General features: G+C 35.5%; 1 protein-coding gene across 1 annotated transcript; it reads left to right on the plus strand.

Annotated features, from left to right (window-relative positions):
* The first annotated feature begins 6,920 nt into the window (after window positions 1-6,920).
* Window positions 6,921-29,177, plus strand: LOC145675757 (uncharacterized). The gene is made up of 2 exons (XM_081746409.1): window positions 6,921-8,221; window positions 18,263-29,177. The coding sequence occupies exons 1-2, from the start codon at window positions 7,860-7,862 to the stop codon at window positions 19,782-19,784; spliced, it is 1,884 nt and encodes a 627-aa protein (XP_081602535.1). The 5' UTR covers window positions 6,921-7,859; the 3' UTR covers window positions 19,785-29,177.
* The last annotated feature ends 42,912 nt before the right edge of the window (window positions 29,178-72,089 follow it).

Here is a 72,089-nt window from a genome sequence, read left to right on the forward strand (position 1 = left end):
CTAATGCACTCAGCAGTGTTACGGTTACCTTCCGTGTTGATAAACTGAACAAATATTGAATGGGGGTTTGTAATATTAAAGTTGAGTATTCCCTCATTACGAACATTACTCCAACCGCCACATCGAAGATTTAGATACTTGCAACCTTGTTGTCTTTGCATTTCATTAAACTTGGCATCAAATTGTCCCTAAAAATTTCAACTTGTTTGACCATGTGGCCATTATTTTGCAAAATATAAGCTATTTGAAAATACTTGTAAATTCTTTTACCAACCCCTTTTCAGCCATCGTTTTTTGACTCTTTTACAAGGTCATATGGCAAGTCCTTGAATTATATGAAATAAAATTACGTGTACATTAATAGAAATACTTGCGCTGGGCTAGGGTAAATGCAATGCCATATATAAAAAATTAATTGTTGAATTTATTACATAAGTAGTTAACTATCCTTTGCTATTTGCAATTTTTATCTGAACTTTGAGACAACTTATAGACACAGCAAGCCAGCAAACTACTCCCTTATCTCTCAACCCAAAACGTAACGTGATATGTGATGTGTGTGTGAGCTCATTAACTCATTAAATTACATGTGTTACGGTATGCATATATAGGCTACTTACCTTTTCATCAACTGTCATTGTATCCATAAAAGTGATAATGCTACTAGTTGAACTTTTTACATTGATGGAGGAATCTTCATATATGAAACTGCATCAAAGTTTTATAAGACGCCCTTGTCAGTAAAGAGTCATCAATGCTTTTATTGTTACTACAACTTGACGTAGGTTATACACTTTCATTCACTTGTTTTGTCCCAATGACACAAATTTCTCCCTTGTAAACCTTTTAAAATTGTTTTCTTTAGACCTTCAGGATACTTAAAATATTTATACACATGATCTGACATTTCATTTACGTATGCGTGCTTATAGTTTCCATCACATTACTTGCAATTTACTGATATATCATTTCGTACATCATATGCGCAACATTACTTTCCTTTCTACCCATTTTAAGTTTTTTTCTCCCTGAATAAAAGAAAACTTAGGAAATTGAACTAAGATAAGAGGCACGTCTACTCTTAAGTCTCAAATCAGTACCAGTACTGAACTTAATTAGAAAAGGAATGGTTCGAAGCAATTTTACCAGATATATATTATGAGTTTCCAGTGTTGCAGGTTTGCATCTTTGTTTAACCACATCTGTATCTGGAAGATTTTATTCTGCTATTTTTGAGTCCACTATGTCTTCTTATTATGTAATCTTGAAGTTTGTAATAAATACCCATTTTTTGGGTAGGTAAATAAAATTTCGGTATTTACCGGGTATTTACCCAATTTTTATTTACCTACCCAGTGGGTAAATACCCAAGTCCCATCCCTAGGCAATTTGTACCCCTAAAAGGGAACGAGGTGGACCACCCAAATTTATCATAATACATGTTAGGGTCCAGTACTATAATACCAAATATATAAAATGAGCAATTTCTAAAATTTAAGGGGTGGGCCAAAGTACCCCTCCCAAAATTTTAAAGGAGTGCACAAATGTACCTATGTCTTATGATAGGGAATAGACCCCTATAGATAACCATATAATCATATAAGGTAATAGAACCTCATCCAAGAGGATAAATTGGGCCAAAAGACCAAACACGTGGTACAACGTATTGCTTACGTTTATATTTTGACAATTTTGTACCCCTAGAAGGAAACGAGGTGGACCATCCAAATTTATCATAATACATGTTAGGATCCGGTACTATAATACCAAATGTTTAAATTGGGCAATTTCCAAAATTTAAGGGGTGGGCCAAAGTACCCCTCCCAAATTTTTAAAGGAGTGCACAAATATACCCATATTTTATGAAAGGTAATGGACCCCTATACATGACCATATAACTATATAGGATAATAACACCTCATCAAAGGGAATAAAATCGACCAAAAACCAAACACGTGGTATAACGTATTGCTTACGTTTATATTTTTGGCAATTTTGTACCCCTAGAAGGAAATGAGGTGGACCACCCAAATTTATCATAATAGATATTAGGGTCCTGTACTATAATACCCAATGTTTAAATTGGTCAATTTCCAAAATTTAAGGGGTGGGTCAAGGTACCCCTCCCAAATTTTTAAAGGAGTGCACAAATATATCCATATCTTATGAAAGGTAATGGACCCCTGTATACGACCATATAACTATATAAGGTAATAACACGTCATCCAAGGGGATAAATTAGGTCAAAAAACCCTGAAATTTGAATTTTTGGCAATTTTTTACCCATGAAAGGGAACGACATAGACACTCAATACTGATAGAGGTACATACTATGGTCCTAGGCTACCATACCAAATTTTTAGATTTGGCAATTTCCAAAATTTAAGGGGGGGTGGTCCTATGTACCCCTGCCAAAATTTAGGGGGTGGGCCATCCAAAAATTTAAAGGGGTGCACAAATGTACCTATGTCTTATGAAAGGGAATGGACCCCTATACATGACCATATAATCATATAAGGTAATAGGACCTCATCCAAGGAGATAAATTAGGTCGAAAACCAAACACGTGGTACAACGTATTGCTTACGTTTATATTTTGGCAATTTTGTACCCCTAGAAGGGAATGAGGTGGACCACCCAAATTTATCATGATACATATTAGGGTCGGTACTATAATACCCAATGTTTAAATTGGTCAATTTCCAAAATTTAAGGGGTGGGCCATGGTACCCCTCCCAAATTTTTCAAGGGGTGCATTAATATACCCATGTCTTACGAAAGGTAATGGACCCGTGTATACGCCCATATAACTATATAGGGTAATAATACCTCATCAAAGGGGATAAATTAGGTCAAAAACCCCCGAAATTTGAATTTTTGGCAATTTTTTTACCCATGAAAGGGAAGCAATTTCCAAAATTTAAGGGGGGTGGTCCTATGTACCCCTGCCAAAATTTAGGGGGTGGGCCAAGTACCCCTACCAAAATTTAGAGGGGGTGGTCCTAGGTACCCCTAGGTCATTGACCCCTGGCCAAGATCATTGACTTTTGACCTATGACGTCACAAAAATTTTTGCTGAGTCAGTTCGCCATACGCGGGGCCTACTACTGGTATCATATGAAATACAGAAAGCAATAGAATAAGGATATCAACCGGTGGAGATCTTTGAAATTTGGGATTATGACATTGAACAGTATGATCCCATCACGAAAACAGGTGGCTTGTTCACGGAATATATCAATACTTTTCTGAAATCGAAAATGGAAGCTTCTTGCTGGCCCAGTTCCTGTGTGACCGAAGAAGACAAAACAAAATTCATACAAACCGTCCTGGAGCGTGAAGGTATTGCATTGGATCCGACCAAAATTGAAAATAATCCTGCACGAAGAAGTTTATCTAAGCTTTGTGTTAACGCTCTTTGGGGAAAACTTTCGCAACGATCAAACTTTAGCCAGACCCCAATTATTGATCGGCCTGAAGAATTTTATGAAAAACTCACTTCCCCCGACATTAAACTCCATCAAATTGTACCCATCAATGATACGATGTTATATGCGTTCTGGGAGTACAATGAACATGTGCCTGTTCAAAACCGAAACACTAATGTCGTGTTAGGTGCATTTACAAGATGTCAGGCACGTCTGGAACTGTACAAGTACCTGGAAATGTTGCAGGAACGTGTTTTATATTTCGACACGGATTCTGTGATATTTACGGAGAAGCCCGGAGAGCCAACCATTGAACCTTCAACGTACTTGGGATGCTTATCGGATGAGATGGAGTCTTATGGACCACGAGCATACATCAAGACATTTGTCAGTGGAGGACCAAAAAATTACAGCTTAGAAATATACAATGCGGATACCAACGTCACCAGCTACATATGTAAAATTAGAGGATTTACATTAAACTACAATGCAGGACAACAATTAAATTTCAACACGCTAAAAGAAATGATTACAAATCAATGCCGTGGACAAGTCACCATCACCATCCCCCATAAAATATGCAGGACCAAAGACCATACCATCGTCACACGCAAAGAAGAAAAAATGTACAGTATCCAGTACACAAAACGTCGATTTAAAGAACTCAATTCCTATGATACGGTTCCGTACGGGTATGTTAAAAAACGGAAACTGGAACTGGAAAAAGAAGATGAAGAAGAAAAAACTGTAAACACCCAATGAGGCCGCCATTTCTTTTTTTCCTTTTCCTTTTTCCAATCCTTGACCATAAAGCAGCAACACCAAGAAAAAAAAACGCAGTACCCAGAAGAGATCATAAACCACCAACACCACCATCAGTGGAAGAAATGTAGTCATCTCGTATCCAAGGGGGAATCTTGACCATAAAGGAGCAACACCTAGAAAAATGCAGTACCCAGAAGAGTTCATAAACATCTATCAGTGGTTGAAATGGTGTCATCCTGTACCCGAGGAGGAAGATGAGCCTAAACACATCCATCTTTTACGAGTAAGTTTTATTTCTGTCTTATCAATATTGACTCGTTTTTATTGTTTCAGAAAAAAGAAATTCTTAAAGTAATCCGTTGTTTCTTCTTTTTCTTTACAGGATACGTCTACAAGATTCGAAGATGATGACACGTCCAACATATTCATTAACTAGATCCTGTATTTATTATGTTAATCACCTTGTATGAGAAGAGCACATACCTTTCGTTAAAATACAACAAGTTGAAAAAAATGTGTTTTATTATTTCTTGAAACCCTGAACACTTATTTTCAAATCATGGCCAAGATTTGGTTTAAATGATTTTGTTCGAAAAATTAATTAAAGAATTTTTAGTGTCCAAAATTTGGTTTTTAATTTAGTTCAAAAAATTGATTTGAAAATTTTCAAATGTGGTTTACATCTTTAGTTCGAAACTTGTTTTTAAAAATTGGTTCGAATTTTTTTTTTAAATTTTTAGTTCGAAAAATGTTGATTTGAAAATTTAGTTCGAAATTTTTAGTTTAAAATATTTTTTTTCGAAAAATTTTTAATTTTTTAGTTCGAATTTTTTTGGGGTTCGAAAATTTAAAATTTTTTAGTTTGAAAATTTTTTGATTTGAAAATTTGGTTCGAAAGTTTTTTAGCTTAAATTTTTTTTCGAAAAATTTGTTTAAATTTTTTAGTTCGAAATTTTTTTTGAAATTTTTTTTCAAAATTTTTAGTTCGAAAATTTTTTGTTTGAAAATTTTTTAGTTTTCAAATTTTTTTAGTTCGAAAAATTTTTAGTTTAAAATTTTTTGCACTCTGCGGAACCGTTTCGAAAAGAACCGGAGCAGTTTAGGTAAGAAAAAATCTGGCAACACTGTTTTTATTAATGAAGCGCTTACTGAGCGTTTAAAAAATCGCTTAAACTCACAACAATGTGTTATAAGAAATCTACAAGCGACACCCCTCTTTCACCATTGTTACTTCCAGAGACATAGGCTACTAATTGAAGGACAGGATCTCCATCAAGGTAAGAAAGCTGGTAATCATCTTATCTGTCAAAGAGAATGATAATATTTAATGTAAACTTCAGTACAATATCATGATACCAAAAAGTGTTATTTAAGGAGGAGGTTGAACCCTTCATGGGAACTTTAAGGATAACCATAAAAGGGAACTAAATTCTAAAATCCAGGTCTAGGGTGATCACCGACATATCGCTCTGAATTTCTAGCATTGGGGGTTGGGGGTAAGATTATGCGACTTCTATCAACCAATCAACATCGTGGTACCAAAACATTCATCTTACCCGTAAAATGGAAACAAATGAGTGAGGGGTTTTCCCACGTATTCTGTTCACCGTGTGGCGGGTCTAAAATCATGTGACCTCTGTCGGCCAATCAGAATCAGGTATCAAAGGACTCATCTTACCCATAAAATGGAACGAATTTTAAATATCCTACAACGTAAGATCACGTGACCTCTATCAACCAATCAGCATCGTGATACCAAACCATTCATCTTACACATAAAATGAAACAAATGAGTGAGGGGTTTTCCCACGTATTCTGTTCACCTTGTAGCGGGTCTAAGATCATGTAACCTCTATCAGCCAATCAGTATCGTAGTACCAAAGTACTCATCAAAGAGGATACCCAAATTTCAAAATCCCAGGGTCTAAGATCATGTGATCGCTATCAACCAATCAAATTCAAGGTACCAAACCACTCATCTTACACATAAAAGGAAACGAATTTTAAAAAATCCTTGAGCCTAAGATCACGTGACCTCTATCAGCCAATCAGTATCGTGGTACCAAAGGATTCATCTTACCCGTAAAAGGGAACGAATTTCAAATATCGCAGGGTCTAAAATCACGTGATATCTGTCAACCAATCAGAATCACACATCTTACCCGTAAAAGGGAAAAATTTCAAAAATCCCGGTCATAAAAGAGAATGAGGGATTTCCCCGCAGGGTGACTCATGACGTCATACCACGTGACCTGAAAATTTGAATTTCCCGCGTGGGCGGGGCCTAACGTCACGTGACCTCTCTCAGCCAATCAGAATCGAGAAAATTTTTGCTTACTCGGCTGCATATAACGGGACCCCTACTACTCACATCTATTTACTTTTTTATCATTTTTCAACTATTCTAATCTTTACATTTTACATGTTTAATTACCTTTCTAAATTGCCGATATTCTTGTTCAATACAGTGATATTGATACTATGCAAAACTTTTGTAATGCTTACTACAAACAAACAATCAATTGCCGAGAGAGCAATTGTGGTTGATGGAGTTCGTCAGTGGTAGTTACAGCGAGTGCATCGTGTTTCGTGTGCTCTGTGAGGACGAGAGTTGAGTGGGCCTTTCTATACATATACACTACACTTACATTCTTTTTTCCATTTACACGTTCATACATTCCCTTCTTTCTTCAACACTTTTTTCCGTTCATTTTACACTCCCCCTCTTCTCTACCTTTTGCCCTGTCTCTCTTGGCCCTCAGCCCTCTTTCCCTGTTCGAACTTCTCTCCCGATTTTGACCTTTATCCTATTGTGCCGTATTTCTCTCCCGATTTGACTTTTTCCCGATTGTGACATTACTTTTTTTCACGTCTATTTTACTTTATCATACTTCTTACTTTGCATATGTCATATACCTTTGTACTCCTCTTATTACTTTTATCATTTTTCTACTAATCAAATCATTACATTTTACATGTTCAAGTACCTTTGTAAATTGCCGATAAGTTTTCAAAGACAGTGGCAACGTTCTTTTGCGCCACTTTTTTGACGCTTCTACAAAATTGTGGTTGATGAAGAAGAATAAGACGAAGAAGAAGAAGTTTGGAAATATAAAGTTGTTTTTGTGAAAGTACTTGTAAATCATTTCATTAACACTGGCAACGTAAAACATAAGGGGAGTATAAGAACAGTGTTAAATTCTTATTATATTTCAGGCATTTATTCCAAAGTTGGGCGTCCGCTTTCGCCACGTTTTTTCGCTGTTATCTCCTCTGCACACTTTGTGTAATTTGTTATTAGGTTCATTAATCCATGCTCTTCACAAACTTTTAAAAGATTTTGCTCGTTATCAACGTATTGCTTCACAAATGTTAAAACTGTTAGTTCATTGCCCTTGTACATTCGCCATGTTGATAACATAAATGCTCGTTTCTTTCCCACAATGCAACTGTTTGGTTACCTTGCGCCAAGTAGTTCCCTCCGCTCACCGTATAGTCCCATGTTTATAGCCGCATATATATAACAAATAAAACAGATTTTTCGAGACTCTTATATATTATTAAGCACACAAACGATCAAATTATTCATATCTTTCCTGTAAATTTTAAAAATTTTGCTGGGAACGGACGCCCAACTTTGGAATTTAACCCATATTTCAATTCACAATGGCTGGTAAGGCGTCTGTTAAGTTGGAATTGATATGCAAAGAAGAAATTGCTTATGACTTACCTAGTGATGATCCGCTCGAAGGGAGAGGGTGGACATACGAACTAATGAATGACAACAAAGAGTTAATATTATCTACAACGGAAGGAGAGGTATCAGTGGACAAGGATACAGCTATGTGCTCTTTGGATGTGAAACTAAACGTTGATAGGGTGAAACCAGAATTAGCACCAGAAGATCCTGAATTTGAAAGTAATATAGAAACGCTAAAAAAAATTGTGGTTCAGGAGACTTGCGCGTCGTATTCTAATGACTCCGAACAATTAACAAAAAAAAGTTTAAATTCAGTTCGGCCAGAAAGGTAATGTTCAATTCTTCATTAAATAATTGGCTCAGATTGATAATACTGTTACATGGTTTCGGAAAATTTGTTGGTTAAAAGCAATACGTCACGAGAAATATTTAGGTATGGGAGATATCATGAACGTAAGTTAGTAGCCTACAAATTGGAAATGACATGGGACACATAGACAAGCTGTATACCAAATAAAAATAATAGCAAGATTGATACGATCCATACAATTCTTATGTAGTTCGTATCTTGATAAAATAATTATTTTTTTATTATTGTTTAAACATTTCTCACTAATTGTTGCACATATTTAAAATATGGGTGCTCGACGATATTGTTTTATTTATATAGAGACACTAAAATAACAAATAATGAGAATGGTAATTATCCTAAAATTTTACAAATGTAAACCTGTAATGTATTATATTCGAACATAAACTATGGACGTTTGTGATTTTATTTTGATTTAGCTCAAATGGGTCTAGCTTGATTTTTCCGGCGGGCTCCGAAAAACAAGTAAAATACAAGATAAAGAATATTTTAACCATCTATGGATGTTCATTATTTGTAGAGGTCCATACAATAGTCCATTTCATAGCTGCACTCATTTTTTCAAGGAAGTCGACTTTTTACATTCCCTGGAATCTTTTTTAGGGTATGGACCTGCATTTCTCAATATGGGATCACTTCAGGGGCTTGGTGTTCGTACATAATATATGAATTATTGTAAAATCAACGCTAATCAGCATGTGCTAGATGGCCGGTAAAAATGAGATTGCTATGCACATTAGGGCATTACGCAGAATGTGGGTAAACAAGAATAGCGCAAAATTCTGTATTTAGGATGACTTACATGTCTTACGTGTTGAATGTGTTCTTGTACGTTCCTAAGTATTTTATAGGTAACATGCTGAAATGCTTTCTTGGCTCGTATATTTGTGTTCCAAAGTAACACAATACATTAGGGACGTAACTTCTTAATTATATGGATCCCTTCATTCCCAAACATTTTCATAGTTCCGTGTTATGATTTGCCACACTAAATTTTGATACCAAATTTCGCTTACAGTGGCACATCAGGCCTTACTTCGCACAAAATATGAAGAGATTTTCACAGTCCTCCGTCGGTAAAACCATGAACTGTATACACGAAGTTTCAACTACCCCCTACGATAGAACATGTAACTTTATTTTGGTGTTAATGTTGGGGTCAGCATCAGTTCTAATTACAGGGAGGGTTTGTTGTTGTAGTGGCGTGGAAAACAGTCACTGTAAGGGCCGACAAATTTTAAGAAGAATTACCGTCAATGTTAAGTCAGTTTCGTTATATTATACAACGTAACTAATAACCGTTTGAACATTTTAATACAAATAAATTAGTTAAACGGCGGTTAAGCGCTACGTAGCGCCATTCTGTGCGTAATTATTTGACAACACAGGTTGTAAGTGATTCATAAAAAATACAGATTAATGAATTGGATCCTAAAACCAACGGTGCTGACAATCTCTTACAGCTGAAGCTTGCAGGGTCCCTGACGATTCGAATTAATTGCTTCTACCATAAGACCTTACATAGCACCCTAGTTGCATGCCTTCGGCATTTAAGTCATGACTAGTGATGGGCAGTGGGAATATTCCCGGTGGGAAGGAATTTATAAAATGGGAATATTCCCGGGTTTTTTCCCTGGCATATAATTTCCCGGGAAGAAATTTATTTCCATTTCTTTACTTTATCTTCCAACTTATAAGAACAATATGACTAATTACTTTATTTTAATATATTATGATTTACTTCTAGGTTTTAAATAGCTTAGAGGTTAAAAAAATTAAAATTATTTGACGGTACTTTATATAACTAATAATATGATTTCTTTAAAGTTCCATTTCAATTTGCACTAAAAAGTAGGGTAATTGTTTAGTATTAGAGGCCAAAATTAGCAAAAAGTAAGATGATTTACGGAAGAAATGAGTTGATAGTGATGTTCAAGTAGTCAAGAAAGTATCGAACATATTTTTTTAAGGCAGTAGGGGATTATATAAAACGGAAAGGTAAGTGGAAGTGATTTATGTGAGAAAATAAAGTGAATTGTTGGTAACGAATATAGAAAAACACGTGCCAGGCGGGGCTTTAACCCGCCTTCATTCGCTAACGCTCGCTCTGCAATGCTCTCTGAATTTAATGTTGATAACGTATTTTAACGTATGAAAACATAAAACAACCGCATCGGAATAGAATATCGCAAAAAAGTAGGTGCAGAACTGCCCCCAATGCTAAAGAACAGCCAAAATTAGCAAAGTACTAATTTACAAATGATGATAAGGAACAATTTTGTAAAGTAATTTAGAATTATGTAGAAATAGAGATGAAGTACTATTAATAAACCTTGAACCACCATTAGTGATAGACGTCGATCTGTCTCCTCTCTCTGACTCGAATTTCTGAAGAGGGATTCGGACTTCTTTTACATGTGTATTAACGTATGGAATTTCGAGAAATAGGTAGAATGAAAGGTCGTGTATGGCAATGTTACGTGCTAAAATATAAAGATAAGTAAGTATGTTGCAAATTTTGTGAACATAAATATGTATGCGCAAATGTTGATAAATTGGTGAGACATGTATCTTCTAGCATTTACCCAATCTAATTGGTTTATGACATTTATAAATTTAATGTGCTTATAATATCAGTATTAGAGTTAAGTTGAGCAAATCCACTTACGTATAAATTTAAACTGTTACTATATAATTTACTATATAATTTTTCACACATGATTAATTGATAGAACATATTGTAAATAAATATACATTTATGCGTAGTTTCTAAATATAATAAAGTGTTAATAAAGTAACATAGTACCGTTCAGAATATACATTTTAAAGAATCCTCTGTGGACAACAGTAATAATATGCTGTTTACATAAAATAATTCAACTTTGAAATCATAATATAATAAAATAATGCAAATTTCTTTGTGATTGAACATAAATTCCCGGATACATTCCCCTTTTGGGAATCTTCCCGGGAATCTTCCCAGGGAATATTCCCGAAAAATATCTTCCCGGGAATTTACCCATCACTAGTCATGACAAATCAGGGTTAATTTCTGAACCCCAATTGGGCTGTCAACATTCAGGCCTTGAGGAGGCATTTTAACAAAATAAATATAATGAAAATGACGACAAGAAATACACCCTGGGAGGAGATTAAATGGTACAACCTCACATTTCAATTCATCAATTTTTTAATCATTAGTATTACTTCAGGCCCGCTCGTACCTACAAAATTGGTAGGTTTATAAATGTAACCTTTTAAAGAGCGCTACCTAATACTTATGTGTGGCTTACTAGCAATTGCACTTATCTTTATCGAGAATAAAGTCACATCTGAGAGCATTTGTCACAATAGTGAAACACAAGATAACAGTAATATTAACTTGTTCATTAAACATTATTGTTGTTCAGGGCCTACTCGTACGTAGCAAACTTAATATGTTCTCATACCATAAACCTGAATTTTACCATATACTGCCTAACTGACGTAGGCACTCCGTACTATCGATACGTCATAGTATCCGGTGTTTATCGTAGTAAAGGGTGAAATCGTAAACGGGCTTCCCTTTTTCTTTTTCTCGAGACCGGTTTATGATTTCAGGCACAAGAATACAAGAGTTATTTTCAAATATAAAAAAGAATAACATTTTATTTACTTTCTCTAAATGCAAATCAAAACTCTAATTATTTTCTATAAATCCAAATCAAAACTAAATTTTATATCAAAATCTAAAATCCGAACATCAATTTTATTACTATTATACTTTTCTCTAATTATGCCAAACATTAAAAATTAGAACAAAATTTTGAAATTTTAGTCCATTGCCGAATCTGCACATTTGCTGGGACCCAACCCGGCGTCGGACTGGTTTCATCACTTTAATTTTATAACGAATGTAGGGATGACCCTAGGGGATTAACTATATTTTAATCTTCAACTCATCTTAGCTTATAATATCGCTTTCTTTGAAGTCAATTAACTTCAGTTATCATTAGTCACATTGAATTTTCATAGTAGACTGCATATATATATCGAACGACGGACAAATCAACGAGCAACTTTATTAAATTCAAGGTTATTGTCAATTACTTTCAATATTATTACTAAATTGTGTTTAACTTACAGCATTTTGACGGCGACTTGATCTTACATTGCAAATTTCGCATATTTTCTCATTATACAATCACAACATCAGATGAAAAGGTTCACTATCTGAAGAGCACATTTTTTTAATTACCCAAAATTTTAACTTTATGATTAATTGTAGTTATTACTAGTACTTCTCTAATTATGTTCGTAATTATATCTAATTGCCTAACATGTCTCTAAATGCTTGATTGTATGGGGACAGTTAATGTTAATATAAACTTAAAGAAGAATGATTAAAAACTCAAAACATGATTTGACAATAAAATTATTAAGTATGGTTCCCAAAACTGGAAAGACCTGAAAAAAAAAATACAAAACCTAAGCATCCTAATAAGAATTTGATACTGAAAGTCAGCATCCAAAACGGGATAGCCATACTTTTCACAAGTGGTGCGGTATTATTACCATTTCAAAGTCGGAAATCGCGTTCTAAATCAATTACCTGCTTAAAATTTCCAATGCTCTCCTTTCCACATTCATCTTTCATCTCCAAATACTGTAAGGAAACCATAAAACATGACATCTAAGTAAGCGTATCTGATTGTAGAGCGATATTGATGGTTTCTTGGACTGGTGCGTCAGTGGCGGTGGGCACACACTTTGATTCTGAAAAGTAACCTTCGAAATTCGGGGAAATAATCAAATAAATAAGCAGTAGTCCTTTTTTCATAATCTAAAATTTTAAAAGTTCAAATTGGGTATTTCTGATTTCTCATCTCTTCCGGGGTTTAACCCGAGTTGGGGTGAAGTTCACGCTTTTTTGGTGCTAAGATTTTAATTTTCCATCTGTGCCGGTTACGCTTATAAGCTGTAATTTAGCACGGTTACGTGTACTTTTCCAGTTAGTTTGTTTAATTTCAAAATTTTTATCCTTTTTACAGCGTATTTACTAAACTTCCACGTAATGACACGCCTTCCTTTGCGACGTTTAGATTTACGCTGCAATGCGATACCTGCCATAAATTCCTTTTTTTTTTTTGTTTGCGCTTACTATTACTATATTTTGCCATGTAGTTTACTATACAATGTTCGTACGTGTTTTAGCTTAAGCTTTCGGAGTCGATGTATACTTCTTCCGAATTTTCACTCGAAATAACCTCGCCTACAGCTCGACTTTAATTTGCATGTAGTTCGTCTTTGACCGAGTTTAGTGCGTTCCGAATTACGCTTACCAAGGCACTTTCCTTTTATTCTCAACTTATTTCCTTCTGCACGCCTAATGTGTGGTTGTGCGTGCTAAGAACACGCTGTACGTGGAAGTCGACGCACATTGTTTTCATCATGAGCAATCAACATGTCTACATTTTTTGTAGCACTACACTTAAACTTTCGCTTTTTACAATTTCGCAATAGTGAAGTACTAGTTGAAAATTCAAACATTTCGGCAAGTGAAAATTAATAAATGTTGCATCTGATGTACTGATATGATCACGTTTGCTCATTTTAATTTTACTAATTATGCTCCTCGAAATCGAGTTTACGTTAATAATGTATTACGAAAACTCAACTGGGTATCATTGGCCATCTTATTTTTCTTCATAACTTTGGTGTTTGAATTGGGTTCCTTAACGGAAATATACTTTCGACTGCGTGTGCTTTATTTGGAGTGTTACGCTTGTTCACGGTAAACATTTCCGACCGATATATTATGTACGAGACCTTCACTACGTAAAACAGAATTCACTTGGCGGGTCTATTGTGAATTTGAAGTCGTTTCCTTCTACTATACTCAAAGCTGATAAAGTCGGAATGGATTTGCAGCACTAAAACGCAACTTACGTTAGACATACACTGTTACAAAGACAAATTTTAATTTGTTAATTCGCGCAAAACCATTTGCCTGTGACACAAAACCGACCACACTGTAACTCCTTTATCACACAAAATTATCAATTGAACTCTCAAGCCTTCCCTGGCTTTTTCGAGAGGGCGTATACGCGCAACCTGAACTCTACCGCTTATCATGTGTGAAACATCGGTATCCCTTGCCGGCAAAACAATTACATTAGAAACAATTTTTTACAGGTACATGTAACGATTCTTCTTTTTTGCTATCTCTACACTGCATATTTCCTTTTCCTGACTGTAATCGACTTTCTGGTTTATTTGGCACATATCTTTCACAACTTGGGCCCGGCTCGAATTCAAGACGGTTTCTTTTCCACCTTGCACTCTTTTATTTTGTTGGTTTGCCTACACTCAAACTGTGCCGTTCGCATGTATTCATAGAACACATTGAGACCTCTCTTTCATTCCGCTACACTATTTTTAAACTCAGCAGTTACTGAATCAACATTATTGACCGCGTTAACTAATTTAGAGAGTACTTCAGTAAAGGAGTTATTGGCTACTTTGATATTATTACGTAAGCTGTCTGCTTTGGCATTCAATTCGATCTTTCCTACGCTCTCAAATCGTTTCTGTTACAGGCTTTTAAAGTTCACCTACTGATTCATGTATTTTTTGTCCTAGGCATCCAATATTCATTACCATTTTTGAGCAATGGTTTCTAATTGTTTCTCTAATTCCTCTGTCAACATTGCTTGAAATTGTTCTAAAACACTAGCCTCCATATTGATATGAGTTACGAGCAACTAATTTAAAGTACAAAAATATAAATGTTTGAGTTTAATACGAAAATAAGAAATATGCACTTAAAACATGAAACACTAAGAATTTTGATATTACGACCATTGACGACCAATCCTTCTTTTTACAACTCAGGTTTCACTTTACGAAGTGCTTCAATATAAAACTAACACAGATATAAACTAGTACCATATATAAAATATTTTCTATAACTATTCTATCAGGTTTTGATTCCATTTTGTACTAATACATAATAACATACTCAGCAAGGCCATGTGATATTATTTGAAAAACAGTATCACGTGATAGTTTCTACACAAGAACTGTGTCTTCATCAGACTTCCACTCCTTCTGGTTGCTGGGAGTTTGTCATCACTTATATATACTGTCCGGAGATCAATTTTAATTAGGTTCCGCCCCTTCTTAAAAAGTAACACTTGTCTGGCTTTCACTTTCACTTTTTCGCTGCACACGTGTCCAATTAAAGGTTTACTTTTTTTCCGCTGGATGCGTCCTGTCCTCTAATTATCCTTATTTTCCTTGTTATTTTGTTTCTCTTTCTTTCTTCTTCCTTTTTATTCCTTCTTCTTTAAGCAGAATCTTCTCTCATTCCTTATTTATCGAGAATCTTGCATTCCAGTTCATCACCTTGCGTCCTGCTTTCATAATCTCTCTGGCTTCCTTCCATTTTCTCACCAAAGTCCTGTTCTCTACTTCTATGACCTCTGCTCCTTCCCACCCTATCCTGTGGTTTGTTTCTTTCTGATGCTCTTATATCGCATTGTTGTCCATTTTCAATCTTACATCATCCTGGTGCTGGTTAATCCTTTTTTTGCATTTTTTTGTTTCTCCTATGTAAATTTTTCTTCTGACTAGTTCAATTATTCTGCTTCCTCTTTTCCTGTACGTCCTAATACCTGCTTTCCGAAACATTCTCTATATGTTCTCTGTTTGTTTGCACAGTTATTGTGTTGAAACTGTCACGCGATACTGTTTTCTTTTTACATATTATCACATAGCCTTGCTCAGTGTGTTATTGTGTATTAGTATTAAGATATTTACTCTTATTCATAAATGCACATGAAGATGCATAGTGTAAAAGATGTATGTATGTGTGTATACTCAATCAGCTGTTTGCTATCCACTCACATCTACAAGGACTTAAATTCAACAAGAAACATTTTTATGAGCTACATTAATCTCTGTTGCTCTCAATGTCAAAACATATTTACTTAACTTACATGAAAAATCTACATTACTCAGTTCTTGTTTTTATCTATCACTCTGCTTTATTTTTAATTAATTGTGTTCGCCGAGGTTCTGATGGAAATTGACTGTCGACACTAGGCTAATCAGATCCAAACTCAACACGTTATCTGTATAACTAATGGTATTGTAGAAGCAGTTGTAGGAGAATGCTATAATTTAATCCGGAGAACGGTCGCCATGTGGTTGAAATCGTGTTTTTTGGTAGTTCTTAGATTCTTGTAAATATAATCGTAACCTTCACATTGATTTTCGTGTTTTTCCCAAGATTTGTCACTTGTTTATTGCATTTATCCCAGCTTTGTTACGGCAGTGTGACGTAATATTGAGGTCTCAAATATTCAGTAATAATACTAATAATATTAATAGTATAGGTAACAAATTTCGTATGAGGACACATTGTATCAAAGCCTGTAAAATAACCCGTAGCGTAAGCCATAAGTTACAAAATAGTCGGGATTGGAGAGAAGTGTAAGGACCAACAGCACATACCCTCTCGATACGTTCCTACAACTAGCTACATGTTATAACGGAAAGTTTCCCTACAACTAGCTAAATGTTATATAAGGAAAGTTAAATGTTATAACGGAAAGTTTCGAGGTAATTTTGGTGTAGAAAGCAGGGATTCTAAACTCACAAGAGCCGTAATTACAGTTGTTTTTAAGTAATGGTTATGCTGGCTAAGCTACAGAAGATGTCGAAGGGGTTTCGGGAAACGGGTTCCATACCATCATGAGACACCTCTACAGCTACCCAAATTTAAACGAAAGATTTCCGCTAATATTTCGTGTAGAATATATTCTACTGTACGTTTTCAGGAAAAAACTGTAAAAAAAAGAACTGAATATAATTGAAAACTAAAGCTTGTATAAAACAACTTGTCAAGTTTGCAGATGTAATTAAAAAATCTTTGCTACAATAATATACACAGACCATAATTCAGTGAGCTCAGAAATACAAACTATCAAAATGATGTATAAGATTCAGTCTACAGAACAATTGTTGCTTAAATAGTGGCATACACTATTTCTAGAATCGAGATAAGATGAGAAATGTTTACGATAGTTTTGGTCTCGTCTCGATTCTCATCTCCAAAGCATGACTATGGTGTGAGTTAACCTTGTCCCGTCTCGAATTAAAATGTTTCAATCCGATTTTGTTTGGTCTGTTTTAGAATCGAGATGAGAAATTCGTGTTTTCATGGGCAACATTACACAAAACCGAAATATTTTTTTTGCCTAATTTCACGTTTCTGCTTGTAATGGTACGAGCTGAGCGATAATAAGATTTTAATTTTTAAATATTCTTCGAAATAATTGTGACTATTATTAGTATTATTCCTGAAAATTTGATAGTTCAAGTGCTGAAACAAACGAGTATTCAAATATTTGAATGTAATGAAGCGTGTGTTATCGCCGATCTATTTCCATCAAAATTCGTATAGAAAAAAAATGCATGACGTGTATTTGATCGAAGAACCTCGAGATTACTGGTCGAGCCTTAGACCAGTGAACCACGATCACAACGCTGTAAATGATTCATCTTTAGTCTTGTTACTCTAAGTTACTCTGCCTCAGCTTGGAAAGTTGTATGTAATTTTTTAATTGGTTTCAAAATGCCTTTCGTGTTCCTCCTATGATGATATAAGTTAACCTTTGGATCGCAAGTTGGTGTTTCCTCCACACGAAACTACAGATAAGACAGATTTAATTCTCATACTGTGCATTTGTGTCAAGACTGCCGACAATACTTTGTCATAGACTTATGACCGCCACGATATAAATGGTCGTTTAATTTGATATAGTGAAACAAACTACAGCAATTTATTTTGAGACAATAGTGAAATGGTACTCCATTTCATATTTCTACAATATTTAATTTAATAAAACAAACGAAGCGTAACTTTATCATGTAATACGGCGAATGATTACATGTTTTCTTGCTACTTAATCACTATCTCCATTTACATTTCATTGTTTGTTGAATTTGTTACAGGCGCGATAACATCTTTGCTTTCCACGGAGAAGGGAATACCTTTACTACATTAAATAAAGCCATTTCTCATACTTATGAGGAATCTTATACTTCGACGCAGTTTGCCAAAGGGTATCATCGATCACGTTTGACAAAAAATATGGTGACACAGGAAAGTGAAAAGCCTCATACGTACGAAAATAGTGATAAACGCTCTAATCAAAGTTCAACTGTGTCAAGTGGTGAGTTTGTGCATTCAGGTGAAAAATCTCATATTTGTGAAGTATGTGGAAAGGAATTTCGAGTATGTTCAAGTTTGGCTACGCACATGGTAATTCATACAGGAGGAAAACTACACACGTACCAAGAGTGTGGTAAGGCATTTAATCGATCTTCGACCTTCTCTACACACATGTTAATCCACAAAGGAGAAAAACCTTACACGTGCCTAGAATGTGGTAAGGCATTTAAACGACGTTCAAATTTGGCTACACACATGTTAATCCACACAGGAGAAAAATCTCACACGTGCCAAGAGTGTGGTGAGGCTTTTAGTGATTGCTCGAATTTGGCTACACACATGTTAATCCACACAGGACAAAAACCTCACACGTGCCTAGAATGTGGTAAGGCATTTACTAAACGTTCAGATTTTGCCAGACACATGTTAATCCACACAGGAGAAAAACCTCACACGTGCCTAGAATGTGGTAAGGCATTTAATCGACGTTCAAATTTGGCTACACACATGTTAATGCACACAGGAGAAAAACCTCACACGTGCCAAGAGTGTGGTAAGGCATTTACTCAACGTTCACATTTGGCTACACACATGTTAATCCACACAGGAGAAAAACTTCACACGTGCCAAGAGTGTGGTAAGGCATTTAATCAACGTTCAAATTTGGCTACACACATGTTAATCCACACAGGAGAAAACCCTCACATGTGCCACGAGTGTGGTAAGGCATTTGCTCATCGTTCAAGTTTGGCCATACACATGTTAATCCACACAGGAGAAAAACCTCACACGTGCCTAGAATGTGGTAAGGCATTTAAACGACGTTCAAATTTGGCTACACACATGTTAATCCACACAGGAGAAAAATCTCACACGTGCCAAGAGTGTGGTAAGGCTTTTAGTGATCGCTCGAATTTGGCTACACACATGTTAATCCACACAGGAGAAAAACCTCACACGTGCCTAGAATGTGGTAAGGCATTTATTCAACTTTCAGATTTGGCTAGACACATGTTAATCCACACTGGTGAAAAACCTCACACGTGCCTAGAATGTGGTAATTCATTTAATCAACGTTCAACTTTGGCTAAACACATGTTAATCCACACAGAAGAAAAACTTCACATGTGCCACGAGTGTGGTAAGGCATTTACTCAACGATCAAGTTTGGCCATACACATGTTAATCCACACAGGAGAAAGACCTCACACGTGCCTAGAATGTGGTAAGGCATTTACTCAACGTTCAGGTTTGGCTAGACACATGTTAATCCACACTGGAAAAAATCTCACACGTGCCTAAAATGTGGTAAGGCATTTACTCAACGTTCAGGTTTGGCTAGACACATGTTAATCCACACTGGAAAAAAATCTCACACGTGTCTAGAATGTGGTGATTCATTTAATCGACGTTTAACTTTGGCTACACACGTGTTAATCCACACAGGAGAAAAACCTCACACGTGCCAAGTGTGTGGTAAGGCATATACTCAACGTTCACATTTGGCTAGACACATGTTAATCCACACAGGAGAAAAACCTTACACGTGCCAAGAGTGTGGTAAGGCTTTTAATGATCGCTCGAATTTGGCTACACACATGTTAATACATACAGGAGAAAAACCTTACAAGTGCTAAGAGTGTGGTAAGGTTTTTGATAGCTCGAATTTGGCTACACACAGGAGAAAACCCTCACTCGTACCAAGAGTGTGGTTAGGCATTTACTCAACGTTCACATTTGGCTAGACACATGTTAATCCACACAGGAGATAAACCTTACACGTGCCAAGAGTGTGGTAAGGCTTTTAATGATCGCTCGAATTTGGCTACACACATGTTAATACATACAGGAGAAACCCTTACAAGTGCTAAGAGTGTGGTGAGGCATTTAATCGACGTTCGACTTTGGCCACACACATGTTAATCCACACAGGAGAAAAACCTCACACGTGCCGAGAGTGTGGTACGGCATTTACTCATCTTTCACATTTGGCTAGACACATGTTAATCCACACAGGAGAAAAACATCACACTTTCCAAGAGACAGATAATCCATTTAGTCAATGTTGAGGTTTAGGTACACACATGTTAGTCCACACAGAAGAAACTTACACGCGCCAAGCGTGTGGTGAAGGATTTAGACTATGTTCAAGTGTGGTTACGTTTATTTGTTTCACACAGGAGAAAAAGATTAAACATGCCAAGAGTGTTGTAAGTCATTTAATCGATGTTCCAAATAGGCTGCACATATGTTAATCCTCAGAGGAAAAAAATATCACACATGCTACGAGTGTGATGGCGAATTTAAATATCGTTTAAATTTAGTTACACACATATTAATCCATACAAGAAAAAGAGGTCACGTATGCTAAGAGTGTGGTGGGAAGTTTAATCGAAGTTCAACTCTTGCTACACATATTAATATGCATTAATATGCCCTGAGTGCGGTATGTAATTTGATAAACGTTGAAGTTTGGCTAGAGACATGTTAATCCACACAGGAGTAAAACACCACACATGTCAAGAGTGTGGTAAGGCATTTAATCTACGTTCGAAATTGGCTACACACATGTGAATCCAAACAGTAGCAAAATCTCACCTTGCAAAAATCCTTGAATAGAATTTATTCAACGTTCATACGTGCTGAGCCACACAGGATCAAAACCTCATGAGTGGAAAGTGTGGAAGACGATATAGTCAAAGCTAGAACCTTGAAATGCAGTTGAATACAACTCAATCACCAAAGAGATGCAAAGAGCTTAGCAAGGCATTTACTCAAGGTTCACATATTGCAAAGTAAATCATAATCCAGAAAGGACAAAAACCTCACACGAGCGGAGAGTCTATATGAGATGTCGCATTCTGTTGGAGGATTAGAGATAATATAATCTACTCTGTTATTTTTACGCGTGCTATGAAAATTGTAGTATCCCAAATTGAGTGCTTGAGTAGAATAGTTGACAAAGGGATTCCATTTGTGTGTGATGTTATCCCATGTTTATTGTAGATCCATATCTAAGCTCAAGTTATAGTCACCAAAATGAGCAACTTTGTCACCTTTTGACAACTTCCGGAAATGATTCGTGGCATCTGTCAAGTAAACTTTGAGCACTGTTCCTATATTGTCTGCAGAAACACCCGCCGAAGACTGTTTTCCGACAGACTTACCTCTGCTCAAATAGTTTCACACTCACGTACGAGATCATTCTGTGCTCTGCTGCCCCATTAATTTTAATACTACAAACTGTCCGCCTTTATGGTCTTGCGGTCTTATTTTTTATGTAGAGAATTGGTTGAGAAACGACATTCCACTGTTCCTTGTCGATATTTTCAGACATGTTTCGCTCACCACTAAACAGCCATATTTACAGCACAGTCTGCAGAATTGTTTGTAATGCTTTGTACATTTTGGTATTATAGTTTAAAGGTGGTTTTCTGTTCACTGCACTTTTGAGCAGCATTCTTCTGCTCATCACTACATTCAATGCAGAATATAAAGCATCTGATTTGGCACAATTCTATAGCGTGGGATCACGTTGTCCAAGTTACTCTCACTCTTTTTTTGCCATCTGAGTTGAACATTGTAAATTATATTAATTCAGTGTTCTCTACCAATAAATGATAACGATATTTCACTGCATCTCCAACTGTCAAACGCAGACTCTAGCCGTTGCCTTACTACTGGGTTCACAATGGAAATGATAAAGCATAGAGATAGCACAAATATTTTTCCCGAAGCAGTAGCTCGAACTTTAACTTTTCTGCGGTTAGATACCGCCTTTTTGTATTTTATGCATAGACGTTCCTTAGTACATACAAAGGTTTGTTACTGCCAAACTTAACATACAGATTTACAGTGTGGATAACTTCATTATTCAAAATCTATAAAAAAAAAACTGTTGACTTTCTAACCAAAAGTTTTCCACCTACCTTTCATTGTCCGATTACCTAGTCCCACTTTGGAGCTATACCAATGCATAACTTGTCTATATTACAGTAATATATCGAAAAAGTAAATCTCACCTATATTAACAAACGCTTCCAAACTCAGCACCCTTTATTCATGCAATATATACTACCTCACTTTAGACCCCACACCAAATCGCTATCAGCATACTCCTTGTCCCTAATGTTTACGCTCTGCCAGTACACTTTACCCTCGTGAGATTCATTATTCTTAACCTTATAGTGGTAAGGTGAAAAACATTTTTATGAATGGTAACATTTTTCCTCCTGGACCCAGAAACATTTTTGACTGATAAGATGTGAACTAGGATTTAAATTTGTATTATATATACAATATTAAATACAAACACCAGACAATGGATACGCTTTAAGCGAAACTATACATTTTTATTGAGGCAATACCTTTCTTGTTAAAATTAAGTTCGATAATTATTTGACTATTTTATTGCTTAGATACCGGTACTCAAAATAAAATATTTATTAACTAGGAAGAAGTAAACCAGGATTTCTCCTAATAGCGGTATATTCACGTTTCACTTCTGCAGCAGTCTCCACACATCATTTTTGCGTGACTTAGGCAAATCCACTTACAGCACTTTTGGCAAAATATCTGGCCACATGTGTTTATACATGTAACATCGTCTTCGCTTTCCGACATGATTAGGTACAGAAGCATCCTCTAGAGTCAATCCGAAAAAGCTTGCTGTGTTCGCTAAATGTATAACATTACTATTAATCAGTTCTACATTATAGAGGTGATAAAATCACGTTATTTGCCATCGTGTAGTATTTCTTTCTTCGTCATATTCAGTAGGTATCTGGTCTACTATGTCCACCCCACCTTTAGTATCGTTGTAAAATCTGACCATCTCTGGCTTCCTGTTATCTCTGGAACTCTCATCTAATTTGACGTCATTGGGCGTACTTGAGATCCGCACTACACACAGATTTTTCTTAGATGCATACGAACCAATGGTGCAGTTCTAATGAAAACCAAATACACTACTGTATTCTTTCCTCCTTTTGGCATTCACAAACGCGGGGGCAACTTTCTAGTTTTTACGAATTGTTCCTATAATAGTTAACTTACTGTCTCATTCCATTTATTTAACCAAATTGCAGCTTGTAAACCGATTATTGTAAAAAGGTCTCTTTGCAAGACGAACCATGAATCTGTTGACACAATCTCTAGACTACTTCTTCAGGTTTGTTATCTATCTGGAACGGGCCTTCTGATTGTGTCCTTACATACACTTCTATGTTTGTTGTGTAGTATAATGTTTCACCAACAAGAATAACAATTTTAATTCCACATTTTGGAGGTCTTTTAGGCATATAAATACGAAATCCACATCTTCCCCGGAAAGCGACAAGTGTCTCACCCAAAGTTGCTAACATACCAATTAAGAAAACTGTTGTTGCATTTGTTTACAAATAATTCAAAAAAAGTCACGAATTGGGGCTAATCTGGGGCTGAAGGTTATATGTGATTATGTTATTCATTAGCATCTTCCACTCTTTCATCCATCATATCCTGCCCAGTAATCACTTTCTGCTCAGTTTGGCTTCTCCGGTTCCCATCATCACATAGAGATGACCCTACGCAAAAGACACATTCATTTGTCTGATTAACAATACACATGTGTTAACTTGTGCTTCGCACCTCCCCTCATTCTCCATCCTCGTTATCCCTTTGCACATTTTTTTATTTTCTCTAATTGTTTTGTATTTATATTGAATCAATCTGTCTATATTAGGTTGTGTTATATATGTTTACTTACATTATAATGCTAAGGATCAAAGTTCCATACGCCCATTTTTCTTTTTCTTTTTGATTTTTTGTTAGTTCTTATACCGTATAATTGTAAAATTTCGATAGAGCACAGATCTCCACTTACACTTTATAAATAAATTCTTTTCCATCACTCACGTTACAGAGGGCGTAACCTTCTCATTGTTTGTTAGCCACTTTGGTTTGCCGGTAAAACGTAGTGCATTCACATACTTTCTCAGCTGGCGCACATGTAGTGAGGCGTAGCTGCCAAGTCTAGACTCAGTTTATTCCACTCATGTGGGCGCACAGTGATGCTAATTCGTTAACAGGCGACAGGTTGCAAAAAATTGAGAGCTTTAACGAACGTAATTTGGCTGGAGTACACAAGTAGTATAATTTTTAATCATCATTATGATCATTTTCACTCTTATCCTGTTCTCATCACATAGTGTTTCAGTTCGGTTATTTTACCGCATATGCTAATTGACGATGGAAAATCTTTCATACATCCTTTGAAGATAAAATTGCCGGGGTGGCTCAGTTGTAAAGCGTTTACCTCTGATGCATGGGGTCTCGAGTCCAAACCCTGCTCCCGCCAAGTTAACTTTGTGGTGGACAAACACCGTGTGCTTGGGTTTCCTCGGAGTTTTCCAGTTTCCTCCCACTTTCTTCATTCCACAATTTCATTCTTGCTCAGCATACACTGAACCAAGTTCCCAGAGTTCTCGTTCTCCGACCAGTGGCAACCACCAAGCATCATCAATGAGTTCACCACCATTTAAGAAGCATACAAATGCACATAGCATCTCGAGCTCCGACTCTGACTCCAACTAGCTTATCCTCCTGTGCAGCCTGTCTACAGCTTGCTACAGAAAAAACTACAATACAAAGTACTCTAGTTCGAAGGTTTTACTTGTCTAGCTTCTCCAGTATCGGCAACGCAAAGATATTTCGCAAATGGTAGAAACAAAAAATGGATTCATCATTAAATCACAGTCGGCTAACTTCGCAAATAATTCGTGACAATCCAGTTTCGAAATGTTCAGGAAAACTGCAACTTTAACTTCTCTCAACAACATCCGACACTAGCAACCTCAGCCACATACCATGTCAATAGTAGTACGAGGAGTCCCTCTATCTATAACACTTGTTATATAGGCTGAACTTCCTGAAGTGGGATACACCTTTAAAAATGCATCCGTATTCGGAATAATCAGGGACCAACGTACATAGTTCGAATTCTGAGAACATCACAGGATATTATCAGCGACCTTTTGTATAAACAAATCTTAATTTTCAAGAAGAGACACCGATTTGAACAATCCTGCTCATTACGACCAATTCCTCACCCAGGTAAACGCTGTCAAGAAAACAAAGTACATCCTATGAACCTGTTATCCTACAAAGATGTGCACACTTTTCCTTTTCCTATGAAAACTGTCCGAATCTGCAACAAGTTCCAATCTGCAACGCTTGGTATCAATTTCCGCCTCCGACATATAGCTACAAGTGCAAGTCTCGGCTTGCTCCAGAAGAATTCAGGCCGAAACTTGTAGTACCACTATTGACTCATTATGTTCAAAATCGAAAAGGTGAGACTTCGAAAGACTAATCAATTTCTTTATATGCATAAACTATTAGCATTTGTCACCCACACTCTTCAAAACGTTCGTCTTTTGCACAACCATTAATATTAAAACACGTTCAGCACGCAGCTCGCAACATTCTTCACCTCGATTTTCATGACACTTACAGTGGTTCGTACATGCACTTTCATGTATCTCCACCCGAAACAACTATTTAACTTCATAGTGATCATGTATCTAGTTATTTGACTATGACTTTTATTTCTATTTCTCAACATTCTCTTGTACTTACCTCATAAACTCATATTGTAACAACTATTACACGAGGAACAATTTGACACATTACTTATCAGTAAAACGCATCTCACTCTCAAACTTAATTGCAAATTTACCGGCTATCAACTCATTCCACACGATATGAAGCTTCCGGCTCGATGCGCCACTAGCGGCGTTACAATACTATTTTATCCTTACACATGTAATATTTTCCATAAGTAGAAGCTTTGCTTTATATATACTTAAACACAAACAAAATATTTGCTCAGCGAAACAATATATTCACATAAAAATATTACATACGTGTTACAGTTTCGCCAACTAACATTTTGGCTTCATCAGACACTATGAGATACATGAGAAACGTGCAGTCTTATATACACACAAGAGCTGAGATATCTTGTTTCTGATTGGCTCCTGGCAGCAGCCAATCCACTTCAAGTATTCTAATTCGTATTTCCCCATACCGAGGCTTCCTATTTGTTGTAAATTAAACACACACATCAAAAGGACGATCTTGGCACAACTAATCTAAACTAACAAATAATTGGCATAAATAATTATATAATATTATAAATATATATAAATACACATAAATAAATAAATATATAAATAAACAGATAAACATACAATTACCATACGCTTAAAAAGACGACACACACATACAGTATATACTAGTGGTAGGCGCAGAACCGGTTTTTCGGTTTCCGGTTTCCAAGAAAAACCTAAACCGTTTTTTCAAAGTTTTCAAAAAACATGTTTTCACCGAAACCGGTTTCGGTTTTTCAATAAACGGTATCGGTTTTCTTCAGAACCCGGTTTCGGTTTTCTTCAAAAAACCGGTTTCGGTTCATTATCAATTGATCATTAAACAAACGCCTGAGAAATATACAACCACTGTATACAAACATGTTTTGTTGGAGTGTATAACTTAAAGAATGTGTTATTTTTTAAAAAGGCAACACTTCCAGTGTACCCTAAAAAAGTATTAAAGAAATAATGGCCATGTTTTTTAAATATTAAATTGGAACTGGGCCAATCTACACAAAATTTGGAATCGACCAGCAAAAATGGCACGATTCTAGCACTTGTGGTTTTCGAGATCTCATTGTCAAAAGGATTGGAGACAAACACATAAACTTTTTTTTGCACACAAACATATAAACCTAGCATTTTAATATATAGATATGTATAGTCACAAGTGATCAATTTAATGGGGAGAATACTGAAATGAAACACTATGCCCTGTATGATAGAGTTGCGTAATATTATGTAGTAGATAGAAGAAATGGTAATACTAGTACAAAAATTGCTTGATTTATTGTCTTCACGAATAAAGACAGACGGAGACAATCCTACGGAGGCTCATCTACCGCCTTTTCAAAAATTACTGTGTATTGTTTCTTTGAAACAGCTCTTTCTTAGTACCGTCGTTGAATTAATCTACTATAGCGAACTTTTTGGCTTGTTTTAGAACTGGATACCGAAAATCCGGATAACTACTTACCGGTAAGAAATTGAAATGTAAGTAGGCCTATTGGTGTTCATTTCCTGGACTCAGAGTAGAAAATTATTGTGTAAATCAATTTTTTCAAGCGCTCTGAGCCCTCATTCACAAGCGGTATTCGAGCTCGACACAACGTAATATTTGCATTTAGTTTCGGTAATGAAAATAAGCATTAATAAATAGCTTTTTTCTGTTTTGTATTTGCTGATGTACGCACATTTTGCTTTGCGTGAACACAAATCGCTACCACGCAGTGGTCTCATGCAGTGACACACATCACAAATTAAGTGTTATGTCGAAGCTTCAGATTCTAAAGGATGATTCTATTTCGTTCCTGTACAGTTAATGGAGAAATTTTGTGTCTTCTTTACAGGTCAAGTTGCTATGATCAAAAATACCAGAATTTTAAACCATCTAAAATGTTCTAATTTGGGGGTCATAAAAAGGGGTAAAAGTGGATCTGAAAAGGTAGGAAGACGGTATTTAGCAGCATGACGTCACGCTTGTTACCCCTTCCTAACTTTCTCCATTGTATTTCTTAAGGAACTGGGCGACGCATACATATTTTTTCGAAGTCGGGACGGAATCCCCCCCGCGTTTAGAATCTATACCCTAAGTGCCATTTATGTATATATATCAACGCACGAAATATTGATTTAGCCTCTCTTCGTCAAACAGTTTTGAACAATGGAATAACAAGGCTCCCTCTACGCGGTATGTTCTACCTCATATAGGTATTATTTTCTCCCTTAGTGTGATTCTAGGAAAGTGAAGTGCATTCGATTTTAAAAAGAGGAAAATTAAAAATAATAAGTAAGTAAAATAAAAATATTAGGTCCATTGTAGTTCTAAACTGGCTATGATATGCTATACCACCAGTCACAGTATCAGATTTAATTTCTTGGGGACACAATCGAAGGGTGGATACATTTTATTTGAGGGAGTTATACAGAAAAGGTTAATTTCACATTATTTGCGCAATATTAATATATACTACCAGTCTGGGGTGCAGGTATAGCCTACGAGTAGCGCCCGCCTCCTTGGCCCCCATTGGCAATGGTACTTGTACCAGATTTGAATAACAACTCCAGGTAAGGAAAGTTCTATTAATATTTTATTTTGTTTAAAAGATGTTAGCTTAAAACTGTTAGCTTAAAACTAAAATATTGTTGTATTAAAAGATGTTTCGATGTGCACAATAGCTAACATTGTTAAAATATACTGATAATCAAATGTACGAAAATGTCATTTTCTGTAATATATAAAACAAAATCCTAAACAACGTTTTTTCTAACGTATAACGTCCTTAAATGTATTTTATTCAAATTTGAACGTTTTGGAACCTAAAAGTCTTAAGCCTATAATGTGTCGAGCTTTTGATAGTAAACATTTGCAGGTGCATATGGTGCAACGATTGTCAAGGTCAACTGCGCAAACGCACTGAGCAAGCATTTAATATTCATTTCAGTGACCTGCAAGATAAGGGTGAAATTAGCAATTAAGTGTTAAGCAACTAAGTTGAAGCAAAGCACAATATGTCACGGAGTGAAGTGTGAACGTGCCGAGACTAGAGAAGAAGCTAAATGCTTCTTGTGTAAAAAAGTACTTACAAGTAAACCTTACGTTTGGGTGAATCGAGTTGCTGACTGAGACACATATGAGAAAGTAGTACTAAATGTGGTCAGTATTTCAGTGAAGTTTTAGGTGCGAAGCTCCAGGGGTTTAGGAGATACAGCTACCAGAACATCACATGGAAGTACAGAATAGTCTTCATACAGTTGGAGGTGAAAGCTCTGTAAGACCTCTTGTAACGACAAAAGGTGAATAACAAATATATGGGTACATATTAGGACTAGGGGGAAGTCATACAGTAAGGGTATGCCTGCCGGCGGCCATCTTGAAATCCGCCATTTTGAATTAAGGTTAAGTTTTTAAAATAGGAATACGGTCATGTGATACATGATTTAAGGCACAAATTTAATCAGAAGAACAATGGTGACGTTAATTTTGATTTACGCGCAATTGGTAAAAAGTTACAGGGAAATTAAATATTGTTGCTGCATATGTATTAGTCCTTTACCCCACCTTGTAAATTTTGTGCTAATGATAATAATTAAATAAAAAGCAGATGGATAAATATTAGGTCTATGGTAAGAGTAGCCTTGATGGCGGCCATGTTCAAATCCGCCATTTTGAATCAGACAAAAGTTTTAAACAAAACGCATAACAGTGACACCTTATTAATAGCAAATTTTACCATAAATCCAACGGTATAACCATTTTTGCTTTATCAGTAACCAGCATTTGTTATCGCATAAACAAGTTGCTAATTTAAGGAAAAATGACCAAAGTGGAATTGAGTCATAATTGAACTTGGGCCTTTCTTCCAGAAAGGTCCTCAATTAGTATAATCAATATGTAGTTCAGAAAAGAGTGCATGACTTGCACAAATGCTCTGCTCACAGGGAGCACACCTGACAAAGGCAATCGAGTTACATTTGGCACATTTGTCGTTAACAATTCCGTCAAAGCAGTAGTCGTAAGGAGCGATCCATTTAATTTTGTGCTGGTTAATGATAAAGCAAAAATGGTTATACCGTTGGAGTTATGGTAAAATTTGCTATTAATAAGGTGTCACTGTTATGCGTTTTGTTTAAAACTTTTGTCTGATTCAAAATGGCGGATTTGAACATGGCCGCCATCAAGGCAACTCTTACCATAGACCTAATATTTATCCATCTGCTTTTTATTTAATTATTATCATTAGCACAAAATTTACAAGGTGGGGTGAAGGACTAATACATATGCAGCAACAATATTTAATTTCCCTGTAACTTTTTACCAATTGCGCGTAAATCAAAATTAACGTCACCATTGTTCTTCTGATTAAATTTGTGCCTTAAATCATGTATCACATGACCGTATTCCTATTTTAAAAACTTAACCTTAATTCAAAATGGCGGATTTCAAGATGGCCGCCGGCAGGCATACCCTTACTATATGACTTCCCCCTAGTCCTAATATGTACCCATATATTTGTTATTCACCTTTTGTCGTTACAAGAGGTCTTACAGAGCTTTTACCTCCAACTGTATGAAGACTATTCTGTACTTCCATGTGATGTTCTGGTAGCTGTATCTCCTAAACCCCTGGAGCTTCGCACCTAAAACTTCACTGAAATACTGACCACATTTAGTACTACTTTCTCATATGTGTCTCAGTCAGCAACTCGATTCACCCAAACGTAAGGTTTACTTGTTAGATGCAAAGGAGGATCGACAAGTGCCTTATTATCGCACTTGAGAACTAAACACATGCCTTGTATTAATAAAGTGATTGCACGGAACACTGAATCACAAGATGATGACGATCCTGGAATCTGTGGTTCTACAAAACACATCACATTAAGGTAAGAAGATTTAAACACTTTTCTTTCTTATGTAATTTGATTCAAGGGATATATACCGTCGTGTTTTTTATCATGTAATATTTCCATTAATATTTAACTTACGTTATTTTGGACATCCGTTTGGTCTAGTGGCTAAGAAGCTTGCCTACGGCACGCGTGGATTCGGTTCCCGGTGGGATACAGTTGAACGGAAAAAGTGGTTCAGATACCATTATAATCAGTAAGTCCAAGTCTCCTTTAGTCATCATTGCATAACCGTGAGGCGGTAAACTGAAACAAACCAAAACTTTCGTTATTTTATTTTACCTTAAAAGTGGCTTTAAGGGATAATGGGATGTACAGTAAGGGCAGTTTTTAAATTCGTGCTAAAAAAGTACCGGGGCCCTTCCTGGCTACCATATATATATATATATATATATATATATATATATATATATATATGTATAATGTGTGTGTGAGCGGTTTAGTCAAATCTTGTAAAATTCCAGGCACTTCCATATTAAATAGAGTTGGGAAAACTTGTGCAAACACAAATCAAACAAATCTCATGACAACATAGAATTTTCACATAATATTTATGTGAATAATAATATCATAATAGCTGAATTTACCTCTTATAAGACAATGGATGCAGTTAAGTCACAGTAGTTTCCACAAAGCTTCCTTCGATTTTTTTCCTTCTGCCTCGATTACTTTCCTAGCAACTTGAGAGGGCGGTGTTTCTTCCTTGTGATATCCTGCGCTTAACGTACGGGAGGGGTTGCGGACAATGGCGCACCATTATTATTTATTGTCATTAAAGATGACACACTTCCAACCGATAGCTCGTTTCTAGTTGGCGTGACAACATTATTCATTACACTGAAACCTCTCTCACACTCAGCATTGCTGACTGGTATCGTTTGCACACACTGCATTAGTATCTTCATTCTCCCCAAGACCTGCCAGCCTCCACTATCCTTAAAGTCGTGATAAGTTTGAATAGTTTCTCGAAAACACAAAGGAAACAATTCACACAATTCTTTCAAGTCTTGTTCGCTATAATCAACATTAATATTTTCCGGACAGTACTCAGGGTAAATAATTTTCATCATTTCGGAGTACACAGTGTCCTTCTCAGTCAAGCACCTTCTGTTCATAGAACTGTTCTTTGTTAATTTCCGATGCATTGTTTTTCCTTCCACTCATTTTTAAGGGAACTTCTTTAAAATATTTCTCTTTTATGGCTCTCTGTACTTCTCTCCAGTATATGCCTGCTCTGTATGGGCCTTAAACACCTCGATTGTTCTGTGTATGAGCTTGGTTGCCTTCGGTAGGGCTATAGTATTTTCTTGCAAGGACTCTGAAAAGCTAGAATGCTCACACAAGACAGTAGAAGAAAGAACTTCTTAGTTTCTGTCACTATCCGCCCCCCTCCACCCCAAGGATTTTATAGCTCAACTATAGCCCCTGTTAGAAAAACAAATAGAAAAAAGAAAAATACCAGCAGCGACCGGTGAGAAAAGAACCTTGTTTCTGCTATTTTCTCACTCCCTCTCACTCCTCTCACTCACTCAATAGGGAACTTATATTGTGTGTTTCAAGGGGCTTGTATTTACAATTTTGCTTGTTTGTCAGCCTCCCTCCCTGGAAGAAACCCGCGGGCGTTATTGCTCAAACTACTGGTGTTTAATATTGTGTGAGCAGTGATTTCATGGCGTGGCCTGAGGATACTGCACCAGAACGACGAAATTTCCGTGGGCATTCCTCTGATTGGGCTTAACCTCTGGGAAACCAGTATTTTAGTAGTACTGTACTACTTACACTCGTTGCTTAGTCCGGGGAGACTCTTCTGAAATCGTCAATGTGTATGTGTGTGTGTGTTTGGGTATATACCATCAGTTGTGAGGGGAACAAATACGAGGGTCATTCAAATAGTTACAAGGCTCATTTTATTATAGAACGCTATACTCACAAAATTTTATTTACACTATGCATGAAACACTCTCATGTGAATGCATTTGTCCCATCTACTTTTGGAAAATAGCATGGAATCAGTTTTCCGAAAGCTTGTTTCAGGTACCCATCGAAGACTTGTTGAGGCTTTGAGGTAGTGTTGGGTAAATTACTTGTATAAATGTAACGCGCTATAAGTTAGTTTACTTTCCCTTACTGCATATCGTTAACAGTAAGAAAACGTTACTTCCCCTAGAAAAGTAACTGTTACCCTACTTCGAAAGCAACACAAGTAACGCGTTACTTTTATGCCCGGAACTTTGAATATAATCATATACAAAAAACATTCTTTTCATTAAATTTTTCCTACTATTATTATTATTATTATTATTATTATTATTATTATTATTAAAAATTCTGATTTTTCCCGATCGTAATAAATGTTTAGAACTGTAGGTTGATAATAGTAGCGCTGCTATATCCCTTCATGCGGACTGTTTAGGCTTGCTCATCAGCGTTAATTATGGCACTCATCAAACATATCAACACTAATAGCAACAATAAACAATGCGCTATTATTGAAAAGCTGTGCTGCACTTTTAAAAAAAATTGTATGCGTAAACTGCAAATTTGATCACTTTTTACATTTATATATTTGTGCAACAGAAGGAGTGAGGTGCGTGTACAAAACGTGTGAGAAAGGTAAAATGTGCATGACTTGCACCCTTGGAAGTTTCTGCACATTTCCCACACATTTTGTCACAATTGCACTCCCGTTGCACGCATATATATATATATACGTATGTTTGTGTGTGTGTGTGTGAAAAGAAGTAATTAAAAGTCGTTGCAGTTTACGCGTACATGACTTTTAGGGATTATCCCAAAAAATGATCAAAAGATTGCGATCTTGGGCAAGAACTTTAAGAATGATTAAAAAAATGCATCAAAGGATTGCGATCTTGGCTAATAATTTATTTTCGGATCAGGGATCACACAATTTTTGAACGGCCTCTAAATTGAGTTTTCGTATTTTTTTTTTTACGGAATAAGCACATCGTACTGAGTTTAGAGATAGTTTGGGTTCAATTGGATTCAATTGGCTAAGAATAAAAGTCAATGGAGAGCTTTTTTGAACGCGGCATTGAACCTCGGGTTCCATACGCCATAGAGTTAGTTAGTTAGTTATATGTAGTTCTCCAGATATAAGGCATACAAGAAAATTTTTGATTGAAGTATATTAGATCTTTTGGGCTAATTGGATCAGGACTTACAAAACTTTTGAACGGCCCCTAAATCGAGTTTTCGTCAGTGGCGTATTTAGAGAGGCTTCCAGGCTTAAGCCCCCCCCCGAAATCTTACTTACTATAATAAAGTATATGTAACATCTTGCAGAATTTTCACATTTTCAGGCAAAGTCCCCCGAAAGAAAATCGTAAATACGCCACTGTATATATTAACCGCGATTCTTAATTATTAATTTATAAGGATAATCATATCCTATAAAACATTTTAGAATATTTTTACGTCAAAGATTTTACGTTTCGATGATTAACTTAAAACCTATTTATTCAAGTTGAAAGAGTATATAGTATAAAATCGCTATATTATTGTCACGATAACCAATCGACATATTACTTCACCTACTCCGACACTTCCTACTTCACATACACTGTATATACATTTCGTTTTTTTTAATCTCTTGAGAAAATGAAATCTTTTTTCTTACTTAATTGCAATTGAAACATTTTTTTCGTAGAAATTGAAACTTCCATAAATATAAACAAATCTATATGAGTATAATCAGAATAGCACTAAACAAGAATGAAGTATTGAAGAAAGTATTAATATAGTATTAGTAAGAGCACGTGTAAAGAAATTATTAACATTTGGACAATAGCTTTATCCGCAATGCTTGTGTGGGTACTGTTTCGGTATACTCTAGAAATAATAATAATAATTTTAAAAAACTTCAGATGTTTCTTGAAATATGTAGACGAACTCCTGCCTATTGATAAATATTTCCCGCCGGTACACTTCAGACATTTTACTTTTAAATTATGTCCTCATCTTCAGCTTTTAAGAAAAAGTATTTTTTCAAATATTTTCGTTAATGAAAGCTAGACTATCATTGCACTTGTAGTTCACTCACTGAATGTATTGATTTAGAGCTGTAAAAATCTACTACAAAATCTTTCAGGTGCTTGGCTTGGAAACAGTACACGTGATTACCCTAAGGTTATACTCCCTTTCTGGAACCAGCAAGTGTCCCTAAGATCTTATCTGTTTCTTTGTGTGTCGGTGACTGTTGGTCACTGACAGTTCATGCTCCATTTCTCCATTCTAAGAGATTTACAACAGGAAAGAAAATAAAGATTAGTTTCCGGAAAACCATACATATTATAGTTACTCGTCCGAAATGTAACGCAAAAGAAACTAAAGCAAACTAGGTATATTCCTTAGAAATTTTTAACGCGTTACAGTTATAGTTACTTTGGAGAAAAAGGGCTTAGCGGAAAAAAGGATGTCAAAGCTCCCCCAAGCATATCTGCACCAAATTTTGCAGTATCGATTACGGTAACATTTATGAGAAACTTGTTTTCCAAAAGTTTCAGCCCCCCAAGCGCTTTTGGAGGGGTGTTAGGAGGGGGAAGGAAATTGAAATTATTTTTCTCTCTCCTAAACGGCCCAACTGATTTGCATCAAAAAAAGATGTTAGGTGTTCTCAGCAAGAGAAAAGTCGGAAAATACTTTTTTTTTAATATTTTGAGGTTGAAAATTGGTATTTTTTGAAATCTTCAAAAAAAATAGTAGAAGACTACCTGGGACACCCACAATTTTTTGCCAGCTTTTTCTTGAGTGGGTCCCTAACAACATATATTGTTTTCATTTTGTTCGCAAGTGTATCTCATAGTGAAAAAAGGCAAATGTTCATAGGTCAGCATCTATGTGGTATACGTATGATACACACTGTACAACACTAGGATAACCAATACCTTTGAATGGGGGAGGAGATGAAGTTGTTATAACATTGGAATCTTATGATAACAAGTATTTTTTGTCTTAACGGTAATTGGTCTCTGAGGATGAAGGGAATTCTCGACCATGTTCACACCTCCTTTGGCTACACCACTGCTGTATATCATCTGAAATTATACATTCCCACATTTTGTGTGAATTGTGCACATGATCAATGTTCTGTTATACATATAGATCTTTCTTTAGTAATTGTTCTTGTCCTTTTTTTTGTAACAGTTGGTTAATAAAATGCCTGTTGTTAATAGCTATTCATGTGTTTAGTTTGTTTCGATGGTATTACTGTATATGTGTGTTTAATATGATCAAATAAAGAATGAATAGAAATAAATTAATCCTCATCACTGTTTCCGTCAAATATTGGAACAATTTCGGTTTTCGTGAACAGAACTGTTGGCTGCTGTTCTCACGTTGCTGCTATTTTGTATTATTTATCATATGCGAGGTACTTATCGAAAATCATTCGACCCGAACGAAAGAAGTTCCACATTCTGACTGTTTGTACTTCTAGTAAGTTATATTGGTTTATCACACACAATATTTTCTAGACCGATACTTCGGTCAGAATCATAGTGCTTTCTCCAAAGTAGGGTCACGATGGCTTAGTGATAGAGCGCTTACTTCTGGTGCGAGATGGACCTCGTTCGATCCCAGGTTATAAAAGTTCGTGGTGGATACCATCGTACCAGTGAGTCTTCTCGGGATTATCTGTTTTCACTTACATTCTCATTTCACGAATTATTTTCCAATAATTAGCTTCCATCTATTACCTGTCTGTATTATTGGATCGGATTTGAGTTTAGCATTCCTTCGGTGGCAAAGTTATATGAGCCATGGAGCTACGAATTAACGTGAGATTCAAACCGCTTGCGTTCCTGCCGGGAATCGCAGCGAGGTCTCCTATGCCAAAGTCCCGTATGCTACCCACATAGCCGTGAGTGATTTCTCTGTCTTCGTTAGCCTAGAAGGCATAGTATTTAAACGTTTTGGATTTCATATAATTTCAGTTCTTCTTCGATAGCCAATTCTGTACTGAGACAAAGTAGATCAATCAAATATGCTTATCTTTCCTTTTTCGAATTCAAACGAGGTTCTTGTAACATGGACCACTTCTAAGACTTTTGTTAGTTGAAACATCGTCTTTAGTTTTAGTTAGTTTAATCGTATGTCATTATACTCAACGTTTAATAAAATATCCCAGGATTTCTTCAATTTCTTTGAGGTGACCCTTGCCCCCGCCCTGCACCACATCGAGTTGTGTATTAATGGAAACTACGGCTAAAAATAATAAACATTCCCTTTCCCCCAACTTCGATCCGACATTTTATTCTCGAGTTTTTTTTTTTTTTTTTTTTTTTTGCATCTTTCGACAGATTTTTGGCTGGTCATAGTACCGAAAGGAAGTATTTGTACACCCAGGTTGGTCAATACTTTTTGTCTCACCTTGGTGTCAGGAATCTGCTCCCAAACGTTATCAGTGTTGTTTTGAAACACTGTATATTTCTGTCCTGTATATTTCTATCCTGTTTCTGATTAGCTCCTGTCTGCTAAGCACCTTTCAGTTTTCCCAAAACAAACCAAAAGTGAACTACATCAACTTAATCGTCTCCCTCTCCTATGCTTTCTTGTTGTATAGTACTTATTAAATATTTATATTGTAGTTGGCAGAAATTGAAAATATTGATTAAAATATCTGGCTAAAATGCTAATAGAGGAATTCTCTCTTTAGCGCAGAAATTCCCTCCTTGTATCTTACCGCCATTTTAGGCGAGAAGGGATTAGGCAGGATGTGAATTCCCATCTCACCTAAAATAGCTGACATTCTTCTCTTGGAGATATCAGTGACTGATAAATCGTTAAGCGAGATGGAATGGAATCTCCTTTTTTATGGAAGATATTTTTCCTTCTCTGATAACTTACTACAAGGATGCTGGTGACCAGAACGCCATCCAGTTTCCCACCACCCTAATTTCAAGACAGCGGAAGTACGAACAAATCTCCTGAGGAAAATTTGTCAAAACAACTGTTACATGCATACCCACTTAGTGGCTTGATGAGTCAAATGGTAATACACTAAAACAAGTTTCAATGCTTATATTCATAATTTCTTTGCTTTTGTCTTTAAAATAAGTTTATATTTAATTTGTTCACAGAATTACATTGTGATTTTGCTTAAACATAATATTGTGTAATTTTCTTTTTTAACAGTACCTTTGTGGAAGCTTCCTATTCGGATAGTTCTGAAGATTCTCCTGGACCTTCAGACTCTGTTGAGGCCACAAATATATCAGAAGATACTACTGTGAAAGTTTCCTGTGAAACTGTCACCAATGACGAAACGCGTGATGATGTAATTAGAGTTCCTCAAACACACAATAAAAAGCGAACGTATAAACAAAGATCAATAGTAAAGTATCTTAAAAATAGCCGGCAGTGCACACCAGAACATGAAGAACAGATTGCGAAAAGGATTGCAAACATGATAGTAACAGATCTACTCCCAGGAAAGGGTTTCGGGAGTTAATGTCCTTTCTTGAACCAGATTATAGCGTACCGTCTAGGCGGACACTATGGAGACGCTTGCAGCTTTTTTATTCTGAACTGAAAGAGCAAGTACAACAGAGGCTACAAAAAGCAGTAGTTGCTTCAACGGCAGATATATGGACGTCTTGAGCAACAGGTTCTTACATTACAGTGCCATGTCATTCTCTGTATACGAATTTCTGTACAGAAGATTTTGTTCTCAAGACAATTGAACTAGAAGAACGACATACAGCTGAAAATGTAGCTAATGCTATTAAACTGTGTATGGAGGAATGGTGCATCAAAGACAAAGTTCACGACAATGCATCGAATATGATTAATGCTGGTCGTTTGTTGCCGGTTTACAATGTATCATGTTTGGCACATACATTGCAGCGATCCATACTGACCACTTTAGAGAAAAGCGAGGTAACAAATATAATTTCAATCTGTAGCAAAGTGGTAAGGCACTTCAAACATAGCACCACTGCTTCAGTCGCGCTTGAAAAGAAACAAGAAATTCTGAAGTTATCAAAGGATCGCCGTATTCAATATACAAAGACTCGCTGGAACAGTGTATATTCGATGATCGAACGGTTGCTGGAACAAAGAGAAGCAATAATTGCAGTGTTCTCTGATAGAAATGTCACTAAACATTAACTGAAGACAAGTGGCAAATCATGGAAGATATTGTTTGAGTACTGAAGCCACTACAAATCGCTACAACAGTTATGTGTGATCAAAAGTGTTCCATTTCTTTTGCTTTACCATTAGCCTATGGTCTTATTTCTAACCACCTGTCGGAATGTTCTTCAGATTATGAAATTGTTAAGAACCTGAAATCTTCAATATCAGTTGACTTAGGAAAGCGTCTTCAGCTCCATGCATTATCCGATCTGAATCATCAGATTTTTTGTCAAATAGTGTTCTGAAATGTTACCTCTTAGCTACCTTCTTAGACCCAAAGTACAAATCATTACCTTTTCTGAATTTTAAAATGCAAACAAAGATCCATAGATTGGTTCATGATATTCTCGTAGAATCAGAAAGATCAGAAGGTGATTTATCACAGCAATCGTCCGGTGGGTCATCAGCATTAGACTATTTGCTTGGAATATTTCCATCGTGTTCAAAAGGTCCTAATGTAACAGATGAGCTTACTCTTTAAAAATCAGATCAGTGTCTTTCGCAAAGTGGCAACAGCCTTGAATGGTGGAAACTTATCGAACATCGGTTTCAAAAATTAGCATGTCTTGCTAAAAAAATTCATGGTGATTCCAGCAACTCCAGTCGAATCTGAACGAGTAATATCGTTAGTAATCTTGCTAGTAATATCGTTACTGCCAGTAGATCTAGACTTCTCCCTTAAAATGCAGATATATTAATATTTTTGAACAAAAATCTAAAAACTCTCGCTTGCAAACAGTGTCCAGCAACCAGATTTCTTAATAAATTTTACAGTCACTCACGAAGATACAATATGAAGCTCTGTAAGTCATTTTTAGACAACTGAGCTTTTGTTCTAAAAATGCACTGATAATGAAAACAAGAACTGCTTCTTTACATATACAAATATTTTTGTTTGCATGTAAATTTACGATCACAAGCCTGGGAATGTCATTATTTGTAATAATGTATAAATTACATAAACTTGATAAAATTCACCAAAAGAGAAAACGGAATACATCTCACAGATTCATGGATATATCATACCATTATTCTTCTTAACGACATTAGATCAAAAATAGCAAAAGCGTCTCTCCTCTGTTACAAGTTTCAATAACAATATAACATTACTAATATTACTCTTATTGTAATATTATTACAATATTAGGTTTGGTTCAATTCTCTGTTCCTTCTCGTCACTGGAAAAAAGCACACTACACACTAGACAGAAGACACAGAGAAAGGCACATCTTCTTCATTCGGTCTTCGAGAAGTGTCAGTGTTGCAAACCAGAAAATTCAATAGCAGCAAGTAGAGGGAAGAAAAGTAAAACAATTAAAAGTAAAAGGAAAATTAAAGAAAAGTATAGCTATTGAAGTATCTGCTTATTGCACCTTGATGTTTTTTGACTTGTGTGTCTGAGATGAAAATATATTGATAAAATTGTTTCCTAATCGCTAAAACATGACATTCATTAGGGTCGATTGCACCATTCTCTGATAAATTATCGGAATGATCCAACCTTGTCGCGGTAGTAGATCTCATCTTACACAAAATTATTTGCGACCAGTGCGACATGACATACATGACCTTGCGACCAGTGTTACCTTATCTGACGATTAAAAGATATCAGGATAGTGTAGAATTAGCCCTATAATGTGCAAATGTTCGAATGGTGTGAAATTATCAAAAGTAGTTTGTAACTGTCAAGCTAATTTATGTTTGAAATAACGGGCGAACCAAAAGTTTGGGCACGGTAGAGTAACTGCAGAAGAACACTTCTAATCAAAAATGCGCAAAAAAAAAGATTCAATATGTTTCAAGAAGCTATCCGATTATATCAAACGCAACAATCTACCTCCACCTTCTGGAAGGGAGTGGGGGGCATTGATTTTTCAAATTGAAACTCCAATATTTTATTGAAGATTCGGAGACTACATCGCAGATATTGTAAGGTATAATCAAAACTTTCTCGTCGATGTGTGATATCGCGCTGTAATCGACAAAATTAGATACTCCCCTTTTCGTTCATGTGCTTGATATTAGCTCCGACAATCTGTATACGGTGCAGTATTTTGGGAAATACGCGTCGGATCAACAAAGTTATTCAATGGTACCAAACACGATAACGCATCCTACCGCTAAGTGGGGTTAGCTGAGACATTTGAAATTGAAGCTTTTATTTCTTATTGCAGAGTCGGATTCTGCGCACAAACCTGTATAAGATTTAGTCGAAACATCGTTGTCGCTGTGTGACGTGGCGCCTTAATGGCGAAATCAGGAGAACTTCCTATATGAATTTTAATTAACTTCAATGCTGTGGACAATGTGAAATAAGTATATGTGCGACCAAAAAACAAAATAAAATGTGTGACTATTGGGTTTCTTAGGGTGTTTATCGTTCCTTTTCCGCAGTGGGACGCGAGAGAGTGGACCTACAGTTGAAAGTGGGATCCGAACCTCTATTAAGTTTAGGAACCGAGATGTTAGTAGGGTAGAGGCATCTAGTCCTCAATCATGAATATTTATGAGTGAGGACTTTTTTGACATTTTAGCAGTTCCTAATGCACGTTTGAAAAAAGTGGATACACCCTTTTACGCATATTAATGACACATAATGTATGCAGGTCCGGCCGGAGGTAACATGACATATAATAAATTGGTTTCCGGTGAAAAGAAATGTTAATTGGATAAGCAGAATATAGAAAAGAACTTTCGGAAATAAAATATGCAGATCACACACGTAGAAAAAGGTAATTCATTAATATGCAGCACATGTAACGCGGCAGCTGCTTCTGGAGAATATTCTAGAAATTTTGGTCGTCGGAATGAGTGAAAGAAAGCACTTGAAACTTCCAGCTCTTTTTTCTAAGTTTATTATTGTTGGAATAGGGGAAAGAACACACTCGAAACTTCTGGAAAGGTTTCTTGTAGTATACTTGTTTACTTTTAATGGGAAAGGGACATATTGTAATTGTCTGGGGTATAAAGGGAGTTTTTGGGTCCAATAAGTATTTAGAATTTAGCAATATATAATATTTAGGGATATAACAAGCCTGACGAAAACATATTTTGTCTTTATTACAGAAAAGAAAAATGGAAAAATTAGTAATTATTTTCTTGGCAGCAATCGCAGTAACCTCCCTCCTAGGCATTATGTTAGTAGGGATAGGAATATTTCTTTATAAGAAAGCAACTAGAAAAGCGGAGAAGGTAATTTCCTGTGAGACGTCTATTCCACATATTTTTATAGTGGACTCACCACAAAGCAAAGAGCAAAATAGCATAAGCGCTACAACACACAAGAATGATGATGACGTTATTTCATTTAAGAATCTTTTTAACAGTAACACTGAACACTGCGACACTGAAAAGGGATCTACTTCATTCATGAACACAAATAAGGGGGAACTTTCAGACACGCAAACAACTATGCACAATGAGAATTCACTAACGCACAATACAGCCATCTTGAACGAACAGAACAATATTTCAAATTCGTTTCCACCACCACCCTCCCCTCTTACTCAAGCAAAATTAGACACTCTTCATTTCCTGTATACACTTAACTCTGAAAACACAAATTTCACAAAAAGCACAGAAGTGACACACGATGAAAGCACTATGAGCACAGCACAAGCAAAGAAGTCGAGCCAGAACACCGTCCCCGAGCTGATTTCCACGCCCGAACTGGACTTAGTGGAGAAGTGTGTTTCGAGAAACACCCCGAAATATGTAAAATTTTACAATAACGTAATCCAAAAGGAACTTCTCCAGTTACAACACGGAAGTGCGATAATCCCGTGCAATATACGATTAATATAGTCCAGTTATTCTACAAAAAACGCTAAAAATCAGACTTTCGAGCAGCATGGGGTCTATAACGGAAGAAGCCCCATGTTGAAGTGACGCTTCCGAAGTATTTAATCATCCAGAGTGACCGGATGTGAACTAGTGTTGCTAAATATGATAAGAGTTAATGTTATTACAGGGGGACAATGAGCGAAAATAAACTAGTGTTTTCAGCCACCCTGTATAGCTTATTACATTCATTATAGTGAAGAATAATATGTACTATATTTTATTTCTGTGTAGTGTACCTAGTTACGTTAAAAATAGAAGAAGAGGGAAAAGTGAAATTTTATTTCCCACTGTGTTCATTGGTGTCTAAACGTAGTGAAAAATAAATGAGCTTTCTACTCTGGTGGAGTTATAGCATGAGATCCCTTAGTCAGCAGTAACTCAGTCAGACCACATCGGTACAAAGTGCAAAACCACACCTATGTTATCAGAGACTTTGTCGGATCTCTTGTTCTTCATTGCACTTCTTTTCCCTTTCATCAGCAAGGAGAAGAGTAACTGAGATATATACACATCTTTGTCTCTCTTGCATAAACTGCATTGCTTTCTTTCTATTAAGAGGAAGAATTAACAACAACAAGTGTGATATGTGTGAGTTATTGTTCAACGAACATAATACGAGAAAAAATCAACAGATGGCTCAAGCTTATTCTTTAAAAGACTTGGTTTTAAATCAAATGAGAGAGCCATGGATGGAAAAGATGTTTCAATGCATTTAATAAACTGTTTATTTTTCAAAATATTATATGCTATATATATATATATATGCTATATATATGCTATATGCTATATGCTATATGCTATATATATATATATATATGTATATATATATATATACACTAAATGTTATGTATTGGTTATTGGTTTCCAACCTTTTCACGCAGATACTTAGCAGTACTGCAAAATTTATGTAAATATAGTAACAATAGTATTCTTTTAGAAATCAAGTAATGATTTAATTATCATTGTAAATCTTATACAGTAAAATATCAATATTCATACACTTTTGATAAATTTTGCATTAGTTTTGAGGTTATGGGTTTTATCTTACGCAATATTGTATTTTAGTCAATTATTTTCAATTTTATATTTATTAATACTGTTTTACATATATCTTAAAGATTTTAATGTTTCATATATATCTCCTGGTGTCCACTTGCGACGGCAAGCTGGAGTCTTGTCGGCGGGGGTGTCAAGACCATAGATAATTATTAATTATTGGTTTAATTTGTTTAGTTTAATTGTAGTATGGTCTTGAGTTTTAGGAGACCTAATTTACTTTTGTTTGTTGTTATAGAGATATGTGCAGAGAATACAGTATGTGTATACTTCAAATTGTATGAATTCTAGTCTATCAACAAGAGCTTGTAATGTTATGTAACAAATTTGTTAACATCCACACTTTTCTTCGGACAATGAGGACATCAAGAAAGTGACATTGTTTCGTGTCATCATGATTGAATTGAGGTTATGAGAATTTGGTTGAATAAGATCTTTTTAGATCTGGGCGCACGTGGATGAAAATCGGCCCGAGTGCTGAAACCGTATTACTGGAACGTCAGCAGTTTGAGTTGTATAAAACCCTTTTATTTTATTATCAGAGTATTATTATCAGAGTATCATTATCAGAGGATCACTGTCAGAGGATCAATATTAGAGAAGTAGCGTTTAAAGTTCTACAATTCGTCAAGTTAAAACATTATTAACTTCAAATACTAAGAGAACAGTCTAAGAAGTTTCAACGTTGACATACAACCGACTGCTGTTACTGGTATACGATCATTCAGTGCTTGGTTCGACTAATCATCAACAACAGGTATGTGTCACAACCAAATTCTGTGCTAAGCCAATTCGTTATAAATGATTCACACATTAAATTACACTTTCTTAAGTCTTCATTACACAAACAACACTTCACACATAAATGATTACTAGTTCTGTTAAAATACACATGTTTAAGTTGATATTGTTGTTATCATTTTAATAGGGCTCTGGTTGGCCCTCAATCAATGCAACCAGTGGTGGAGTATCCCCAAACTTACCTCTCATATAAATGCAAGTAGATATAGATTTTCTTCATGCAAATTAGATCAATCTGGGGAGCTCAGAGTGCTCTACATATTCAAGTTTTACTAAATTTTATCAAGAGCAACCCAGGTTGGCAATATATTATTACATGATTCGGATATTTTTCTTCTGCTTCATTAAGAGGCTTATATAGACTTCTCTTTTGGCATCTGATAGCATAATAAGGGAAGGGATCATTACGTTTGTTCTTCTTATATATGATTAGACAATTATCTTTTGAAACATCATCTGTATATGGTGCTGCGATTGTTTTAAGACGATTTATTTCCTTTTCTTGTTTCTCATTGTTTATACGTAACTTATTCATTTGTTGTTCTATCTCTTGCAGTCTTGCTTCTAGTTGTTCCTGTTCATCCTTGTATTGTTTAAAGTCTTTTGTGTAATAGTCGATAATGATTTGATTCCATTTAAGATAAAACTCAGGAGAAACCCATCGAGATATATCCAGAATCAACTCTTTACATACATATGTTCCTCTTATTTCGTTCCATGTTTCACCTTTACCTCCTGCTACTTTTTTGATAATTTCTACAGCCGAAATTCCGACCCTGGAAATATATGTTATGAGTTCTTTCGATTCTTTATTTTCTAACCAATGTTTAAATTCTTTTCCACCATCTTGACACAATTTAGTAGCATTGAAGTATCCTGTACTCTTATCTATAATCAGTTTAAAATTACCAAAAATACCATACCAATAATTATCATTAATCTGTTCATAGCAAATATTGTTTAAACTAAGAGAACTATCCATAGTACTCATATTTATTATATAGAAAATGTTGATTTTTTTGCCGGAGCATATTTGCTCCAGCTAATTTTATCATAATATTCAAGTAGTTTCTTACTTCTTACTAATCTTAAAGTCATATGTAGAAGAGCAGATGCGTATTTCTTCTCCAGTGCTTTTTTCTATTGTATTAATCTTTTCATTATAATATTGTATTAATTGCTTTGATTCTTTATTTCTCAACCACTCTTTAAATCTCTTACCTCCATCATTACATAGTTTTGTTGCATTAAAGTATCCTGTACTCTTATCTATAATCAGTTTAAATTTCCAAAAATACCATACCAAAAGTTATCTTTAATCTGTTCATAGCAAATATCATTTAAACTATATGAATTATCCATAGTACTCATATTTATTATATACAAAATGTTAATTTTTAACTTTATTTCGTTATTTTTTGGAAATATATGTTATGAGAGTAAAGTTTTGTTACCCTTATCTCATTAAACCAGTCTTTTATGGTTATTATTCCATAAAAGACAAACATTTATATTTACACTACATTATCTTTATCTATCCAACTGTTATGTGAATCATCAAACCCTAGCCATTTAACATATACTTTATCACCTTTCTTTCTTAACACCTTTTCCACCAAGTATTCATCTTTATGTTTCGTCTTTAATAGTACTGGTTCGTAAAATCTACTTTGCACATCCTCTTCTTCTAAATCTTTAATTCTATATGTAGGTGGATTAGATGGAATAACTTCACTAATAACAAATACTTCTGTTGACCAATTAGGTGTATATCCTTTCTCAAATAACCCTTTCGATTTACTTATACGAACATGATCACCTAACAAGTATTTGGGTTTAACACGTCTATATTCTTTCTTATACACTTTCTCCAATCTTGTTTGCTCATTCTTCTTATTAACTTCTATAGGCTTTAAACCATTTGTTCTATGCACTCTATTATTATACTCACTAACCAATGTTGGTAATATCTCTATCCATTTATAATTTCCTTGTGTTGTGAACCTTTTCCACATGTTCTGTTTAAGTGTTCTATTAAATCTCTCAACAACAGAAGCTTTCTTACCACTATAGGTTGAGTAATGATTAATCTTATTTTCATCCATTAACTTCTTAAACTCTTTATTGTAAAACTCTTTACCTTGATCAGTTTGTAAGTTATAGGTTTTCTCGTTCTTAATATGGATTCGAATGCTTCTGTAACATTCTTACCACTCTTCTCCTTAACAGGAACAGCAAAAACATATTTCGAGAACACATCTATAATCGTTAGCAGATACTTATAACCTTTATTTAATTTGGAAACACCTTTTAATACTCCAATATCCATTTCAACAAGATCAGCTTGCCAAAGATCATCGATACCTTTTATAACTACACTTAATCTGTCAAAGTTTTTTCTAGATGATTTGTGAATTTCTTCTATAATGTCTTCTCTAACACCTTTACCTTCTTCTAGTCAATCGGGCTTTTTAACGAATTGAGACTTCGTAACACCACATACATACCATTCTTAACATATCTTCCATTTTTTGTTTGTTCAATTCTAATGGTATCTTTCTCCGTATCTGTTGATTTCTTACACTTAAGAAAATACATCATCATTATTTATTGTATAGAAAATCAACAAAAAAATTAAAATTTATCATTACCTAATACTATTTTTTTAACATTATCATCATCATCACTTGATTCGTTTTCATCATCTTCTATTTCTATATACATATTAAGCAATAATAATTTACCTTCTTTCAATTCAGATACTTTAGATGGTCTAATTGTTAACTGATCATTTATATTAAAGTGTAATGGAAAACTTTCAACTAAAGCGTCATTTAAAAATAAGTCTATAAGATGTTTCTTAAGACTCGATTCTATATGCATTAACCTACCTCTATAAAGAAATTTGTAGGCGGCAGCTAAATTATATACAAAAAAGGCTGGTTTCCCAAGATCATCTTCTGCCAATCGACATGGAAATTCAACATTTTCTTTTCGTGTAAGTAAATTAAACTCTTCTTTCACTGATTCAAGCTGTTCTAATGTTACAACATCTTGTTTATCAATAGCATTAGATACATTAACCAATCTTTTATTCTTAAAATCAACCCAAGATGTAAAAAGTTCTCTAGATTCTTCCATTATACTTTTAACATTACCAAAAATATCCATATTTATTATATAGCAAACGTCTTTAGGAAAGCTCTCTTTCTATGTAAGTAGTAGTCCCCCCGTTATGGCCGAATGACTCATCCTCACTCTCTTTTACGACCAGGGTGAAAGGTCAATGACCTGGCCCAGGGTCAATGACCTAGGGGTACTTAGGACCACCCCCTCTAAATTTTGGCAGGGGTACCTTGGCCCACCCCCTAAATTTTGGCAGGGGTACATAGGACCACCCCCCTTAAATTTTGGAAATTGCCAAATCTAAAAATTTGGTATGGTAGCCTAGGACCATAGTATGTACCCCTATCAGTATTGGGTGTCTATGTCGTTCCCTTTTATGGGTAAAAAATTGCCAAAAATTCAAATTTCGGGGTTTTTGACCTAATTTATCCCCTTGGATGAGGTGTTATTACCCTATATAGTTATATGGGCGTATACAGGGGTCCATTCCCTTTCATAACATATGGGTATATTAATGCACCCCTTTAAATTTTTGGGAGGGGTACCTTGGCACACCCCTTAAATTTTGGAAATTGCCCAATTTAAACATTGGGTATTATAGTATAGGACCCTAATATGTATCGTGATAAATTTGGGCGGTCCACCTTGTTTCCTTCTAGGGGTACAAAATTGCCAAAATATAAACGTAAGCAATACGTTATACCACGTGTTTGGTTTTCGACCTAATTTATCTCCTTGGATGAGGTCCTATTACCTTATATAGTTATATGGTCATGTATAGGGGTCCATTATCTATCATAAGACATGGGTACATTGGTGCACCCCTTGAAAAATTTGGGAAGAGTACCTTGGCCCACCCCTTAAATTTTGGAAATTGCCAAATCTAAAAATTTGGTGTGGTAGCCTAGGACCATAGTATGTACCTCTATCAGTATTGGGTGTCTATATCGTTCCCTTTCATGGGTAAAAAATTGCCAAAAATTCAAATTTCGGGGGTTTTTGACGTAATTTATCCCCTTTGATGAGGTGTTATTACCCTATATAGTTATATGAGCGTATACAGGAGTCTATTATCTTTCATAAGATATGGGTACATTGGTGCACCCCTTTAAAAATTTGGGAGGGGTACCTTGGCCCACCCCTTAAATTTTAGAAATTGCCCAATTTAAACATTTGGTATTATAGTACAGGACCCTAATATGTATTATGATAAATTTGGATGGTCCACCTCGTTCCCTTTTAGGGGTACAAAATTGCCAAAATATAAACGTAAGCAATACGTAGTACCACGTGTTTGGTTTTTGGTCGATTTTATCCCCGTTGATGAGGTCCTATTACCTTATATGGTTATATGGGCGTATACAGGTGTCCATTACCTTTCATAAGACATGGGTACATTAATGCACCCCTTGAAAAATTTGGGAGGGGTACCTTGGCCCACCCCTTAAATTTTGGAAATTGACCAATTTAAACATTGGGTATTATAGTATAGGACCCTAATATGTATTATGATAAATTTGGATGGTCCACCTCGTTCCCTTTTAGGGGTATAAAATTGTCAAAAATATAAACGTAAGCAATACGTTGTACCACGTGTTTGTTCTTTTGGCCCATTTATCCCCTTGGATGAGGTCCTACTACATTATATAGTTATATGGTTATGTATAGGGGTCTATTTCCTATCATAAGACATGGGTATATTGGTGCACCCCTTGAAAAAATTTGGGAGGGGTACCTTGGCCCACCCCTTCAATTTTAGAAATTGCCCATTTTACACATTTGGTATAATAGTATAGGACCCTAATATATATTACTATAAATTTGGGTGGTCCACCTCGTTCCCTTTTAGGGGTACCAAATTGCCAAAATTTTAGTACAACCACGTGTTTGGACTTTTGACCTAATTTATCGCCTTTGATGAGGTGTTATTATCCTATATGGTTATATGGGCGTATACAGGGTTCATTACCTTTCATAAAACATGGGTATATTAATGCACCCCGGTAGAGGTACCTTGGCCCACCCCTTAAATTTTGGAAATTGCCCAATTTAAACATTTGGTATAATAGTATAGGACCCTAATATATATTACTATAAACTCGTTCCCGTTTAGGGGTACAAAATTGCCAAAATATAAACGTAAGCAATACGTTGTACCACGTGTTTCGTTTTTTTTTACTTAATTTATTCCATTGGATGAAGTCCTATTACCTTATATCGTTATATGGTCACGTATGGGGATTCATTTCCTATCATAAGACATAGGTACATTTGTGCACCCCGTTTAAAATTTTTGGGAGGGGTACTTTGGCCCACCCCTTTAATTTTGGAAATTGCCCCTTTTACATGTTTGGTATTATAGTATAGGACCCTAATATAGATTAGTATAAATTTGGATGATTCACCTCGTTTCCTTTCATGGGTACGAAATTGCCAAATTTTAGTACAACCACGTGTTTGGTTTTGGCTCAATTTATCCCCTTGGATGAGGTCCTATTACCTTATATGGTTATATGGCCATGTATGTATTGGTCCATTTCCTATTATAAGACATGCGTACATTGATGCACCCGAGGGAGGGGATTCGGTATCATAGTACATGCCTCAACATGTATCATGATAAATTTGGATGGTCCATCTTGTTCCCTTTCATGGGTAAAAAATTGCTAAAATATAAACATAAGCAATATGTTGTACCATGTGTTTGGTTTCTGGCCCAATTCTTCCCCTTTGATGATGTTCTATTACGTTATATGGTTATATGGACATGTATATGGGTTCATTTCCTATCATAAGACATGGGTACATTGACGCATACTTTAAAAATTTGGGAGGGGTATCTTGGCTCATCCACTCGGTTTTAGAAATTGTTTAATATAAGCATTTGGTATCATAGTACAGGACCTCAATATGTACCACTATAAATTTGGATGGTCCACATCGTTCCCTTTCATGGGTAAAGAACTACCAAAAATCAAATTTTGGAGGTTATTGACCCCTATTTAGCACGTTATATGGTTTATTACCTTCATATGTTTATGTTCCCTTTTAAATTTGGGAATTATCAAATAACAAAATTCGGTAAACGTTTTCTAGGACCCATTGGTGTCCCTCTTATGGCCAAATATTCAAAATTTAAAGGTTATTGACCGGCTTTATTATTGAATAAGTACAGGATTTATTACTTTTTTTCATAAGACACAGGTGTGTTTGTGTACCAATCTTAAATTTTGGGAGGGGGTACATTTCTTATTGTCATATCAATAATTGGTAATTGTTCTTAGAATTGGGTGGTATCTCTTTCTTTGGGTAAATTATTGTCAAATATGAGTATGATCACGTGATCAGTTATTGACCTATGATGGGATTAGGAGCCCAGGACATTGGTACATTTAAACTTTATAGGATAATTTGAGAATGCGTCATTGGTATTGATTATTACAGCCAAATATAAACGTAAGCAATACGATGTACCACGTGATTGACCTTGATGTGGTAGTGTACATGGATACATAGCTAACCTTATTGAATCTTATGACTCATAGTTTTAAGGAAACACTGGCAAAGTTATTGTTGATGCAATTTGATTGGTGGATCACTATCTTTCGTGCAATCTGATTGGCTGATCACTATCTTTCGTGCAATCTGATTGGTTGCTGATGTTCAAATCTTTGCTGCATTCAGTTTTATTTTAACATTTAAAAAGTTTGAAACTTTGGTTTGACATTTTTTCGTTTGAAATTTTTCGTTTAAAAATTTTTGTTTCGAAATTTTTTGTTTCAAAATTTTGTTTGAATTTTTTTGTTTCAAAATTTTGTTTGAAAATATTTTGTTTAAAATTTTTTGTTTCAATTTTTTTTGTTTAAAATTTTTCGTTTCCAATTTTTTTTTCTGTTTCAAGATTTTTGTTTGAAAAAATTTTTCGTTTCCAAATTTTGTTTCAAATTTTTTGTTTGAAAGTTTTTGTTTGAAAATTTTTTTTGTTTGAAATTTTTTTGTTGCAAAATTTTGTTTGAAAATTTTTTGTTTAAAATTTTTTCGTTTGAAATTTTTCGTTTCCAAATTTTTTGTTTAAAATTTTTTTGTTTCGAATTTTTAAAGAACCGGAACTGTTAGAACTAAAACCTCTGGCAACATTGTGATGCACGTCAGAACATGGGGTTGTACTTGAAATGAAAAAAAACACTTCATTGAAATGGATCATTTTATTACACTCCACATACATCCATACCAGATAGTGGTTCTGGATATTGTCGATACAATGTATTTTGAACTTCGTGCACTAGTTTGTCTTTAGCATATAATTTTAATTCCAATTGAAGTCTTTTAAGGTCTATTGCGATATCAATTGGTGGAAACTCAATGTCCATTTGATCACAAATAAACTGTTTATCAATACAGGTATGCACCCACGAACAACCATCACAATATCTAGATACATGTTGTACAATATGCATAACACATTTTTTTCAGGAATATACATGTTTTGTTACACACTTCCACTGCACACACTGAAATACATTGATAAATTTGTTCCATTCAGTTTGTGTTAGATACACCATGTTGCGAGGGACATGGAATGTACTCTTTTTACGTAACAGCACCATCTTCTCTTCGAGGACCACTTCATGATTTGAGCCTAATGATTTGACTATGGTCACATTTAGCTCATCGTTCATTTGGTCGATTCGTGCCATTCTTCATAGGTCAGTTGTACACCAAATTGTTCTGCTTTGCCCAATCGAATCACTGGTTCAAATGTTCTAGCACTGATACCAATCATCACATGTTTTGTTTATTGGATAATAGCTTGCGAAGATGAACTCTTTATCGTTAGAAGTACACATCTTTCCTCCTGAAAAGCACTTGCTCAAATGATTTCGTGGGATGACACTGTATTTGCTGGTTTATAGTTATTGCTGATGTCGAATGTGCTGATTCATGATTTCATCACAGTTACAGACGTCATGCCGACCAACCAAATTCATACAACTATGTCTAATGTGCTGACGTTTGAATCACAATTGCTGACGAATCCGGCTGTGTACTGATGACTTCGACCCAAGAATCCTTTGTAACATAAAGATACAGATCCAGTATTTAAGAAACGCAGCAGTTCTTGTTGTTTTGATGCTTCCATGGGTAAATATCTTGCTGGTAAAATTATATTCTTATCATTTTCAAGCTTCACTACGATTCTTAATCCAAACTTTGTAGGGATTTTTTGGCTAGCTAAGATTCTATAAGGTACATTCTGTTGTAAATCAGTAATCTTGGTAAATGATTTCATCACATCACGCGTATTTAGAAACTGCAGACAAGTAGCCATGATGACGTTACCACGAATACTAACTCGAACGATGATGCAAAACCGATGTCGTTGCATTATCATGTTCTGACGTGCACCACAATGTTGCCAGAGGTTTTAGTTCTAAACAGTTCCGGTTCTTTACTAATGAGTGCACAAACTTAAAAGATGTCAAACCAAAATTTTCCAAACAATAATTTCAAACAAAGAAATATTTCGAACAAAAATCTTTGAAACAAAATTTTGAAAAAAAAATTTTTTTGAAACGGAAAAACTTGGAAACGAAAAAATTCAAACAAAAAATTTCAACAAAAAATTTTAAACAAAAAAATTCAAACAAAATTTTGAAACAAAAAATTTCAAACAAAAAATTTGGAAACGAAAAATTTCAAACAAAAATTTTAAACAAAATTTTGATACAAAAATTTTTTTAAATTTCAAACGAAAAATTTTTAAACAAAAAATTTTGAAACAAAAGTTGTCAAAGAAATTTCAAACAAAATTCTGAAACAAAAAATTCAAACAAAAATTTGAAAGCAAGAATTTTCAAGCAAAGTTTCAAACAAAAAATTCAAACTAAAAATTTTACGTTTCACGGTTAACCGTCAAACTTTATCCGGTTTTTTAACTATTCGATTAACAAATAAACGGTTTTCAAAAAAATTCAAACAAATTTGAAACAAGAGTTTTCAACAAAAACTTTCAAACAAAAAAATTTTACGTTTCACGGTTAACCGTCAAACTTTATCCGGTTTTTAACTATTCGATTAACAAATAAACGGTTTTGATCATATTTATCAGTGAGTGCAAAATGTTGAACGAAACCAAGATTTTTAAATGTTAAACAAAACTTAAAACTGAATGCAGCAAAGATTTGAACATCAGCAACCAATCAGATTGCACGAAAGATAGTGATCAGCCAATCAGATTGCACGAAAGATAGTGATCCACCAATCAAATTGCATCAACAATAACTTTGCCAGTGTTTCCTTAAGACTATGAGTCATAAGATTCAATAAGGTTAGCTATGTATCCATGTACACTACCACATCAAGGTCAATCACGTGGTACATCGTATTGCTTACGTTTATATTTGGCTGTAATAATCAATACCAATGACGCATTCTCAAATTATCCTATAAAGTTTAAATGTACCAATGTCCTGGGCTCCTAATCCCATCATAGGTCAATAACTGATCACGTGATCATACTCATATTTGACAATAATTTACCCAAAGAAAGAGATACCACCCAATTCTAAGAACAATTACCAATTATTGATATGACAATAAGAAATGTACCCCCTCCCAAAATTTAAGATTGGTACACAAACACACCTGTGTCTTATGAAAAAAGTAATAAATCCTGTACTTATTCAATAATAAAGCCGGTCAATAACCTTTAAATTTTGAATATTTGGCCATAAGAGGGACACCAATGGGTCCTAGAAAACGTTTACCGAATTTTGCTATTTGATAATTCCCAAATTTAAAAGGGAACATAAACATATGAAGGTAATAAACCATATAACGTGCTAAATAGGGGTCAATAACCTCCAAAATTTGATTTTTGGTAGTTCTTTACCCATGAAAGGGAACGATGTGGACCATCCAAATTTATAGTGGTACATATTGAGGTCCTGTACTATGATACCAAATGCTTATATTAAACAATTTCTAAAACCGAGTGGATGAGCCAAGATACCCCTCCCAAATTTTTAAAGTATGCGTCAATGTACCCATGTCTTATGATAGGAAATGAACCCATATACATGTCCATATAACCATATAACGTAATAGAACATCATCAAAGGGGAAGAATTGGGCCAGAAACCAAACACATGGTACAACATATTGCTTATGTTTATATTTTAGCAATTTTTTACCCATGAAAGGGAACAAGATGGACCATCCAAATTTATCATGATACATGTTGAGGCATGTACTATGATACCGAATCCCCTCCCTCGGGTGCATCAATGTACGCATGTCTTATAATAGGAAATGGACCAATACATACATGGCCATATAACCATATAAGGTAATAGGACCTCATCCAAGGGGATAAATTGAGCCAAAACCAAACACGTGGTTGTACTAAAATTTGGCAATTTCGTACCCATGAAAGGAAACGAGGTGAATCATCCAAATTTATACTAATCTATATTAGGGTCCTATACTATAATACCAAACATGTAAAAGGGGCAATTTCCAAAATTAAAGGGGTGGGCCAAAGTACCCCTCCCAAAAATTTTAAACGGGGTGCACAAATGTACCTATGTCTTATGATAGGAAATGAATCCCCATACGTGACCATATAACGATATAAGGTAATAGGACTTCATCCAATGGAATAAATTAAGTAAAAAAAAACGAAACACGTGGTACAACGTATTGCTTACGTTTATATTTTGGCAATTTTGTACCCCTAAACGGGAACGAGTTTATAGTAATATATATTAGGGTCCTATACTATTATACCAAATGTTTAAATTGGGCAATTTCCAAAATTTAAGGGGTGGGCCAAGGTACCTCTACCGGGGTGCATTAATATACCCATGTTTTATGAAAGGTAATGAACCCTGTATACGCCCATATAACCATATAGGATAATAACACCTCATCAAAGGCGATAAATTAGGTCAAAAGTCCAAACACGTGGTTGTACTAAAATTTTGGCAATTTGGTACCCCTAAAAGGGAACGAGGTGGACCACCCAAATTTATAGTAATATATATTAGGGTCCTATACTATTATACCAAATGTGTAAAATGGGCAATTTCTAAAATTGAAGGGGTGGGCCAAGGTACCCCTCCCAAATTTTTTCAAGGGGTGCACCAATATACCCATGTCTTATGATAGGAAATAGACCCCTATACATAACCATATAACTATATAATGTAGTAGGACCTCATCCAAGGGGATAAATGGGCCAAAAGAACAAACACGTGGTACAACGTATTGCTTACGTTTATATTTTTGACAATTTTATACCCCTAAAAGGGAACGAGGTGGACCATCCAAATTTATCATAATACATATTAGGGTCCTATACTATAATACCCAATGTTTAAATTGGTCAATTTCCAAAATTTAAGGGGTGGGCCAAGGTACCCCTCCCAAATTTTTCAAGGGGTGCATTAATGTACCCATGTCTTATGAAAGGTAATGGACACCTGTATACGCCCATATAACCATATAAGGTAATAGGACCTCATCAACGGGGATAAAATCGACCAAAAACCAAACACGTGGTACTACGTATTGCTTACGTTTATATTTTGGCAATTTTGTACCCCTAAAAGGGAACGAGGTGGACCATCCAAATTTATCATAATACATATTAGGGTCCTGTACTATAATACCAAATGTTTAAATTGGGCAATTTCTAAAATTTAAGGGGTGGGCCAAGGTACCCCTCCCAAATTTTTAAAGGGGTGCACCAATGTACCCATATCTTATGAAAGATAATAGACTCCTGTATACGCTCATATAACTATATAGGGTAATAACACCTCATCAAAGGGGATAAATTACGTCAAAAACCCCCGAAATTTGAATTTTTGGCAATTTTTTACCCATGAAAGGGAACGATATAGACACCCAATACTGATAGAGGTACATACTATGGTCCTAGGCTACCACACCAAATTTTTAGATTTGGCAATTTCCAAAATTTAAGGGGTGGGCCAAGGTACTCTTCCCAAATTTTTCAAGGGGTGCACCAATGTACCCATGTCTTATGATAGATAATGGACCCCTATACATGACCATATAACTATATAAGGTAATAGGACCTCATCCAAGGAGATAAATTAGGTCGAAAACCAAACACGTGGTATAACGTATTGCTTACGTTTATATTTTGGCAATTTTGTACCCCTAGAAGGAAACAAGGTGGACCGCCCAAATTTATCACGATACATATTAGGGTCCTATACTATAATACCCAATGTTTAAATTGGGCAATTTCCAAAATTTAAGGGGTGTGCCAAGGTACCCCTCCCAAAAATTTAAAGGGGTGCATTAATATACCCATATGTTATGAAAGGGAATGGACCCCTGTATACGCCCATATAACTATATAGGGTAATAACACCTCATCCAAGGGGATAAATTAGGTCAAAAAACCCCGAAATTTGAATTTTTGGCAATTTTTTACCCATAAAAGGGAACGACATAGACACCCAATACTGATAGGGGTACATACTATGGTCCTAGGCTACCATACCAAATTTTTAGATTTGGCAATTTCCAAAATTTAAGGGGGGTGGTCCTATGTACCCCTGCCAAAATTTAGGGGGTGGGCCAAGGTACCCCTGCCAAAATTTAGAGGGGGTGGTCCTAAGTACCCCTAGGTCATTGACCCTGGGCCAGGTCATTGACCTTTCACCCTGGTCGTAAAAGAGAGTGAGGATGAGTCATTCGGCCATAACGGGGGGACTACTACTATGTACATTATAACAAACAAAATTTGACCTTCTTCCATAGCTGAATTTTTAGTTGGTTTAATTGTAATTATATCATTCTTGTTAAAGCAAAAAGGTATATTTTCAATCAAAGTATCACCTAAATATATGTCTAAAAAGTATTTATCCAAACTTAATTCCATGTGCATTATTTTTCCATTATAGAGAAATGTGTAACCATTAGTGAGATTAAATATTCTAAAGATTGGCTCCTTAACGTTTTTAGTTCTCAATCGATATAATAAAGGTATAGTTTATTTCTGCATAATCAATTTAGTAGTATCCATCCTAACCTTTTGAAAATCTTTTTTCTTGACGTATGTGTCTTGTAACGTTTCTAATGCATCTTCAAATCGTTTTCTATCGTTCTCTAATTGGGCTTCTATTGACCTAAGTTGACTTACTCTAACAACATCATTTAAATTCTCCAACAACTTTAATTTTTCTTCACTAATATCAACATTATCTATTCTATCGTTAACATTACCAAATATATCCATACTCATTTATTATACAGAAAATGTCCATCCTAATTTTCCAAAACATTTCTTTAACATTTCCATTTGTTTAGATGAGTGTTTAAAATCAATATCAACATGAACATCGTGATTTTCAACAGATGGTACAAAACACATTTTAAGTTAATAAACAATACTCTTTTCGGATACAGATCTTTAAAGGTTTCGTATAAGTTTTCGAAGTCGTTTATAAGTGTTTCTTCCATATGTCGTAAGTTTAATGGTTTTCGATTGGTAAGGTGATAGTGTATTAAATAAACATCATCATAATATTTTGTGTATTTGTTTTTATTTAGTACTTCTAAAACATATTTTGTTGATATTAAATCTTTTGATATATCTCTAAATTCATCATTTAACACCTTGAACATCTCTTCAGGAATAATTCTATCCTGTAAAGCTTGCAAACGAGATAACTGTAACTTAAATCTTTTTATAGTATCATACCGTGGTTTTCTTACGCAAGCAGCTCTCATTCCTTCACAAGTATTGTAAACCCAACCATTCGCTACAGAACAATAATCACAAATGTAACTGCTCGTACATTTTGTTAATGACTTACTACCACAATTACTGCATTTTAATGGTCCGGTGTTATAATTTGATAACATATCCGTTAAGGTAATTATTGGATATAAATTTTACCAACTCTTCTTTCGTGTACAAAAATTTAGGTCTTTACATTTTCCATAACTGAGCAACTGTATATGCGTTGTTTTTATCTTTTAAGTCTATCTTACTAACATCCCGAAAATACCAATTAAAATTAAATCTAACTAGTGCATCTAGTTCATCCCCATGCTTCTCAAAATAATCTAAAAATCTATTGTGTATAGCTTCCATATTTATCTTAAAACAAAACTTTTATCGATATAAACCATAAAAGTACTTAAAATTAACAATATTTTATCATTTTTAATCATATACATAACATCACTAAAAGAATACCCTTGATTTAGAAGATTTAAAACCTTAACACAAAGATGACCACATATAAATGAATTAAAGTCTTGTATTCGTTCGTCATTATAAAAAAAGTTTTCGGTACCAAGATATTGTACTAGTTGTTTAGGAGGAACACCACCATAAGAATCGAACACGTACTTTATGTTGTTATCTTTCCAATAGCATATCCAATGAGTACCAATGTTTTCTGATTTATCGAGGTTAACTACACCACACTCATTTACATAGGATTTTTGTGGAAGTTCATCACTCATAAATACACCTCTAAATCGTTTTATCTTTAATTATTTAACCAATCTCTCTATATCGAAGTTGGTCAATGGTTTTAGTTTTTTGACTTCTTTGGTTTACCTGCTCCCTGCTTTTCTTCCATAGCCATATTGTGTCTTTTTTGTTCTTCAAGTTCTTGTTTATTCTTCTTAGCATCAAGTACAGTTTTAGTAATCGCTGCTGCACCACCTGCTAAAGAGCCAACTGCTCCTAAAGCTGCTAAAATGGCCGCAATTGTAAAAATAAAACCACCCATATGCTCTTCTCTTAAACTTTTTCATTTGTGCAGTAGTTAAAGTTAAATCCATTCCTTTACCTTCTTTAATTTTCTTAGATTTATCACTAAGTTGTTTCTTTGTTAATACATGATCAATATTTAAATCCTTTAGTTCGTTATAAGGAGCACTAACCATACAACCTTTAATAGAACACATCTTCTTATTTATTTAAGAGAAAATCTTAGTTTGTAAAAGTACAGTTGTTGTTGCTCCACCAAAATCAATTAAGGAATCATTCTTATCTGTTATCCTTATCTCAAAATTGTCAAACTTGTCTTTGGATATATTGAAAAATAATGAATAAGTAGGTTCATAAATAATACTATGTTTAAACTCAGCATCTGTTTTAAATGATGGTATAATTCCTGTTTCTTTATGTGTGTATTCTGTATCTTTAACAAACATACCATCTGCTATATTACAGTGAACATTAATTGTATCGAATGGATGAAACTTTGGCAACGTACTTCCAATATGTTTTGTTTTTTTCTAAAACTTCAAGAACATTAAACCCGAGGACAGTACCTATACCCCCAATTGTAACATCATTACTATCAGTTTCTATTTTAAATCTGTTTCTTAAATGATCTTCTGATAATGTTATGTTGATGGATTGAGATTTTAAATACTCATTAAGTGATTTTAAATTATATTGCCCTTCTGGTATAAAAACTTGTCTATCACCATATGAGAAACTGTTTTTTTCTGTTGTTATGTTTGGAGTTAGATATGTACTGTAAAACCCAACTTGTCCTATACTTAAATAGTTGCTACTGTTGTCTAATTCGTAATGGAGTTTCTTCTTTAAAACAGAAGTATCACTCTTTAACTTAATTACCTTAGCCATTTATTATATAATAAATGAATGAGTGTGATTTAACTAGAGATAATCCCAGAGAGAAGGTAATCAAGTTAATAGAAGATGTCATTCAAAAGTTAGAATACAGTTTAAAGAAGAAAAAGAAAAAAATTCGAATTGTTAGATATGCATACTACACTTTGATCACGTTGTCGGTTATACTTTCTGCAACAACTAGATTTATTAATATTTTTATACCTGTAACAATTTACTCAATATTAACAACGTTTCTTGCAACTGGAAGTGCTATAATAACAGGTTTGTCTTCTAAGTTAAACATAAGCAAAGGAAAAGACGAATATAAAGCCATTGCCACTTGTATTAATTCATTTAAAGAACAGTTAGAGATGATAATAACATTAAATGGTGAAATGGATAACGAATATATAAAAGATACGTTGCTTAAGATCAGAGAACAACTTAAAGATATAAGATCATAAAAGAGTCGATTTTCTCTATAATAAATGTGTAAGGAAACTATTAATTGGGATGTAAAAGAGATGTTAAAAGAAACAACAGTTAAGAAAAGAAATGAAGAACTTATACCTGATGATATTCGATGTTTTATAATGGGTCCATCTGGGTGTGGTTGGACGTTTTTGTTATTTAATTTTTATTACTGCCAGGTTGGTTAAACAATAATTACTTCTATATATATTCTAAAAGCATGAATCAGCCAAGGTATGAGCAATTAAAGGGTCGATTTGAAAAGGCAGAACTAAAGTTTAAGAAGCGAATAACAACGTTCTTAAGCGGTAATGATTCTATTGTACCTATTGATGAATGTGAAGAATACTCTGTTGTTGTGTTTGACGATTACATTTTAGAGAATCAAGATACTGTTAGAAATTACTTTTCTAGAGGTAGGCATAGACATTTAGACTGTTTCTATCTTGCACAAACATATTCAAAAGTACCTAAACAGCTAATAAGAGATAACGTTAACTTCCTATGTATATTTAGACAAGATGATAGTAATCTTAAACATGTGTATAATGAGTTTGTTGGAGGAGATATATCTTATGATAAATTTTCAAAATGTTGGCAAGAAGATTATGGTTTTATAGTAATTGATATGACAAGGAAGGTAAACAATGGTAAGTATAGGAACAAGATAAAATACTTTATAAACGTTTGATGTTTTTTCATGTTTATTGACGTTTGTTCGTTTTCTATATAATAAATGGATGAGAGAGAAATTCATAAGAATATTAAGTTAAAGGAGTTCTTGATAAAGGGCTCAAATCTTGGAAGAAAGGAAGAGCAGGTATATATGATAAATTTAAGACACAAGAACAACCTGTAATTTATGCTATCCAAAATTTAGGAAGTGAAATCAAAGAAGTAGCAGAACAAAATAAAAATCTAATAACTGAACTTGTTCCAGTTGTACATAAGACGGCTTCAATAGATCCTAGTCTACTAGAAACACCTAAAAAGATAACTTATGATAGTTCTCCAAGTAGTAGTGATACGCCTATAACGGGAGAAATAAAACAAATGAGAAAACAAATTAAAGACAAAGTTGAAGGAGTAGAGCCTTTAACAACAGCACAATCATTTGGTAAGATTGCAACGAAATATTATAGTAAAAGAAATGATAGTGTATTTGGAATAAGAACTGTAGAAGAAGATGGAAAAATAATAAGATAGGAAATTCTGAAGTTAAAGTGAATGGTGATGACTTGATAATTAATGGTAAAACTTATAAAGGAACAGAAGGTCTATGGGAATTGTTAACGATGAATACTAATAAAACCATTGAAGATTATGATGATGATGATTTTGAACAGTAGAAGTAAATAATAATAGAATCAGATGCTGCCTTCCGAAAATATAATCGAGATAAAAAAGTAGCATCTAATAGAGGTTCTAAGTACATTAATATTATCAAGCCTATTTGGGATAATTATATTAAACCATCTTCACCTCCAACTCCTAAAAGGACTGGTGAAGGAATTAAACAATATACAGAGATACCTAAAGAATATATATGGATGGATGATGTGAGAAAGTTAATTGATCGGTTAATAGTTATAGATGGAGAAGAAAAGGCTGGTAATAATAACTTTTATAATGAGAAAGTAGGTATAGTGAGTATGATTAATAATAAGCTTTCACAATTTATTCCTAATGATCCAAAAGGTATAGGGTATTTGATTAAGATCTTAGATACATTACCACCACGATTCTGGAATGATGAGAAGCTTGGAAAAGGATTAGTAAATGATTTGATTAATAAACTCCCATTTGAATTACATATTCCAGGATTTTCGTATCGTGGTCCGGGAACTAAGCTACAAGAAAGGTTAGAAAGAGAAGATAAAGTATTATCCCATTAGATGAGGCTCGTAAAGAACACGATATATACTACAGAGACAATAAAGATACAGAGTCAAGACATATTGCAGATAAGGAACTAGAAACTAAAGCATGGAAAAGAGGATTTAGTAGTGATGCGTCAATTGGTGAACGATTAGCTGCTTTTGGGGTTGGTACTGCTATGAATGCTAAGGTTAAGTTAGGATGGGGATTAAATTTTTTTTAATTGTTATTATGTATGATTCTTTTATGGGTATATCCCATAAAAACGTTGTTTCAAGATTTTCTTTATAATAAATGGATAGTGTTGAGAGTTACGAGTTACAGAGCTTTAAAGCTAACACAAGAACATTTAATAATTTGAATGAAGCTAACAAAGATATTGAGTTCGATTTCGATGTGGGCGATGGGTCCATACATCCACACAAAGGAGATTGTCATATGACTTTTGAAGTTGTTGGTGAATCAGTTGGAGGAACATTTGGTGCAAATGATACTATAAAACTTGTAGATAACTTCTTACCATTCTTCTTTTCTCAAATTGGTTAGAAAGCATGGAGTTGTTATAGATAAGATTGAGCTACCTGGAATAACATCTACAGCTATTGGAACATTAAATATTTCCAAAGCAGAAGTTGAATATCTAAAACAAGCAGGATTTGAAACAGATGATAAACTTGGTCTAAGAAAGGACTTTAGTGTTTTGTATCCATTAAGATTAATTCCAGGCTTTTTAAGTGATTATAAAGAGGTTATGTGGAAAGGTGGATTGAGAATAACATTTACAAAAGCTAACAACAATAACGATGTCTTGTACAAATGGACTGGATCAGGAGCAGGTGCAGCAGCTCCTCATGATGGAAAAATAACAATAAAAAGTATGGAGATAAGAATGCCTATTGTTGAATACGAATCTAATTATGAAAACAAGTTAAAGTTGAATATTCTTAAAGAACCTAAAATCATGTTTTCATTCCATACTTATCAATGTGTTCAGAAGACTGTTGTAGGTTATTTCTTGGAGATTGAGAGACTAGTGACCAAAACCGCTCGACCAGTTGGTAAGTCTTCAGTGAGTCTCTTTTGACTTTTCGGTAATGTAGTTTTTTGCTCCACACTTCTTTTTGTTTATGTCGATACGACTATAAGTTTGTGGTGAATATTTGGCAGTTACAGGTCTTACAATACATAAAAGTCTTTTTCGTATAAATTATGTTCAATTTTACGCCCTAAGAACTTATATACAACAAGTTGAATCTGTGAAATGATTGGGGTTAGAGTGATCGTAAATGTTTTCATAGTTAGGAGCCTGGATATGCAAACCCGCTCAAGGTGGGGATTTACTTTTGCGAAATTTGGTACAAAGTAACACCATCGGTGAGGATACTTTGCACAAGATACTAAAACGTATTTTCAACATACGAACATAAAGTTTCTATGCAATATTTTCCCTTCAGCATTTATACAATTCACTTCCTACACAAAACTGTATACTGTCTACAAATAATAAAACCATAATGATGATACTGGTATCAGTACTTAGTATGAATTATCGATCTCTGTAAAGAAAATTATGTATTTCCTGGTACCAGCACAGGAACCAAATTCTGTAAGTTTAGCGTATGTCTCACAAAATGCCAACTCAGGAACAAAAAAAAAAAAAAAATCAAATCGCTGTGAACTGATTTGAATTGGTTAGTCTTTATGTCCTAGAATATCATCCTAATTGTAATCAGTGGAATATTTACGCGGTTTGGGCCCTTCAGGCTGAAGCCCTACTAATTTCTTTCAAAAATAAGAAAGAAATAGAAAAAAGAAAGAAATCTAATGTTAGTCGTGCCTATGCGGATAAACCTCAAGGCTCTTCAGGAATCTAGTAAATTCTAAAGAAACGAAGAATGTCTGAGTGAAGCACCTCTCAAACTGTTTCTGGATCCGCCACTGCTAGTAATTTATTTTCCAATAAGAAATCCATTCCGGCATCTACCTAAATCAGAAATTTACCTAAAATTAAAAGGCAACAGCTACTTAAGATCTAAACAAAGTAACCCCGATTACAGCCTGAAACCCCTTCTGCCAGTTCTAATATTTTTATGACTAAAACGTTTAACACTTCAATTTCAACTATTGATTCAAAGTACCATTATACACACCAATATTTTATGAAACTGACTTAACATTGACGGAAATTCTTGTAGCTGATATTTTTAAAATTTTGTCCCATTACAATGGCTGCTTTCCATACTTCTACATACGTCCGCAGCAACCCTCCAAATTTAGGAGGGGCTAAATGAAAACTATGGTGGATAAATTTTATGAAGTTTTATCTATCTCACACACACAGACTTTATATATATTGTCAAGGCTCTATATTTGCATTTTACATTTATTATTGCGGGTGTTTCTGACTGCCGTATACGGTAGTTCGATCAATACCCTTGTTTTTCGCGCGCACAGTCATTCGAAAAACTGAAAACATACTCTATACACAAACAGTTAATGATTGTGAACTCGGGAAGCCTGGTACTTCTGCTTGTCAAGGTCAAATAGTGGGAGAAAAAAGCACGTGTAGAATGTCAAGAGGGTGCAACAGTGACTGATACTTGTAAGAAACATACTCATTTCTAGTTCGTGCATGTTCCGCCTGTAACGCTACTGTAGCACAACGTATATTGTAACTGTATAACTCTTGTCCACCGCCTGTAGGTCTATTGGCGTAAGTGACGACCGAAACTATGTTGTCAGCTCTGACTGCGATAAGCTGTACTTCAAAATGTATATTATTCGAGAACGTAGCTACTGACAGTGGTGATTACAGATTTTCTGGTAGAAGAATTTCATTACACTAGAGGTGAAAAGCAGACACCCATTTACACAGCCCCTCCCCCCTTTTCAAAGTCAATCGGAAATGGTCTCAATCGTTTGTACAGAAATGTGAAGGCAAAATTTTTGTTTGTACACAATTTGGGTTGCCGCCAGAACGAAAACAAAGTGGGGACTCTCTAAGTGGTAGCCCCCCACCATGACCAATTCAATCACAAATTGTCGCATTCGTTTCTACACCATTTGAGCAGAAATGTGCAGGCGAAATTTTCTTTTGGGCATAATTATGGGTGCTGCCAGAACGAAAACAAAGTGGGGGCTGTCTAAGTTGTAGCCCCCCACCATGTCCAATTCAATCACAAATTGTCGTAATCGTTTTTACATCGTTTGTACAGAAATGTGAAGGCAAAATTCTAATTTGTACACAATTAGAGGCGTCAACAGAACGAAAACAAAGTGGGGGCTGTATAAATGATAGCCCCCACCATGTAAAATTCAATCACAAATTGTCGCACTCGTTTGTACATCGTTTGTACAGAAATGTGCAGGCAAAATTTTCGTTTGTACATAATTAGGGGTGCCGCCAGAACGAAAACAAAGTTGGGGATATCTAAGTGGTAGCCCCCACCATGTCCAATTCAATTTCAAATTACCGCAATCGTTTGTACATCGTTTGTAAAGAAATGTGCAGGCGAAATTTTCGTTTGTACACAATTAGGGTTGCCGCCAGACGAAAACAAAGTGGGGGCTGACTAAATGGTAGCCCCCACCATGTCCAATTCAATCACAAACTGTCGCAATCATTTGTACATCGTTTGTACAAAAATGTGCAGACGAAATTCTCATTTGTACAAAATTAGGGGTGCCGCCAGACGAAAAGAAAGTGGGGGCTGTCTAAATGGTAGCCCCCACCATGTCCAATTCAATCACAAACTGTCGCAATCGTTTGTACATTGTTTGTACAAAAATGTGCAGGCGAAATTCTCATTTGTACACAATTAGGGGTGCCGCCGGAGCGAAAACAAAGTGGGGGCTATCTAAATGGTATCCCTCGACCATGTACAATTCAATCACAAATTATCGCACTCGTTTGTACAACGTTCGTACAGAAATGTGCAGGCGAAATTTTCGTTTGTACACAATTAGGGTTGCCGCCAGAATGAAAACAAAGTGGAAGTTGTCTATTTGGAAGCCCCACACCATGTCCAGATCAATCACAGATTGTCGCAATCTTTTCTACACCATTTGTACAGAAATGTGAAGGCGAAATTTTCGTTTGGTCATAATTAGGGGCGCCGCCAGAACGAAAACAATGTGGGGACTGTCTAAGTGGTAGCCCCCACCATATCGAATTCAATCAGGAATTGTCGCAATCGTTTGTACATCGTTTGTACAGAAATGTGCAGGCGAAATTTTGTTTGTACACAATTAGAGGCGCCGCCAGAACGAAAACAAAGTGGGGGTTGTCTAAGTGAGCTCCCCACTATGTGTAATTGAATCACAGATTGTTGCAATCGTTTGTATAACGTTTGTACAGAAATGTGCAAGCGAGATTTTCGTTTGTACACAAGTAGGGGCACCGCCAGAACCAAAACAAAGTGCGGGGGCTGTCTAAAAGGTAGCTCTCCCCCATGTTCAAATCAACCACAAACTGTCGCACTTGTTTTTACGTGTTTGTACATAAATGTGCAGATGAAATTTTCGTTTGCACATAAATGGGGCGCCGCCAAAACGATAACAAAGTATGGACTGTCTAATTGATAGCCCTTCCACTATGTCGAATTCAACCACAAACTGTCGCACTTTTTTGTGTCTTTTACAGAAATTTGCAGTCGAAATTTTTGTTTGTACACAATTAGAGGCGCGCCAAAACGAAAAAAAATATAGGCTGCCTAATTGGTAGCACCTCCCCACGTCCGATTCAAACGAAAATTATCTCAATTGTACATCGTTTGTACAGTAATGCGCAGGCTAAAAGTTTGTTTTTACGCTAGCAGATGCGTCGTCAGAACGAAAAGAAGGGATAAGTGCTAGGCCCACCATGTTCGATTGAACCACAAATTGTCGCCATCGTTTATACATCGTTTGTGCAGAAATGTACAATAAATAATACAAAAGAATTGAGTAGTATCTTCTTAATAAATGAACACTTACTTACCTCAATTAATATATTTTAGTTCTCGACTTTCTTCTGTGTTTGGCTTCTGGAACATCTTTTTAAGTGTCCAACAGTAATTAGCTAGCATTTTTGAACTCCAATGTCACTGGTATCTCTCATCCATGGAGGAAATGTCCTGATGAAAACGTTCCCCATACTCATCACTAACTAACAGCATCACGGTTTTCAGGAAAGAAATGCAGGTGGGAGTCTAGAAAATGAAATTTAAGGGACATGTTGCAATCAATTTCTTGGATTGATTGCAGGAAATCACTCACAATTTCACGGTAATTCGGGGTTTTCTTGTTTCCTAAAAAAATCTCTGTTAAACATTTAAATGAACACCAAGCTGCTTTCTCAACCAGAGTTCAGAGATCCTCAAATTTTTGATCACGAATCAAACATCTTATTTGGGGGTCTACAAAAATCCATAGCATCACTAACCTGAGGAAATTTTTCCTTGAGGTAACAAAATCCTGCATTACTTTTGTCCATTGCCCTAACAAAGTTTTTGAAGAGCCCCAACTTTATGTGAAGAGGAGGTAGAATTATCTAATCAGGGCTCACCAGTGAGGAATAAACAGCATTCTTCTGTCCAGGGGTTAATACATGTGTTGGCCATTCCTTCCTGATGTAATGTTCCGCTTTGTTCCTGCTGTCCCATTCGCAGAGGAAACAACAATATTTCGTATAACCAAGCTGCAAACCCATTAACAAAGAAATGACTTAAATCACAGCAAACGGTCCATTTGTATTCCTCATACTGAATTCTTTCTAACACTATTTCGATGTTTTCATAGGTTTCCTTCATATTAGTTGCATAATCCAAAGGCACTGAAGAAGATTTGTAGCCATTGTGCAAAAGGACAGCCTTGTAACTAGTTTTGGAAGAGTCAATGAACAATCTCCACTTTGTACTTATATGTGCATGTCCAAGTGTATTCGTCACAGCACTGACATTATTACAATACACTAAATCATTCTCTTGAGAACAAATAGTTTTGAAACTCTGTATGAAGGTTTCGAAAAATACACACTTTAGTGTCACGATGGAGCAGATTCCAGCCTTTAAGTCTAGAAGCAAGAAGTTCTGTCTGTATCTTGGAGAGTTTTAAATCCCGTACGAGGTCAATTAGTTCACCCTGAGTTATCAGATGGGGATCCAATGTAGATGTGCTTCCTACATAAGTAGGATCATCTTCTTCATTTGGAACTTCAGTAGTTGCCTCAAGTACGCTATCCTCATTTACCGTAAGATGAGGAGGAGGTACTGGTACAGGTAATTCTGCACTCTGTGGGACTGGCTTAATTGCTGATGACAAATTAGGGTACAGTACTGTGTGGTTAGATTTACTGGTTATTACTTTTATCTGTGTCATACAAAAGTAGCAGTCTGAAAAATGATCTTTTGTTTCCCTCCAGATCATCGGTTCTGCGAAGTTCATGTTTCGTTCACCATTTGCCCACCCAGTCAGACGTTTCACGCAAGTACAACAAATGTAGTGAGGAATGAAATTCTTATCTTGGTCTCCTACATAGCAACCAAAATATAACTGATAACACTTCCTCACAAGTGGAGTAAAACATCGACGTTGCGATTTAAATGTCAGCTCCCCACATAAATAACAGAAATTGCCAGGTTTATTTACACACTTCCCCGGCATCTTGTATCCTGTAAGGTATCACACACACATACACACAGGGATCTACACTCCATCAAATTCCCACAAAGTCCCTCTAGAAATTCCCTTATACAAAAATGACGACATAGTGTACACATCATTGAAAATGTTTTATGGGAAGTCCAATGAGGTATAAACCGTGATATATTGTAATTTTCGTGGAAATTATGTGCTGAAGACCGACCCGACCCGACCTGTGACCCGAGTTGACTGACCCGACCCGAATAACCCGACCCGAGCTGGCCCAATTGGCCCGACCCGAGTGACCCGACCCGAGGTGACCTAACCCGACAACCTACCCCAGTGACCTGACCTTACAATCTAACCAGTTTGAGAGAACTAGATCCTTACAAAGCTGCCATCAGAAAAAAAATGCTGGCCAATTCGTATGCATAAACCATTGTTTCGGCTTTTTTATTTGTAGTATAATTATCCTCCTCCTCCTCAGTGTTCTGCCATTAATGACAGGCCAGTTTCCGTGAACTAGGTAAGAAGCTTCCATTTTTGCGATTTCCCGCTAATATCTTCCTCGCAACCTAACATAATGTTCCACCCTCCTTATTACAATCTATAACTATTACAATCTATTACTAACAATCCTTATTGCAACCTTCTTACACACTCTTGCTCTCCTGATATCACCCCCTTTACTACATCTCTCAGAATGCAATCCCTTAGCAAGATCGAAACTTGTGATCCGTCCATTTTTTCGCTTCCTTATATCGTCCAATATTGCTCTTGTCTCTTGCATTTTTTCAGCATTTCCTAATTCGTTTTCCTCTCTACCCTGCTAACCTTCTTTATTTTCCTCCACATCCAAATTTGCAAGGTTAAAATTTAGGCAATCAACTTCGAAAGTCAAATCACTACCGCAGCAATAATAATAATAATAATAATAATAATAATCTGAAGGTGACCAAGAAAGGTCTGTCTCTTTTTGTGGAGGTCTGTGTTCAATTGTCCATCACACCGTGAGTTGAATGCGAATGGAGATAAGGTGAAGGTCAGATGTTGGACGAGATGAGACGAGACAGAATTTTCATGAAGTGGTACGAGATGAGACAGAGCTCTTTCAATAGAAACATATGCACTTTTCGAGACGAGACTACCTTCACGACATATTTTCGAGACGAGAATGCCCCAAACCTGGTCTCCTGAACAACACTATTAAGTATATCCAACATACTACCTGTTCAAATACACCGTGAACGTGCGTAAGGACAGAGTGAACATGGGACCTCCACAAAGCGTCATAAGGGCTTGTTAGCTGTACGAGTTCAAACTGCTGGTCCGCGGGGCGGAAGATATGACAGGCCTTTGGTGAGGGTGTCGTGACTACGCGGAGAGTGCAGCGGTAGGACGGTTTAAGGACGGTGACGAAACACTCGAAGACACCACGTGCCGGAAGGCAAACAGATGTTCAAAATAAAGATCTTCAGGCAGCAATTGAGGCGAAGACAGACATGTGAGGAACTGGTACTACAATTCAGTGTGAGTGGAGAAACCAAAGTTGGGAAGCACTGCAATTCGGGTTGATGGGTCCTACATGATTTGACTTGGGGCCAGAAAGCAAGTCAAAGTAATTTCTGGAGAGGGTTTTGACATGTGATGGGAAGTGGGTCCTGTACGAAGCTCCACGGTGCCGTCATCGTTCGTTAGCATCCCATGAAACGGTTCAAAAACAGCCCAAGCCAGCACTACACCAGAATAAGTTTCTCCTGTGCATTTTGTGGACTGCTCGCGGTATCGTCCATCGGGAACTGCTACCAGCTAGTCAGATCATCAATGCAACTGTGTACTGTCACTCTCTGGATTCAGCACTTCTGAATCGCAAAGGGGTCCTCCTGTTACAAGGTAACGCTAAGCCCTACGTGGCTGAGATGACCCAGGACACCATTCTACGCCTTGGATGCGAAACACTATTGGATCCGCCGCCGCCATACTCCACGGACATTGTACAGTCCGATTATCACCTGTTCCATTCCTTGGACAATCACCTTAGAGATCGCCAGTTCAAATCGCTAGGAGTGGTTCAATAAGCACTTGATACCTTCTTCACTTCACGACCCACCAAGTTCGACTGCGATGGAATCCATAGCTTTCCAGAACGTTAGCAGGAGGTCGTCGAAGCTGATGGAGACTATTTTTGGTATTCCAGGTACGTCTTAGGTTACATATCTATCTTCAAAAGTGTTGGTGAAAAGGCGGCGGAACTTTCTTGGTTACTCTTAATAATAATAATAATAATAATAATAATAATAATAATAATAATAATAATAATAATAATAATAATAATAATAATAATAATAATAATAATAATAATGTGTCCTGCCAAAAGGCAGATGTTTGACCCGAAGGTCCATGGGTATTGATTCCAGCTCGTACCAAGTAAGTTTTCTGGTGAACAAACACCGTGTGCATGGGTTTTCTCGGT

The sequence above is a fragment of the Thermobia domestica genome, chromosome 18, assembly GCF_964235325.1.
Source record: "Thermobia domestica chromosome 18, izTheDome1.hap1.1, whole genome shotgun sequence".
NCBI classification, from domain to species: Eukaryota; Metazoa; Arthropoda; class Insecta; order Zygentoma; family Lepismatidae; genus Thermobia; species Thermobia domestica.

Bases quoted from the DNA above. Each gene is read 5' to 3' on its own strand.
- LOC145675757 (XM_081746409.1), top strand. From the start codon at position 7,860: ATGGCTGGTAAGGCGTCTGTTAAGTTGGAATTGATATGCAAAGAAGAA. The intron at 8,222-18,262 runs GTAATGTTCAAT...AATTTGTTACAG, and splicing joins AATTCAGTTCGGCCAGAAAG to GCGCGATAACATCTTTGCTT.